General features: G+C 38.1%; 2 protein-coding genes across 2 annotated transcripts; one reads left to right on the top strand and one right to left on the bottom strand.

Moving 5' to 3' along the window:
* Positions 1–23,434: 23,434 nt before the first annotated feature.
* LOC139190983 (uncharacterized mitochondrial protein AtMg00810-like) lies at positions 23,435–24,752 on the top strand. Its single transcript, XM_070811479.1, has 2 exons — positions 23,435–24,356; positions 24,514–24,752. Exons 1-2 carry the CDS (start codon positions 23,435–23,437, stop codon positions 24,750–24,752), a joined length of 1,161 nt encoding a protein of 386 aa, XP_070667580.1.
* A 27,979-nt stretch (positions 24,753–52,731) lies between these two features.
* On the bottom strand, positions 52,732–55,107 carry LOC103453829 (chitinase-like protein 1). Its single transcript, XM_008393411.4, has 3 exons — positions 54,423–55,107; positions 53,858–54,017; positions 52,732–53,477 (listed from the first exon to the last, which is right to left on the bottom strand). Exons 1-3 carry the CDS (start codon positions 55,009–55,011, stop codon positions 53,060–53,062), a joined length of 1,167 nt encoding a protein of 388 aa, XP_008391633.1. The 5' UTR covers positions 55,012–55,107; the 3' UTR covers positions 52,732–53,059.
* Positions 55,108–72,089: the final 16,982 nt, after the last annotated feature.

The following is a 72,089-nucleotide window of genomic DNA, read 5'->3' as shown; positions in this document are numbered from 1 at the left end:
ACGCTTAAACGATAAGTCCAAGGAATATGTAATTGGGAGAATGCGATCTAAAGAAGTTAGATTCATGAGACCATTCTCTTTCGTATACATATCCTAAACGTTCTTGATCATAGGATTGCCAATTGGGCATTGACAGTCCGTTAAGATCAGTACATGCTATGTCTTCTTTTAGGGAGAGTGACTGGTCTCAAGTCATTGGTGTTACTGACACCAAGATAAGTACGTAGGTGCTCAATAGAGAATAAGTTCACTGAACGCGATCAACAAGGAGTTCTCATACTCATGTCACATGAGAACTCATGGTTGGGATAATGCAAAGTAGTCCTTTGACCTCAGGCATCATAGTTGTCTTGTGGTTAGGTCCTTGATCTTTGACTATGTCAAAGTCACTCCATCCGAGGGTGTCCATGACATAGCTGGGGTTAAGCCACTTAGCCCTAGACGCAAGTGAATGCACAACAAGGGATCTCTAACCTTCAAACTGTTTGAGGGAGAATACTGTATGATATGATTAAGAATTTCTAGTTAGAGTATGAATGAGATTTAGGAAGTCGTTCCAAATCACATTCAAGGTAATCATACAAGTAAATGAATCACATTGGATAGTAGACATGAATAAACTATCAATCCAAACAATGTGGTCAAGAGTATTGTATTAGAGAAAGACCATATTGCATTGTAATCCTAAACTGAATAGGTTCTCCACCTCTTCTGATTAGCTTGGGTAACCATGACATACTGCTAGGTGTCACTCATGGTTTGTGGAAGCCCTAAACGTGTATAATCAATAAAGGGAGAATTGAAAGTAAGTTTCAATTCACAATCGATTTGAAAGAGTTCTAATCGCCCACTGCCTCGCTAAAAGGAAACCTAACGGATCGCACACCGTGTAAGGTAATGCTTGAAGGATTTGATGGAGATGAGTAAGGAAAATTAAATGGTTTAATTGTTTATGGGAAGAATTAATTAATATGTTAATTAATCAAACGAATAAGTTATTTTTAAACCTTGAGTTAGTTTTGGGCCTTAAAGCCCAAATTGGGCTTCGAATTGTCAACCCCATTAGCTTAAGTTGTATGACAACTTAACAAACAAAATTCAAGAAGCCCAAAATAGCCCAAAGGCTTGGGAAAACCGGCCATAGAGAGAGGAAGGGCCTTTTGGTCCAAAATGCATACAAAAGTTGAAAGCATAGAAGGGGTATCTTAGCTCCATCCTCATTAGGGTTTTTTAAGGATGAAAAGTGAGAAAAACTCTCTCTCTTTTCTCTCTAGAATAGCCAACCACCATGGGAGAGTTTACTAGCATCTAACTCTTCCATGGCCACTCATCTTCTTCCTCAACCATCCTTGGTGTCGGAACTTAGAGGTATCCAACTTTGGGGACTTTTGGAGAAACCAATTCTTTCATCCATATCCAAGAAGGCATGGAGCAAAGAAGCAAAGTTCCTCCATCCACATCCATGGAGCCAAGGAGTAAGGTGACAAAGGAAAGAAGGCCCTCACATGGGTGATTAACCTTTGCTAAGCAAAGAGGTGCTTCAAAGGTATAAAGTTTCTCAACTCATTTTGTTTTGAGTTAAGTCTTGGTTCACCCTTCTACTAGGCTTTGAATTTCATGGGTAATGTTTTGTTTTAAGTGCATACAAGCATGATTCCGCCTTTAAATGTTAATTGCATGCCATAGATGTTGCTCAAATGAACATGTTTTTTCATAAAATTTCCTTCAGATTATGGGTACGTTGAATGTTCTTGGCCATTTTGCTAGAATATTAATTGACTCAGGTGCTACCCATACAGTTATTTCCCATACTTTGCTCAAAAGACTCAACCTCACCCTATTCCCCTCGGTAATGAGTTGGAGTTTTTGATGCCTAGGGGTGAAGTTTGTTATGTTAGTTAGGAGTATCAAGGATGCCCCGTGCTTATCGAGGATGTCGTAATGCCAACCAATCTTGTTCCTTTGGATATCGTTGACTTTGATGTTATCTTGGGCATGGATTAGTTAGATTACAACCACACCATGTTGAATTATCACCAGAAGATTGTTACCTTCCATTGATCGGACCGACCATGCTCAATTGCAAGAACTTGTTGAAAATGGTTTATTCACCTGAGCACTTCCCCTTGGGGAGCTCTAGTCTTGTTTGTATGGAAGAAAGACGAAACCTTGAGGCTATGTATTGATTACAGACAGCTGAATCGGGTGATGATTAAAAACCATTATCCGTTGCCTCATATCGGTGATTTTTTTATCAGCTTCGTGGTGCTTTTGTTTTCTCAAAAATCGATTTAAGGTCTAGTTATTACAAGCTGAGGATCAAAAGTGAGGATGTTTTGATAATAGCCTTCTGAACTCGATATGGTCATTATGAGTTTTTGTGATCCTGTTCGAGTTGACAAATACTCGAGCAACTTTTATGGACCTGATGAATTGGGTATTCCATCCGTACCTTGACAGTTTCGTAATTGCTTTCATCATTGAAATTCTATTGTATTCTAAGAGTGAGGCTGACCATGCTAGACATTTAATAAATGTCAACAAAGCTTTCTTGGTCTTGTGGGCTACAATCGACACTTTGTGAAAGATTTCTCAGCCATAGCCTTGCCTCTAGCAAGGTTGACTAGGTTTGAATAGAGTGATGATTGTGAACGAAGTTTCCAATAGTTGAAGTATTGTCTCACTCATGCGCCTGTCTTGGCGCTTCCTGATGACAGTGGGAATTTCGAGATCTACAGTGATGCCTCTCTAAATAGTCTGGGTTGCATACTGATGCAGCATGGAAAAGTGATTGCATATGCTTCATGAAAATTAAAGCCCCATGAGATGAATTATCCTACTTATGATCTCGAATTGGCAGCATAGGTGGATGAAGTTGATCAGTGATTATGATTGCACTATTGAATACCATCTTGGTCGTGCGAATACTGTAGTTAATGCTTTCAGCTAGAAATCTCATGGCCGACTTAATGCTCTTTATGCATGTCGTGTTCCTCTACTCACTGACCTAAGATCTACTAGAGTGGCTTTAAAAGTGGATCACCAGGGAGCTCTACTTGCCAATTTCCAAGTCATACCAGTTTTGTTAGATCATGTTCTCGAGGCCTAGATGAATGACTCTGAATCCCAGGAGTTAAAGCAAGCAGTGTTAAATGGCAAGAGGGGAGATCTAAGGATTTGAAGGCCTAATGGTATGCTCATGCAAGGCGATCAAATATGTGTACCTAAGGTGGAAAAACTGAAGAAAGAAATACTCGATGAGGCACAGATTTCAACTTATGCAATGCATCCCGGGAGTACTAAAATGTACCATACTATCCGACCTTTCTACTACTGGCTGGGTGTGTGAGTCATTGTTCAGTCTGTTAGCAGGTCAAAGCAGAAAGAAAGAAACCATTTAGGTTGCTAAAGCCACTTCCCATACCCCAGTCCAAATGGGAAGATATCATAATGGATTTCGTGTACAAGCTACCTCATACACGTAATGGCTATGACGATATTTGGGTGATAGTAGATCAATTTACCAAGTCAGCGCACTTCCAACCTATTTGTGAGAATTACTCGCTAAGTCGGTTAGTCAAACTTTCCATCTCTAAAATTGTCAAATATCATGATGTTCCAGTTAGTATCATCTCTGACTGGGATCCCAGATTTACTTCAAACTTTTGGGTAGCTTTTCAAGAAGTTTTTTGTTCAAAGTTGCTCTACAGCACTTGAAGGAAATATTTGTGAAACTAGTTCATTTGAGCAACATCTATGCATGCAATTAACAATTAAAAGGCGGAATCATGCTTGTATGAACTCAAAAACAAAACTTTACCCATGAAATTCAAAGCCTAGTAGTTGGGTGAACCAAGACTCAACTCAAGAACAAAGTGAGCTGAGAAATCTTATACCTTTATTGATTCCTCTTTGCATAAGCAAAGGTTAATCACCCAAGGAGATGGCCTTCATTCCTTACTTCTTAGCTCCATGGATTTCTTGGAGGAGGATGGTTGAAAGGATTTTCCAAGTTCCCAAAATAGAGAACCTCTAATTTTTCCACACTAAGGAGAGCATTGATGAAGAGATGAGTGACCTACGAAGATTTAGATGCTAGTAATCTCTCCCTAGGGTGGCCGGCCTCTTAAAGAGAAAAGGAGAGCATTGTGTTCTCATCTTTTCTCCAAAGGAAAACCCTAATGAAGAAAAGGCTTTAAAGTCACATTTATACCTACCTTCATTAGAGTGGCAAACTTGTAATAAGGGTTTATTGGGCTTTCAAGCCCTTTTTGTTTTCAAGTTGTCATACAATTTGAGTTAATGGGCTTGACATTCAAATCCCATTGGGCCTTGTAGCCCAAAACCAACCCGAGGTCTTTAACGAACATATTCATTTGATTAATTAAAATATTAATTAATCCTTGCCATAAATAATTAAACCATTTAATTATCCTTACCCATCTTCGATGTTTCTTCAATCTCTACCTTACTCAATGTACGATCCATTAGGTTCCTTTTAGCGAGGCAGTGGGCGATTAGAACTCTTCAAATCGATTGTGAATTGAAACTTATTTTCAATTCTCCCTTTAGTGATTATACACGTTTAGGGCTTCCACAAACCATGAGTGACACCTAGCAGTATGTCATGGTTACCCAAGCTAATCAGAAGAGGTGGATAACCTATTCAGTTTAGGATTACAATGCAATACGGCCTTTCTCTAATACAATACTTTTGACCACATTGTTTGGTTTGATAGTTTATTCATGTCTACTATCCAATGTGATTCTTTTACTTATATGATTACCTTGAATGTGATTTGAAATGACTTCCTAAATCTCATTCATACTCTGGCCAAAGATTCTTAATCATATCATGGAGTATTCTACGGTTTGAAAGTTAGAAATCCCTTGTTGCGCGTTCACTTGCCTCTGTGGCTAAGTGGCTCAACCCCAACTATGCCATGGTCACCCTCTGATGGAATGACTTTGACATAGTCAAAGATGAAGGACTTTACCACAAGACAACTATGATGCCTCTGAAGGGAAATCTTTGAGATTCTAGAATGGGATTTCATATAGACTATCATGCATATACAAATCATATTGAATATACGAAAGCAGCGGAAGCATTTATAACATATTATCAAAGCTATAGTCATGCAAATCCCCTTCAAGGTTCATAGGTTTATATATAATGCATCAAAACATTTTAAAGAATCAAGAACAAAGTGAAGGTTAGTCTTATACCTCTTGATCTAGACTTGAGACCAAGGATGGACCACCTCCAAGCCCTTTGCTCCTTGAAATCCTTTAGCCTAGCTTCCCTCCTTGCCTTCTCCACTTTGATAGAATGAGTGCTCCTAGGTTCTCTTCAAGTTTCCAAAGTAGGAAACCTCTAAAGATCCTCACCCACTAGTGTAGTGAGAAGGATGAAAGAATAACCAAAAGGGTGTAAGAGATGTTAGTAAAAACCCCCTTTGGTGGCCGGCCTTTGTGTAGTTTAGAGAGCTATTTTTCTTTTGCCTTTTTGTTGTTTTAACACACAAAAACCCTAATGAACAATATCTTATAAAGTTCCTTATATAGACAAAAGAAACCTAGTCAACAACTTGACTAAATATCTCACTCCTTTCACACCTAAAGTGACCGGCCTCTTTGTTGTTTGTTTGGGCTTTGGGCTTTTATTATTTCAAGTCATCCAATGCTTGAATAAAAGCCCAATGGGTTTAGGCCCAATGGGCCCAATTAAACCCGAACGTTTCTTAAGCCCAAAACGATCTTTACCGCTTTTATGATTTTTTTAGACTTTCTAAATCAATCACAACAATTAATCAATCCAATTAATTATTTCCATCATCCATTAGTTACTCACTACAATAGTGTTGTGGTGAACAATCTTTTAGGTTCTAATTAGCAAGGCAGTGAGGTGATTGGCATCAATCCAATTGCTTATATTTAATTCAATCACTTAGTGAATTAAAACTTCATTTTAATTCACCTTTCTTCTTTGACGACTACATTTAATCATCTAGAAGAACTCACAAGCTATGAGTGACATCTAACCATATGTCATAGCTACCCAAGCTAATGTAGAAGTTTATTCGAAGAACCTAGTCAGTTGGAATTACAATGTAATTCAATCCTTCTCTAATACAATACTCTCAATCACATCATTAGGGTATGGATATATCATGTCAAACCCCTAATGTGATTATTCCTTCTTATATGATCCAATTGAGTCGTATAGGAACGCTTTCCTTTATTACGCTCGATACTTCGGCCGAAGATTCCCGAATCATATCTTATAGTATTCTTCCTCTCTTATCGAGGATTAGAGATTCCTTGTTGCGCATACACTTGCCTTCATGACTAAGTGGCTTAACCCCAACTATGCCGTTGACATTCTGATAGAGTGACGTTGACATAATCAAAGATTAAGTACTTAACCACAAGACAACGACGATGCCTCAGGTCAAAGGATTACTTACATTATTCCAACCATTTGAGTTACTTGCTTGACATGTGAGTAGACCTCCATGCAAGTACTCTGATTCGATTGTGTTAAGTGAACTCATTCCCTTAATGAGCACCTACATACTTGTCTTAGTGTCACAACACGAATGGGATGAGACTTTCCATCCTTCCAATTGAAGCGGACACAGTATGTACCGGTCTAAGCATTGTCAGTATCCCTCCGACAATCCAACGACCAGGAACCTTTTGGACATAATGGTTATGTGAAGAAGGTCTCTGTAGTCTAACATCATTAGATTACTTCTTCAATCGATCCATTGTCCATGGATTCATTATTCAGGACATATATCGTTTATTGAGATAGTCCTAATTAGTATCTTTGCCATTTGATGTATAAGAATCATCCATACATCGATTCATTTGTCCTGAAAGATTTCTTCCAAAGATTGACTTTCAGGGCATATTTCCAACAGCCTCAGGTCAAATGACTACTTTGCATTATCCCAACCATGAGTTCTCATGTGACATGAGTATGAGAACTCTTCGTTGATCGTGTTCATTAGACTTATTCTCTATTAAGCATCTACATGCTTGTCTTGGTGTCAGTTACACCAATGACTCGTGACCAGTCACTCTCCCTAAGAGAATACATAGCATGTACTGATAAGGAACGTTTAGGATAAGTATACGAAAGAGAATGGTCTCATGAATCTAACTTCTTTAGATCACATTCTCCCATTTACATATTCCTTGGACTTATCGTTTAAGCATATAACATTTATATGAGATAGCTTAAACAATAATCTTTGCCCTTTTTATATACTTATTAAACTAAATTAGTTTAACATGTGAAATGTCTGTAAAGTATCATCATATGATTGGCTTTTAAGGTACATGTCCAACAATCTCCCACTTGCACTAGAGCTAATCAGCTTGGTCATCAGTGATGATACCTCTTCTGTAGTCATTTTAAAAATGGCTGATTAGTAGGCCTAGACAAGGGATATCTATATGTTATCCATAGAAGCAACCTTGAGAATAACGACATCACCATTATATATGATTCTCAATCATGTGATTCAGTCTCTCATTTGTGTTTGGATCTTGATGAGACCTTGATTCCCTGGCTTGAGCTATCGCCCCATTAGTGTTTTAGTGTCGGTACACTAGAGACACTTTCTGGTTGGAATCGAATAGAGAGTTCATAAATGAACTTTCCCATCCAAACAACATTGTTGTAAGCTTCTATTTGGCGATATATTTTGCATTCACGATGGAACACACTAATTGTCATTACTTTTAATGTTTCCATCCAAATATCTCTTTAGTCATAATAAAGAGATATCCAATTATCTCTTCATTCAAAATGAAGAGACATCCAATTATGGATACGATATTAGATTCATAATCTAAGTCATTTACACTTCCAATGCATTACTCTAATTCTTCCTCATTCTTGAGGAATCTATCCTTTAGTATTTCTCAAATACTTAAGGACTCACTTAACAGTTGCCATTGTTCCCATCCTGGGATTGCACTGATATCGTCATGTATCGTTCTAGGTACAACTCATATCAATGTTTTTCATACAATATGAAATACACAAATCACCTTTTTGTGTATTCATAAAGGATTCTATTTACGCATTATTTCTTTGGGAGTCAAAGGGCACGTTCCCTTTGAGAAGAGCAACTTCCTAGTCTCACTAGAATTGTCCTTCTGATTGAAGTTTATCATCATATGAGAAACTTCCTAGCATCTTTTGTCTATCATTAGGGATTGAGATAATCCAATTATATCTTGAAATCTATCATTATAGATTTCCATCGTATGTATATAGACTATGTCTCCCAAATTCATTCTACTATTATAGAACGTTTAAAGTCAAAACTTTAACAAAGAAGAATTCCTAAAATTAATATATCATATATATGTTCAAATTTAGGAATATGGTTAACTCCCACTAATATTTTGTAAACCTAGTAAACAAAAGATTCATTTACATCTTTATGAGAAATCAAACGATTTGATCTTTCTCTCATAAGATGCTTATAGCCACTAGCTTGCTAAGATTCATGATGGATGGATCTCTACAACTTACAAGTCTTGTGATTCCTAGTTTTAGACATATATTATCAAGACTATCTTGATAATGGTTTCGGAAACCCATATTATATCCTAACATTGAATCACCGTTTAGTTCTAGCTAGCAATCTTCGAATTAATAGAAACCAAGACTACATCAAAGATGGTTTCTTCTAAGTCAACCAATCTCGTTGATTGTAGTCATCTTAAGCTACCATTTAGCTATGTAGGTTTCATTATTTCGGGTCAAATGGTATTATACCATTTCCTTGAGTATATGTCGTATATACACTCAATGTAGTCATAAGGATTTTCATTCTTATTTCTTTCGAATTAAAAGGTGTAACTCTATGACATAGTCATAAAGTTCAAACCATTCAACTGAGACGGTCTATAAATCCTCCTGGACTACCTTGGAGCTTGTGGTTTAGGAACTAGGTTGTTCTATTTGTTGATCATAATCTTGTCTCTCAAAGAACCCATTCTTTGAGTTCTATCTCTCTTTCATTTGCTCTATCTTAAGCAAATCCTAGTATAGGATTACAATGAACTACCCAACAAATTACATTTGTTAGTTGGTTTATAGAAGGGATATTCAAAGGTTAATTTAAGGATATCCCACAAGATTGTTCTCAAACAAATATTTCTTATAAGCACACAACCCCAAATCTTAACACGATTAAGACTTGTTTTTCTTTCCAACTACATCCTATGGAGTCATGAAAATTTTGGAAGATCTTCTAATTGACAATCATATTGTCTTAGAAGTATATATCCTATATATGGGTAATTCATAACATCCAATGAACTAAATCTTATTCGAGTTCGTTCTTCTCCTAATGGAGAAATCCATTATCATATGATGATATTTTCCTTGATATATTTTAAGGAAACTCTTCTAAAGTGTTATTTTTCCTTGGATCAAATCTAAGGAGGTAAATACTTTAGACATCTTACTCATCAACTTACATTCTTGAATTCTTTGAAACCTTTTGCAAAGTATTTAGACTTGTGTTTATTCAAAATACACAATAGTCCAACCGAGAGCGATCTTCGGTGAATGTCATACAACATGAGTAGTATTATGTTGTGGACAAGTGGCACTAACATCTAAGTGAATTAACCTCAACAACTTTTTTATTCTTTCTTCTTTCCAAAAGAATAAAGATTCAAACATTTCGCCCCTATACAATTTTAACAAGAAGGCATTGGATCCGGATCTAACGATCCAAAGCATCCATCTATGACTAACTTGTAATTTATGTTTTAGAGGTGTCACAACTCAGTAGGGTTAGTCACTACCTTGTAACGTTTTGGGTTTTAAGCATCGTTGTATTCTAAATAGTTAACACTACCACATCATCTTTACTATAGAGACAATCAATTAGATTACAATAATCTAATCATTCAATAATAAAGAACAATGTTTTGCCAAACAAAACATTCATCTATTTCTCATACAGAATTTAGTTCCTTATTCAAACTGCAATGTAAAGACAATCCTTGTTTTTCCAATTTATTTGGTAGTTCATATGAGGAAGTAAGTACTATCTGCTTTCACAGAGATCTATATTCGATTCACGTTCCGAATGTGAAGTACTTTCTCTTCTCTCATTAATCTTCTACTTCTTATTAGCCACACTTGTACAACGATTGTAAAACATAGTTACTAATACGGAATCAAGCATTCAAGTAGAAGAACCAACTGTTTTGAACTATTCAAGAACAATTTACAACACCTTCGAAAGGTGTGTTCTTGACACTTGCAAGACATTTCTTGCAAATACCCCTTCCAATGTCCATCCTTTCATTAAGAAAGTTTGTACCCCTCGAGTTATTCGCCTTCTTCATTTGACTTCTCCATTGACTGCAATAGTCATGGTCCCTTAATCTCCCACTATCTCTCTTGAAACTTATTTCAATTGTGTTATACACATCAAACGATTTGGAGAGAGTGCGGTTATTGTTCACTATATATAGTTTACAATAAACTTAGTGAACCATTTGGATAGGGACTCGAAGGTGAAGTCCTTGCCTAATTTTCGTCTCTTGAAGTGGTTTAACACTTCAACACTCCAAGATTCAAAATCATCATAAGTCCATGTTGATGGACTCTTTTTGTCAATCAAGCATTATGTTCTAAACATAATTACAAACTTTCAAGAGTTGTTCAAGGCAACTCTCATTTCTTCATACAACAATTTGTAAGTGAAGAATCATGGCACATAAAGTGTCCATGCCTTTTGTGCTTACTTCTCAAGTTCCTTGTTCATTTAACAAAGAAACAAGCACTAGTGTTTGCGTTAACTAAGGGTTCTTCAAAGCAACTCTTATTTCTTCATACAACGATTTGTAATGGAAGAATTATGACACTAAAAGTGTTGTCCTCTTTATGATAGACTTATCTAACATGTTCTTCTAATGATACATTATCAATAGGAAGATTGTGAGGATAAGAGTACTTAGGCACATATACAATCCATTCAAGACAATCTATGGGATTGTGGCACCAAGTCCGAAAACTTAAGCCTTTGGCTTTTCTTTGTCAAGTTTTGGATAGCGTTTGCAAATATATCGGTAAATAAATACATAACGAATTTAAATTGATTGATTTTAAGCCATTTGATCCAAGTCTTTAAATCAAATAACACCACCCACTATTTTTGGCAAATTCTATATCCCTCATCAGAATTCGAGAGTTTTGGTGGAAACTCTTAGTAGGGTATGGGAGACTCACTATTATCAAGCCCACCTCACAATGATATGATTTTGGCTAGCAACAATAATAATGAGAGAGCACGCTTACTTATTTACATCTCATGTAAGTACCCATCTTATTTGGCCTCTAGAGAATGAAGCCTCACAATGATATGATGTTGGCTCCATTGCACTTAGTTAAGTCATTCCCACCATGCAAGTCCGGGTAGGGGTTCAAGAACAACCTCACAATGATATGATGTTGATCATTCTCATTGCCTACCTTCCCAACATCATGTATGCGTATAGGAATCCTCCTGAGTGTAAGCACGCACTTTGTACTCCCCCATGATAGGGTGAAGTCGGTGTACGAGTCACAAAAGATCGGGGCCTACTACGGTGGAAGGCCACGAAAAAGTTTTCAAAGCACTTTCACGCTTGTCAACTTAATAATTGTTTGGTTGGGGGTTTTTAGGTCTCATCACATATTAGCATACATTTTAATCTTATTAAAACAATTTGGTCCTATTACAACTATTGGTCCATATGATTGATTTAGTAGTATATGATACTCCCACTATGCTTGTAAAACTGTTTTTTAAAGCAAGAATATATGGTACTACTAACATAAGCTTTGCATTCATTGATGGACTACATAGTTGCCTTAGGGCCTTAGGATGACTATGAACCTTTGATTCGATCCAACACAAGCCTAGTGTTGGATCTCGGTCTAGGAATGGTGATTGATTTTAGTTACGCGTTTAATCAGATTAAGGCATGTTTTCTTATTGGGCATTGGACCCTACTACTCCAATTTCATGCATATCAAATAAAACAAGAAAATGAGTACTTCAAAGTAAAGAAGAGCTTATGCTCTTTTACAACATTTGATCAAAACAAATTACTTTAAAGTAAAGAAGAGCTTATGCTCTTTTACAACATTTGATGATATCAAATTACAACCAAAATCTAATCTACACATTCCCATGGTTCAAACAAATTTGAAACGGCCTTTCACAGAGCTCAATTATCGTAGGCTTTGGTTCATAATCACCATTTCTTTAATTAATTAATGCTTTAACTAATTAAACTTGAATGCAACATTGTCATTTGGTTTTTGTATCCATAGAATTGATTTAGGTAGAGCTAAATGAAATGAAAATCCAATTCTCATTTAAAGAGACAAAACAATTTTGTTCTGAACCTAATTTGGGCCAAAATGCAATAACCTCAACTTTTGGGCTATATTGTAAAACACAAACTTTTGGGGTCACTTTGTCAAAACTTTATGTAATTTCATAAAAGCCCCAAAAGTACTCCCATTGAAGGAGTGACCGGCCAAGGAGTAGTGTGAGTGATGGTGTGTGTTTTTGATGAAAGACAAAGCCAAGAAAGTTGAAAAAAAAAGGTAAGGTGTTGAAATAAAATAGGTATGGGTGTGAAAGCAAAGTACACACCAACTATGGCTAACATAATTTCAAACACTCAACCTTCCAATTACCTTTTCAAAAAAAAAAAAAAATGTCTTGTTGATTAAAAAGTCACACCAACCAACACAAAACAAAGACTTTATGTAATAAGCCAACACCTTTGAATCAAAACATCAAACTTTTTGTTGTTGGCAAGAACATAACAAGAACAATGAAGAACATCCATGAAAACCCATAAGAGCTCCTTGAACATTTTCACTCAATAAAACTCAATTTTTCACTACTCAAAAGGGGGTTAACATCCTAGGGTACTTAGGGGGTTCAAAAAGTCACTTTAGAAAACTTTTAACAAGGCAAACATGAACCCAAAAATCCACCCTTTGGATTTGGCCGAATTTCCCAAAACATGGCACCAAATTTTAGCTCCAAAATTCATGCTCATATGAACTACATCTAAAACATTTGAGATGGCAAATTTTCAAACAAAATTTACATTCAAAGAAGCAAGAATAAAGCTTGTAACAATTACAACATTCAAATCAAAGACTATGAACTACAAAACCCGAAAGGATTCACCAACTACTAGACCTAGGCTTTGATACCACTTAAAGGAAATATTTGTGAAAACTAGTTCATTTGAGCAACATCTATGCATGCAATTAACAATTAAAAGGTGGAATCATGCTTGTATGCACTCAAAAACAAAACTTTACCCATGAAATTCAAAGCCTAGTAGTTGGGTGAACCAAGACTCAACTCAAGAACAAATTGAGTTGAGAAATCTTATACCTTTGTTGATTCCTCTTTGCATAAGCAAAGGCTAATCACCCAAGGAGATGGCCTTCATTCCTTGCTTCTTAGCTCCATGGATTTCTTGTAGGAGGATGGTTGAAAGGATTCTCCAATTTCCCAAAATAGAGAACCTCTAATTTTTCCACACCAAGGAGAGCATTGATGAAGAGATGAGTGACCTAGGAAGATTTAGATGCTAGTAATCTCTCCCTAGGGTGGCCGGCCTCTTAGAGAGAAAAGGAGAGCATTATGTTCTCATCTTTTCTCCAAAAGAAAACCCTAATGAAGAAAAGGCTATAAAGTCACATTTATACCTACCTTCATTGGAGTGGCAAACTTGTAATAAGTCCAAAACCCACTCCATTATTATCATGGCCGGCCATTAAGGGTTTATTGGGCTTTCAAGCCCTTTCTGTTTCACGTTGTCATACAATTTGAGTTAATGGGCTTGACATTCAAATCCAATTGGGCCTTGCGGCCCAAAACTAACCCGAGGTCTTTAACGAACATATTCGTTTGATTAATTAACATATTAATTAACCCTAGCCATAAATAATTAAACCATTTAATTATCCTTACTCATCTCCGTTGTTTCTTTAATCTCTACCTTACTCGGTGTACAATCCATTAGGTTCCTTTTAGCGACGCAATGGGCGATTAGAACTCTTCAAATCGATTGTGAATTGAAACTTACTTTCAATTCTCCCTTTAGTGATTATACACGTTTAGGGCTTCCACAAACCATGAGTGACACTTAACAGTATGTCATGGTTACCCAAGCTAATCAGAAGAGGTGGAGAACCTATTCAATTTAGGATTACAATGCAATACGGTCTTTCTCTAATACAATACTCTTGACCACATTGTTTGGTTTGATAGTTTATTCATGTCAACTATCCAATGTGATTCTTTTACTTATATGATTACCTTGAATGTGATTTGGAATGACTTCCTAAATCTCATTCATACTCTGGCCAAAGATTCTTAATCATATCATAGAGTATTCCCCCTCAAACGGTTTGAAGGTTAAACATCCCTTGTTGCACATTCACTTGCCTCCATAGCTAAGTGGCTCAACCCCAACTATGCCGTGGGTACCCTCTGATGGAATGACTTTGACATAGTGAAGATCAAAGACCTAACCACAAGACAACTATGATGCCTCAGGTCAAAGGACTATTTTGCATTATCCCAACCATGAGGTCTCATGTGACATGAGTATGAGAACTCTTCGTCGATGGTGTTTAGTGGACTCATTCTCTATTGAGCACCTACATGCTTGTCTTGGTGTCAATCACACCAATGACTCAAGACTAGTCACTCTTCCTAAGAGAATACATAGCATGTACTGATCTTAACGAATTGTCAATCCTATGATCAGGAACGTTTAGGATATGTATATGAAAGAGAATGGTCTCATGAATCTAACTTCTTTAAATAACATTCTCCCAATTACATATTCCTTGGACTTATCATTTAAGCATATAACATGTATATGAGACACCTTAAACAATAATCTTTGCCCTTTTTATATACTTATTAAACTAAATTAGTTTAACATGTGAAATGTCCGTAAAGTATCATCATATGATTGGATTTTAGGGCATATGTCCAATAGCACCGCCTATCGTCCTCAAACCGATGGGCAGTCAAAGAGAACTATTCAGACATTGGAAGATATTCTGAGATCTCCAGTCCTGCAATTCAGAGATGCTTGGCACAAGTGCTTACCTTTGATAAAATTCGCCTACAACAACAGCTTTCATTCCAGCATTGGTATGTCACCATTTGAGGCGTTGTACGGGAAACCATGTCGTACACCATTGTGTTGGTCCGAGGTCAGAAAAAGAGTTTTGGTTGGTCCTGAAATCATAGATGAGACAACACAGAACATTTAGGTGATAAAGGCTAACCTGAAGGCAGCTCAAGATCGACAAAAGAGTATAGCAAATAGACATTCAACTGACAAAGTATACAAGGTTGGAGATTGGGTATTCTTAAAGTTGTTGCCGTGGAAAGGCGTTCTACGATTCGGGAAAAAAGGAAAGCTAAGCCCTCATTACATCGGGCTGTACCAGATCATTGAGCGAGTTAGTGAAGTTGCTTATCAACATGATCTACCTCTAAAGTTGTCAATGGTGCATAATGTGTTCCACGTGCCCATGCTATGGACATAGGTCTATGATCCGTCACATGTGATTCCTCCTCAGCCATTAGAGATTAACCCGGATTTGACTTATGATGAGGTTCCAATAACAATTCTAGATTGGAAAGACAAAGTTCTCAGGAATAAGACCGTTCGTATAGTGAAAGTCTTATTGAGAAACCACTTTGTTGAGGAAGCTACTTGGGAGACAGAGGAGCGTATGCGAGATCATTATCCACGCTTGTTCTTTGATTACGATATGTAGTAGTGTTGAAATTTCAGGGACAAAATTTTCTTAAGGGGGCAGGTTGTGACAACCCATCCCAAATTTTCCATGTAATTTTATCCCCGAGTATGTAAATTGACTTTTATGCCCTTGTTGACAAAGTGACGTGGACATGCTTATTCAACTTTTAAATTTTTTTTCTCGTTATCGTAATTAAATAGTACTCGTTATTACGAACGCTTGGGCACGAGTCAGGCTCGAATCAGACTTGTAACAAAAGTTACGTTACGTTAAAGTGTGTTAACAACGAGTAAATTTGTACATGTGTGTACTAATATTCCAGTGTTGGAAACACGGTTTTCGATAAGGTACATTAGATTACGTTAGATTTCGTCTGACTTCATTTGTACAAAATCCTATCCTTTTTCTTCTTTAAAATTGGAACTGTGACTTGTTGTTCACTCACCAATCAAATCCATCCCTCACATATCTCTACCAATCAGACTCACCAATCAAATCCATCCCTCACATCTCTCCACCAATCAGAAAACATCATCTCACTCTCTCTTATATTCTTCTTCTCTCTCTATCCTGAGACTCTTTCTTTTCTGCAACACCAAGGATCATCATCAAAACCTCACAGATCGAGCATAAAACCATTATCATCGCGATCCTCTCATCCTTATGAACCTAACCTTACGAACCAATTCTCAAATGGTTGAGTTTTGACTCGTCAACTCAGAAGCTCCGACTTAGACAAGTTTACTCCAATGTGATCCCACCCGAGTTACGAAGTTTTGGAGGTTGTGGAAGCATCCACACAACTTCCTGGAGTCCCTGGGCTAAGTTTAGTGTGCAGACCATGTCGAAACACACGGTTTCGAGGAGTCGAGTTTTAGGTTGAGACTTTTGAGGCATTTTCAGGCCTCTTCCCATCCATCTTTGTACTTCCAAAAGGTATAGACTTGTTCTACTCCTCAAGAGCTTCATTTCTATATAAATTTCATCAAAAATGGTTGAGATATGAGCAAGTTATGAAGATTTGAATTTTTCCCCAGAAATCGGTGAAGTTTTCCAGTTCCCGGCGAAACCAGACGGCGGCGACCGACAAAGGTCCATCGAAGAAGATGACGAATATTCCATCAAAGTTGAGGGAATATTCTAACGGAGTCAGGTAATGCCGTTAAACCCTGTTAATTGTTTAACAAAATATTCTATCAAGTCTGACGAAATATTCCGTCAAAGATGCATAGGTAACTTTATTATGTTGACTAGAATTATTAAATGGTTAGGCATGTTTATATTTATGCATGTAGTATGCTCATCATTGCTACACCTCGGTGTTAGTGCTCGCTCGGGGCCAATGCTAGTCTTTCAAGTGTATGTTCACTTCTGTACTGCACGCTCGCCATGGATCCAAGTAGGTGCCAGTCCTGTCGTACAATTTGGATTAGGCAACTCTGACTCGTAGGTGACCGTGATTATCACTAGTCTTCACGTGATTGTAGCACTAGAGCGTACTTATACATTACACCATAGTCCTGTACATGTCAGAAACTATCTGCATGAACTCGTTTGCTAGCGTAGATTGATAAGCAACCTGTTTTCATTATGCTATTGTTGTGACATTGTAGTTTGGCATATTCTAGCATTATTGTTATTTACTGTTGTTTTCATACTCATACTAGTATGATTTTCTGGAAACTATACATGTTTTACAGCGAGGGGTTAGTATATTCGGAAAATAAATGTGTTTTATAAACCTTTGTTTTTGTGCCCACTCACCCTTCTGTTTTTCACCCCTCCAGGTCTTAGATAGCTAAATTCTCTGTGGTGTACAAGGAGCTGATGATTCTGACATATCTAAATAAATGTAGGAGCTGATGATTCTGACATATCTAAATAAATGTAGGAACTAATCCCGGTTGTGTATTAAGCACTTTAATTAGTTCCGATTGCACACTCTTTTGTCATCTATGCTCTGAATATTTGTATTATATGGGTTCTACCCACTACTGCAAAGTCACTTTATTAGTTTAAATAAGTTCTAGTTTCGGTTTTAATTTATTCACATTTTTACATCACTTACACTTTTGGTTACGTCACCTTCAGGTGACGGCCAGCACGCCTTGACTTCGGTGTGTCAATACACGTCTCGAAATGACAGTCAACAAAAGTCAACAATCTCACCTTTAGGCATTTTCGTTAATTCACTATCTTAAAATTTATAAAATCGTAAAGTTAGGGACGGGATGTTACAATACCCAATTTATTTGTTTTTTATATAACTTTATATTTTATATTATTAAACTAAATTATTTTTGTAACATCCCACATCGCCTAGGGGAGTGGATCCTGTAAGCCTTATATGTATATTCCTATCTCTACCTAGCACGAGTATCGAGGCATCACGAACCATCGTCGCCTAGAATAATTATCAAATAACGTCTCATAATTCTTATCAATATTTGTGCTAGGGAATTGTAGGTCGGGGCTGGGATGTGTCAATTTTCTTTGCACGACGAATCAATATTTGGTCGCCTAAAGCCTATTTATTTTAATTTATTTATATTTAAAATTGTAAAATAAAATTATTTTCTTTTCAATGGGAAGCGGGAATTTAAAAAAAAATATTTAAGACTTTGCGCGACAAATCTTTCGTCATGCAAAATCCTAAAAATTTGGGCAGGCGCCAAAAATGGGACGTGGGAAATTTTATGTAAGACTTTGCGCGACCAATATTTCGTTGCGCAAACTTGTATCCTTTGTTTCACAAAGTGATACAATTTTTAAAACCAAAATAACTCATCCACAATTTTCTCAATGTCTTTCTTATTCTTTTACCTCTCATCTCCTTCCCTCTCCTCAAATCCAACCCTTTCTCTCACACTCACTCCTCTCACTTAATCTCTCTTCTCTCTCTCTTCTCTCTCACTCTCACTTACTCTCTCTTTTCTATCTCTCACTCTCACTCACTATCTCTCACTTGTATATTCTCATCTCTACCTAGCACAAGGCCTTTTGGGAGCTCACTTAACTTCGGGATGTGACACTCTCACTCTCTCTTCTCTATCTCTCACTTAAACTCACTCACTCTCTCACACTCACTCCTCTCTATCATTCTCACTCACTCTCAATCTTGCCAAAAGGTATTTTCTCCCCAATTTTTTTATTTTTTTTCATTAATATGTGTTTTTGGAGTTAATTAATTGGGTTTGGTGTGGGGTGGAGTTTGGGGTATGCCAAATTTAGGGGAGATTATGCTCATTTCTTGGTATTATTTTATGTTGTTTTTTGGTTATTTCACCATGTTTGTTTTGTTCGTAGGGAATCGTTGAGACTTTGACGGCGAAAGTTGAAGATTAGGATGCTATTGGACCATATCCCACGCCACTACCACCACATTAGACTTGTATTAGGATTTTATTATTGTATTTTGTTATTTGATGTGTACATTTTTAATGTAATATATAATATGGATAATTTGATCACTATTTTTCATATGTAATTTTATTTTGAATATGTCAATTTAAATTAAAGTAATTAAAAAAATAAAGATACAATTAAATTAAATTAAAAAGGTAAAAATTCAAAAAATCTTGCGCTACCAAATATTTCGTCACACAAACAATTACTATAATTAAATTAAAATAAGAGAAATAATAAAACAAAAATAAAATATCTTGCACAACAAAATATTTCGTCTAGCAAACAATTAATTTCGTTGCGCGAAATATTAAATTAATTTAATTAAAAATTAAAAATCAAAAATCAAAAACTTTGTGCGACAAATATTTATCTTCGTTGGGCAAACCCTATGGTAACGAGCTTTGCGTGACAAAAATTTTGTCTCGCAAGGTTTTGAGCGACAAAATCATACTTTGCGCAACAAATCTTATTTCGTTGCGCAAAGTGTTTTTTGTAGTAGTGTAAGATTTCGTCAATAAAGGAATCCCAAACCCCACTTTTTTAGCCTACCAGTTAGGTATCATAATCACATAAAATGAAGGACTTTATCAATCTTACTTGTATTACAAGACACCTAATATAAGATTGATATCTTTAAGAGATCAAATCACAATATCTACATTAGTCTCCAAAATTACATTCCTATTATATGTTGTAGACCATTTAAGGTTGATTTACATTGGAATAAATCCAACATGCATAAGATCAACCCAGTTAATTTGAGTGAGTCTTCACTTGGATTATATATAGCTTTACAAGTTGAGGTTGTTATAGTATAAACCTATCTCTAAGTACAAATGAATTCAAATTACAAATACATGAACTGAGCAATGCTTTACACGGTTGAGAAAGAGTCTAAGATGGAGTAGGACTTTGGTTCTTCATTCCCTATTATTGTCATTTCGAGCTAGTCATTTTTCATTAGCCGAGGAAGGAAGAGTTCGGATGCTATCCAAAGTGTGACTTTGACTTGGTGAGCGGGAATCCATTAATTCAAATTGCACGGATCTGGATTGCTGACTTGGAAAACATGTAAGATTATTAGGTTTATCAATAACATGAAAACTATTGGAATAAGTCAATATTTAGAAAAAAAAAAAAAAGGAATGTAAATATTTTGTAATTATTAGAGTCATGTTTTTGGAAGGATATTGTGTCCTTTATTTTGTTTCCTTTTATAACAAGGATTGTATGTACCTTTTATTCAGATTTGTGGAATACATAAAGGTTAAGCCGTAAAATTCTATTTGGCATCGAGAGCTAGTTTTCAATCCAAAACCCTAAACAAAAACTTTGTGCTGTTGCGACTGTAATCAAGTCCAGCACTATAAATGTGTTGCTACAAGCTTTACGGTGAGTAGTATAGTGTTCCGTGCTTTGTTGTTGTCCTTGTATTGTTTTTCCTAGGGATGAGCAACGGTTATGGCGGGCGGGTAACCGCATTTATTTACCCATAACCATTTATGCTCATACCCGCATAACCGTTTACCCATTAGTTATACCCATACCCATAACCGTTTATAAACGGTTAACCATACCCATAACTGCATACGCATTTAACCATAACTGTTTAATACTCATTTACCCATTTACCCTTTTTAACCCGTTTATCTTTTTTCTTTTTTTCTTTTTTTACCATTTCCACTTTTCACCCGTCTACATGTTTTTTTTTTAACAACTTGAAAATTTAAAAAAAAAAATTATTGTATTCTTTTTGACAATTAAACACCGTTATAGGTACATTCATCATACATTTCCGTATTTTAATTTTTTAAGTCCTTATACCTTTCCAATAATTGAAATAATAATTTACCGACGATATTTCATATAAAACCTTGATGGCTATGTCTCGGCATATAAGCATATATATGTTACAGACATAATCAATATGCACTTGTAATTAGCATAGTGTAAAAAATAAACCGATGCATGTTGGTGAGGGCCAAACAGTGTGTGGCTTGCCAAAAAGGTTTATGCTTTGTAGGCTTGTATTAAAAATTGGAGTAATAGAAATATAAGTTATTGAGCACATCATATAGGTTTTATGCTACACAAATCATGCACTATAGTCAATAGCATTGATCTAAGTTTTGTTCGATAGTGAACATGGTTTGTGTTAATTTTACATATATAAAATAAATGGGTAAACGGTTATCTGTTTATAACCGTGGTTAATACCCATAACCGCCCATTTAAATTTCACGGGTAAACGGTTAAACCCATAACCGTTTATTTATCTAAACGGTTACCCATAACCGTAACCGTTTAATTTAAATGGGTGGGTAACCGCGGTTACCCATAACCAATGGGTATTTGCCCATCCCTAGTTTTGCTGTGCTGTCTGCCAAAACAAAAGGAAAAAAAAAATAGGGATTGGTTGCTGCTGGAATTGCAATGTACAATCCATTTTTTTTCTCCTTTGTCTTTTAGTGTTGCTGCTTGTGTTTTTGCAGCAAGAAAAGTGGTGTACAATTGCTATGGTCTTGCAATTGACCCTGTCAATGTGTTTCAACAGATGGTTTAAACTCAGTATTCCACTGATATTAAAGTTCTACGTTCTGACAATGGTGGAGAGTACATAAATTCTGAGTTATCCCGGTTTCTACAAGACCGTGGAATTATTCATCAAACTACCTGTCTGCATACTCTGCAACAGAATGGGGTTGCTGAGAGAAAGAATCGTCATATCTTGGAAACTGCTCGTGCCTTGCTTATTGGTGTGTCTGTGCCTAAACGTTTTTGGCCTAAAGCCATTACCTATGTCGTGTATGTGATTAACCATATGCCATCTCGAGTTGTAGAATTCCGTACACCTCTGCAAGTATTGACGGAACATGTTCCTGTAGTATCCACTAATACCCTTACTCCTCGTGTGTTTGGATGTGTAGCATATGTTCATAGGAAATTGGATCCATGTGCCCTTCGGTGCGTTTTTGTTGGGTTTGCCTCCCAACATAAAGGGTTTAAGTGTTATCATCCTAAAACTCGACATATGTATGTGACTATGGATGTTACTTTTTCTGAATCAGAGTATTTTTATTCTTCGATCTCATCACCTTTAGAACACCAGGGGGAGAACACTAGTGGTGATCAAGTTGATCTTGGGTGGTTAGAGGTACCAGAGAATGTGATATGTAGTTTAGGGGGAGCATATGTTGACGACAAGGATGAAAATGGGACACCAATCTCTCGGCAAGAAACTGCCAAGGAAGCTATAACAGTCTAGCAACCTACTGTCGAACCAAGTAATTCAGGGGAAGAAATGCCGCCTGCAGAACCCACATCACCCTCTCTCTCTAGCTCGATAGTGCCACCCAATGTGTCTACTCTAAATATCCCTGAGGTAAGTACTATAGATGCTCATGTAACTAATCCAAATGATGATGTAAGTACGTATAAGTTGCCACCAAGGCAAAATTGTGGTGTTCTTCCTGACAGGTTTTCTCCTGAAGGAAAAGTAAAGTATCCAATAGCAAATTATGTGCCATGCAAGAACCTTGCACCGGAACGCTAAGCATGGGTAAATAATGTGGAAGCAATCCAAGCACCAACCCGAGTTGAAGAGGCCTTGAAGGATCCTAAATGGGCAGCTGCAATGGATGAAGAAATGATGGCACTACACAAGAATGATACATGGGAGGTAACGGAGCTACCTAAAGGCAAGAAACCGGTTGGGTGTAGATGGGTCGTTACGATCAAGTACAAGGTAGACAGATCGGTAGACATGTATAAAGCAAGGTTAGTAGCAAAGGGTTATACTCAAACTTATGGTGTTGATTATTAGGATAATTTTTCTCTAGTAGCGAAGATGAATACAGTACAAGTTCTGATTTCTTTAGCTGCAAAATTGAATTGGCCACTGAAACAGTTTGATGTGAAAAATGCTTTTCTTCATGGGCACTTGGAAGAAGAGGTATATATGGATTTTCCTCAGGGGTACAATGTCGGAGGGAAAACGTGAGTACGTAGGTTGCGAAAGTCACTTTACGAACTTAAGCAATCACCTTTTGCAGGTTTGGTAGATTCACTCAAGTTATGAGAAGTATTGGGTATTATTAAAGTCACTCGGATCATATATTATTTGTGAAGCGGAGAAGTGGTAAAGTGACGGCCTTAATTATTTATGTGGATGACATGATAATAACAGGTGATGATTCTGAAAAGATGATGAAGTTAGAACAAAACCTTGTAGCCGAGTTCGAGATGAACAATTTGGAAGATTTGAAATATTTTCTTGGCGTGGAAGTCGCTCGGTCATCTAAAGGTAATTTCTTGTCTCAACGTAAATATGTTATGGATTTATTAAAAGAAACAGGCATGCTGGGATGTAAGCCTGTGGACATTCCCATCGTAGAGAAACATTATTTGGGGATTTATCCAAATCAGGAACCGATTGATAAAGGTAGATATCAAAGACTAGTGGGGAGGCTAATTTATTTGTCTCACACTCGTCCAGATATTGCCTATGTTGTAAGTGTGGTAAGTCAATGCATGCACTCACCTAGTGTTGATCATATGGCGGCGGTAATGAGAATCTTGGCATATTTGAAGTCTGCCCTGGGTAAAGCAATTTTGTATGAATATCATGGACATATGAGGATTGAGGGATTTACTGATGTTAATTGGGCAGGTGATGTGACTGATAGAAGGTCTACATCTGGGTATTTTACATTTGTTGGAGGTAATTTGGTTACGTGGCGGAGCAAGAAGCAGAATGTGGTATCATGGTCTTCTGCCGAAGTCGTGTATAGGGGTATGGCACATGGCGTGTGTGAGATTCTTTGGCTACGAAAATTGCTTTGGAGTCGCAGTTTTAAACATAAGGAGGCAATGAAGTTGTATTGTGATAATAAGTCCTCTAGAGAAATTGCTGGGAATCCAGTACAGCACGATAGGACTAAGCATGTTGAGGTTAATAGACATTTTATCAAAGAAAAGCTGAAAAAGAAGATTGTGTCAATACCGTTTATGAACTCAAAGGAACAACTTGTAGATATTCTTACCCATGTCGTGTGTAGTAGGAGGTTCAATGACTCGCTTGTCAAGTTAGGAATGAGTAATATCTATGCTCCAACTTGAGGGGGAGTATTGGAATAAGTCAATATTTAGGGAAAAAAAAAGGAATGTAAATATTTTGTAATTATTAGAGTCATGTTTTTGGAAAGATATTGTGTCCTTCATTTTGTTTCCTTTAGAGTTCCTTTCTTTTGCAGCTGCAATGGGAGACAGATTTATAACTTGTGACATAACATATGTAAACAATGCTGGTCTATCAAAACACCAAGCAGTTGCCCTCCGAGCTGGTGCAGACAAGTCAGTCATTTTCCAATGCTCCGTCGTTGTCTACCAAGACACTCTCTACACTCACTCCAAAAGCCAGTTCAACAGAGACACCCAAAACTACATAACACAGTTGATTTCATTTATGGAAACTCAACAACAGAAGCTTTAAGGTTCATTGGATTCCTCACTAGCAAACAAGAAAATCGGAGAGCATATATTACTATTAGAGGAGTGAGTAACAACCTCACTCTCTCACATTATTACAAATCAATCACAACCATCCATTCTTAAGTCATCATGTAAGATGCCTACAGTTGTCATGAGCTATGACTCATTTCAATCTAATCTAGATGCCATATAGAATATGATCCAAAGGCTCACATTAAATCTTACAACTTGCATATAATAAAACCAACACAGCAAATACATTTATACACCAGTACTCCCTTCTAAATGTTTTACTGATTTCACTCGAAGTGCATCTCTCAAATACTCCAATCAATCTTTAAGAAGAGCCTTGGTAAAAATGTATGTCAATTGCTCCTCTGTTCTGCAGTAGTTCAATTCAATTGTGCCATCTTGAATAGAATCCCTTATAAAGTGATACCTCATGTTGATATTCCTTGTTTTTTGGTGGAACACTGGGTTCTTGGACATAGCTATGGCAGAGGTGTTGTCACACAGCAAAGGTGTAGCCTCCACTTGTTCCTCTCCAAAATCAGATAACACAAACCTCAGCCACATTGCTTGTGTTGTAGCTTCTGCAGCACTTACATATTCAGCTTTTGCAGTGGATAAAGCCACACTACATTGCTTAACTGAAGCCCAAGAAAATATCCCCGACCAAAGCTGAATTCATAGTCTGAAGTACTCTTCATATCATTTACGCTTCCTGCCCCGTCACTTTCACAATAACCTATCAACACAGCAGCTTTACCCTTCACATACTTAATTCAAAAGTCCAGTGTCCCTAGTACATATCTCAAGACCCTTTTAGCTGTCCCCATGTGCTTCCTGGTAGGCTTATGCATAAATCTTGCCAAGAAACATAATGCATACATCAAATCTAGTCTAGTAGTTGCTAAGTATAACAAACTACCAACCATTTTTCTATATAAGCCTTCATCAGCATCCTCACTTCCATCAACCTTATATAGCCTCTCATTGATTGCAAGTGGAGTCTTCACAGCTTTACAATCTTTTAACCCAAACTTCTCAAGTAAAGACTTGGCATATTTCTTCTAATGAATAAATATACCCTTATCAGTTTGAATTATGCCTAAACCAGGGAAATGATGTAACAAAATCTGATATCTCATATTGTTTCATCATATCCATCTTAAATTCTTGAATCATTTCATCATAACTCCCTATGTAGATAATGTCATCTACATACAGAGACACAATAAGCACACCTGCATCACTGAATTTAGTATACAAAGTAGCTTCACTTTGACTTTTCTTAAACCCAAACTTGTTGAAGTATGTATCTATCTCATCATACCAAGCTCTGGGAGCTTGTTTCAGACCATATAAATGCCTTTTTCAGTCTGTAAATTTTGTCTTCTTGCCCTTGGACTTCAAATCCCTATGTTTGATCAACATATACTTCCTCATGTAGTGTACCATTTAGAAATGCAGATTTGACATCTAATTGGAACAATTTCCATTCCTTTTGAGCTGCCAATGCAATTAAAGTTCTAATGGTATCAAGCCTTGCCACTGGTGCAAAGGTCTCAGTGAAATCAACCCCTAGCTTCTGCGAATAGCCCTTGGCCATTAACCTTGCCTTGTTCTTCTTCACTGAGCCATCCAAATTAAGCTTTGTCTTATAGACCCATTTGACACCAATTACTGGTTTATCAAATGGCCTATTAACTAACTCCCATGTGCCATTCTTTTCTATCATTTTGATCTCTGTGGACATAGCTCTTCTCCAAGCTTCATCCCCTGATGCCTCTTCAAAACACTCAGGTTCTATTACACAGAAATTGCACCTCTCATACACTTCATTCAAGCTCTTGAACCTGACAGGTGTGTGATCGTACTTTTGTGGTCCAGTGTGACTCACTTGTTCCCCTTGGCCTGGAGGAGAAACAATAACTTGTTCTTGTTGCTCCTGCAATGGTTCTGTGCATTTCAATTCTTTATCATTCTCTGCAAATTCAACATCACTCCCTTTATCTTCATATACTTCATTTGAGACTGAAATGGGCAAATTCTTCTCAACACAAGATTTCCAATCCCAACAAGAGTTCTCATCAATGATTACATCGCTAGAGATAACGATCTTATTAGTTTTATGATTGAATAACTAGTAACCCTTCTCACATGTTCCATAACCAAGAACAATGCATTTGACACTTGTTGCATCCAGTTTCTGTCTCATCTGTGATGGAACTTATGCATAGCATAAAAATCCAAACACTCTTAAGTGTTTCACTCTAGGCTTCCTTCCACTATAAGCTTCAAATAAGGTCTTCTTATTCAGGGCTTTGGTAGGACATCTATTGAGAATATAGACTGCAGTGTTAACTACTTCTACCCAAAACTCAAATGAAATACCCTTCTCCAATAACATGCACTTAGCCATTTCTACAATGGTCCTATTTCTTCTTTCTGCAACACCATTGTATTGAGGGGAGTAGGCTACTGTGAGCTATCTTTCCAAACCAAGATCTTCTCAAAACTGAGAAAATTCAAGGGAAGTGTACTCTCTTCCCTTGTCACTTCTCAATTTTTTTAGTTTGTACCCACTTTGTAGTTCAACAGTTGCTTTGAATTTCTTGAACACACCAAATGCCTCAGATTTACTTCTCAGAAAATAGACCCATCCCATGCTGGTGCAATCATCTGTGAATATGATGAAATACTTGTTTCTAACTTTAGTAGGTGTTTGCATTGGTCCACATATGTCAGTGTGAATCAATTCCAATGGTAAAGCAACTCTGCACATTGTTTCTTTAGGAAAAGTATCTCTAGAATGCTTGCCAAGTGCACATCCCTCACATATTATGGTGTTCACTTTCAGCTCTGATAGTCTAGTTACCATTTCATGTTCTTGTAGCTACATTAGAGCATTCTTGTTTAAATGCCCTAGTCTTCTATGCCATATCTCAGCAGCTTGCCCAACACTAGCTTTCATGGTAATTTGGATTCCTGGTTGCAACTTCAACGGAAAGCTTTGATTTCCTTTCATAGGGATCTTGACAACAAGGTTAAAGCATGTGAAATCATCATAGATTCTAACTTCAATTCCCCTAAATACAAGGTAGTATCCATGCTTCATCATCTATCCCACACTCAACAAATTCTCTTTCAAACCAGGTACTAACATTATCTCCCTTATGTACCTTTTGCCTTGCTTAGTTCAACCAGTAAATCACCCTTTCCAACTACATCAACCAATTGCCCTATGTCCATCTCAACTTTGGCAGTGATACTCCTATCTTTCACCAGTAGGTCTTCTCTCCTTGTCATATTAGATTTGTTATCGAGTAACCCATAAATTTTCAGAGCTTTCTTTGATCGTAGCAAAGCCCGATTCTCCTCCGAGTTCCGTCGTTATCAACCACGTCATAGTTTCACGCCCAAATCGAGATCAAACCTGTCTCTGAGGCCATGATAATGTTTTAATTTCTGGATTGAATTTCTTCAATGGGATAGTAAAAACAGAAATGTACATAGAGAAAGAGATTAGAAAGCCATGGAAGCTTCAAGGTTTATTGGATTCATCTTTACTAAGTAAGAAGCTTGGAGAGCATATATTACTGTTAGAGGAGTGAGTAACAACCTCACTCTCTCACATCATTACAAATTAATCACAACCATGATTACACTTGTCATGAGCTATGACTCATTTCAATCTAATCTAGATGCCATATGGAATATGATCCAAAGGCTCACATTAAATCTTACAACTTGCATATAATAAAACCAACATAGGAAATACATTTATACATCAATAGTATCTTGGGAGGCATTGGAAACAGTATTCAAGAACAATTATCTCGTAGTCTTACTTGGATGACTCTATTAATAGGGTTGGTTGGTCACCTTAGAGTTGTGGGTTCGCTTTAAAGACATTGTATTATGGTAAGTACTTGAATTATGGCCATAGGGCTTTAACTTCCGGTCAGGTTCGGTGGTGGGATACCATGCATCAATTACACCAGCGGCTGCACAAGCTTTCATTGTAAGTGATTGCATCTCTGGGAACCTTTTGGTTGCCTTCTAGTGGGGTGTCTTTTGATTTGGGAATCACTAGATGATCCTAATAGCGGTTCGCACTCTTAGTATAGCTTTTGATACAATGATACTTCAGCTGCAATGTGAACATACAAAGTTTATAAAAATACTCAATTTAGAATGCCAAAAGATAAACTGTAAGCACCAAAATCACTACCTTTAAAGGGATTGTGCATTTATATAAGGTTGTATTTGTAATTGGTTAGATATGATGTCGAGCCTAAGGACAATCCAACAAAAGGTTGGTTGCTTATGTGATTGCAAAGGTGGTGTAATTATGCCCCATCATGTAGAAGGAATTTATAAGATACTACAATCCTATCAACAAAGAAAGAACTAATTTACATGAAATTGTACTAAACTAAGAACCCCAAGATTACATGAATATACACAAATAGGCAACACTCCCCTTAAGTTGGTGCATATAAGTCGCACATGCCTAACTTGTGTAAGAAACCTGAATACTTATGACTTGAAACAGCCTTTGTGAGGATATTTGCCAACTGACATTCTGTTCTTATTGTTGGTGCCTCAATTATTTTCCCTTCATATTTTTCTTTGATGAAGAATCGACCAACTTCAACATGCTTTGTTCTATCATGTTGTACCAGATTATGTGTAATGTCATGAGCAGCTTTATTATTAAAAAATAATTTCATAGCATGATCATGCTTTATGCCCAAGTCACTTAACAGAAGCTTAAGTCACAAAATTTCACAAATCCCCACGACCATACCTATGTGTTCAACTTCCGCACTGGAATGCGCAACCACATTCTACTTTTTACTCCTCCATGTAACGTAGTTACCCCCAACGAATGTTAAAATAACCAAATGTTGAGCGCCTATAGTCAACTGAATCTACCCAATCTAAATCAGTGTAACCTTCAACTCTAAGATAGCTATTATTTTTAAGCAAATTCCTTTGCCCGGACTTCCCTTCAATTATCGCAAAATCCACATTATTGCATTTGTATGTTGTTTTCCAGGGTTATGCATGTATTGACTTATTACACTCAAGGCATGAGCAAGATCTAGTCTTGTGTGTGCCAAGTACATTAACGAAACATAGACCGTATTGATCTTGGCCACATGGAAAAATGTATCTGTATAGTTAATTTCGTTACCAGTCTTGCCTTGAAGTGATGTGAAACCCCATCTCAATTATGTGTAATTTTATAATAAAGGAAATATGAAATTACCATTATGCCTTCATCCCCTACCCAATCCGGATCCCCTTATTGGATTTCTTCCAAAATTCTCCTTCTCACTCTGCGTGCCATGTGGTAGTTCCCTATCTCTCTCTTTCTCTCTCTCTTCTTCTCTCTTCTCTCCCTAGACACTCTCTCTCTTAGCTTACTCACTCTCTCTCGAAGCTCTCTCTCTCTCGGACCTTTCTCCCTCTCCCTTCCCGGTGACACATACACCCGCCCGCACACCTAAAGAACCACGACACCACCACCACCATCAAGTGGACCTTCTATCTCTCTCTCTCTCTCCCTCATCTCTATGAAGCACCGAGACACCCAGAGGCCACCCAAACCTCTCCGACGAACCCCATGGCCTTCGAGCCACCAGGCCTTAGCCTTTTAACCCAAACCCAGAGCCTTCGGCCCACTGAGCTTTAACCCAAACCCATTTCCCTTGGGCCAGGTTACAAGCCCAAAACCTTTAGCCCAGACCTTTGGGCCGTGTAAAACTTGGGCCTTTGGCCCATTGAACCCAAGTCCAAACTAAATAGGCCTATGCCCAGGAACCAAGCCAAGGCCCAAACCGAGCCAAAACCCTAACCCAGGCCGCGCGTGGGCTACGCGTGGCCCTACGACACCAGTGACTTTTCCGGCCATCTTGACCACCGGAGTCGCCACCTTGCAACGGTGCATGCAGGTACCTGAGGTCCCCCTTATGTTTTTTGACATCCTAAATCCGTTTATGATGTCCATTTTCAAAAATTCAATCTTTATGATAAAGTTTTTTTAATTGGACCCTTTATGTGCTTAGGTACGATTATTAGCAGCAAATTCGTCCTTCCTATTTCGCACAGCTCTTCAACGACGGAGTATCTGTGAGTGGATCCCTTCTAAAATGCATGTTTTAATAGTAGAAAAGCATACATGAAAAGCATGATTTAATGGTTGCGTTTTATGAAACGTTTTATGAGTAAATTAAATTTACACTTTATGATTATCATGCTTTACTGAGAATATTTTGGAATACCATACTTTATCAAATTTATGTTCTTTGTAGTATATATAATTATGAACATGTTTTTACACTCTTTGTAGTATTTATGAAGGATAACTATATACTATGAAGATGTTTTGAGATATTTGTTCTTATGTTGGAAAGATTATATTCACTGTTTTTGTGCTTATCTAGTGGTCACTATTCTGCCTGCAAGCGATGATACTTATATTGGCTTCGGTCGGGTGATGTAGTGGCCTACAGGTTGGAAGATATTCATATATTTGGCCTACGGGTCAGGTGATGTAGTGACCTACGGGTCGGAAGATATTTATTTGGCCGACAAGTCAGGTCATGTAGTGGTCTACGGGTCGAAAGATATTCATATATTTGGCCTATAGGTCGGGTGATGTAGTGGCTTCGATCAATTGTGATACCACGATTTAGCACATTATATACGATATATGTTTTATGAAAGGTTTTATGGCATGCTAGGGTTTTCAGAAAAACCTATTACATATTATACTATTGAGTTTCCATAAAACTTTGGGGCTTAGTACGTTATTGAATAACTATTTCAATATTATATATATATATATATCAACTTGGTCCACTCATGTTTTTTTGCGCCCCCTCAAGACATAGGAACGAGGCATACAATCCGAGCTACGGGGCATTCCCCTACCAGTGATACCGTGTCATCCTCTCTGCTTTGACTTCACTTATAATAGCACATTCCGCTTGTATTCTAAATTAACTATATGCTCTGAACATGTCATGCATTATCACTATCATTTTATTGGCGACTAAATACTATTATATTATTTTGGTAAAGTTTGAATTTGAATATTATATTATGTAGTTCGAGTGAAATTTATATGCATGTTTTCTCATGTTCTCGGCATATGCATTCATTAAATGGCTTGCGTCACCATTGGGTGTCAGCCAACACGTGGCCATCCCGCTATCCTCCAGACATCGGGATCGAGGCGTGTCAGATTGGTATCAGAGCATACTTAGGACTTCATTCTTCCATTTGGTAATCATAAGCTTTCTTGTATCCATAATCTTTCGTCTTTCTAAATCTTATTTGCCTCTTATCAGAATTATGGATCCTACTGGTGGAAATGTACCTCGATGATCTCATTCTGGTCTAATGGGAGGAATTCAACAGTTAACCTTTGTGCTATAAAATCTTTTCCTAATAGTAACAGACCGAGTCGTACATATATGGAGATTGCTCGTAGCCACGGCATTACAGAACTTAATGTAGTTAGAGCCTATGAGGAGGCTAAGGATTGGTTGGAAAAGATAAAGGACACCTTAGAGAGCATGAGATTTCCAGTGTCGGAATAGGCGAATACCGCTGGTTACTTCCTTCAAGGGAACACTAGATATTAGTGGAAGTCAGTGACGGGCTCTCGCCCATGTAATTCTTTGATGACTTGGGCTGCACTTTTTGAGCCCCGGTTATCAGCTGAGGAAGAGGCAGGAATTCCTTGAGTTTCTCCAGGCCAATCTGAGTATTACAGAGTTTGATAGCACTTTTCGACGCCTGTCGAGACACCATGAAGGAACCTATGGGAACCAGCGTGAGATGATGATTCAGCTGCAGATTACAATGAATGAGGACTATCACGAGCTTTTGACACCATAGAGGCATATCTCCTACAAGGAGATGATTGAGGCGGCCTTAAGGATGGAACAGTCGAGATAGAACATACTTAACCAGGATCAGCCTTGGAGCCAGAACCAGCCTCGAACTCAGAACCAAAATCAGCGGGGTCATGGATTCTGATCTTGGAGTATGAGAGAGCCTTTTACTTATTCTAATTCCTTCGACCCTAGACGCTCTCAGCCATTCAAACAATAGGGTTAGGATTCAGGATCATCCAGTGAAGGCTTAGGAATTGAGTCAGCAAGGTGATCTTTCATCCATTTTAATCCATGTGTGGCTAATCCGATCAAGTGTTATAGGTGTGGTGGCTTTGGACACATAGCCCGTGATTGAGCTACTCCCTGTTCATCTGATGGTTTTGCTTCCAGTTTGAGTTACGGTGGGAGTAATAACCCAAGTACTTCGAGTTACAGTGGGGGTAATTATTCGACTGCTCAGAGTTATGGCGGGAATAATAATCAGAGTACTCAGATCCCTGCTCAAAGGCAACACCATTTTTCTGGAACAGCTTCAGGTAGTTGTACTCAGGAGAACCAAGCAGGCTGCAACAGCCAGGGTCCTAAGACACAAGGCGGCCATAATAGTAGTTCAGGATGTTAGGTCCATGGGCGTATCTATGCCATGACTCAACAGGAGGTGAAGCAGGACCCCAAAGTTAATACTGGTATGTTACTTGTTTGTGGAAACTGGGCTTGTGTTTTGATTGATTCGGGTGCCACTTATTCATTTATATCCTTACCATTTGCACAGGTTGCAAACCCGCAACCTACATCGCTCGAATTTGATATGCTCATTCAATTGCCACCTAGAGATCTATTATGTGCATAGTGGGAGTATAAGGATTGCCCATTTATTGTCAAAGGGGAAATCTTAGAGGCCAATTTGATTCCCTTCAAACTTGTAGAGTTTGATGTCATTCTGAGAATGGATTGGCTATCTAGGCACAATGCTTATGTCAGATGTAAGGAGAAATTCATGACCTTTTATCAACCTGGCGGACGAGCGATCACGTTTCAGGGTGAGCGACGAGTCCTTCATAACGGAATCATTTCCACCATCCAGACGATGAAGTTATTACAGAAGGGTTGTGTGGGATTCTTAGCCCACGTAGTCACGCGGGATGAACCTTCTCTGTGTGCTAGAGATGTGCCAATGGTGAATGAATTCACCAATGTATTTCTCGAGGATTTTCCAAGGTGACCACTTGCCAGGAAAATCAGATTCACTATTGATTTACTTCCAGGTACCAACCTCATTTCCTTGGCACTATACCGAATGGCACCAGCTAAGTTAAGAGAATTGAGGATTCAACTTCAGGAGCTAGTGGATAAAGGCTATATCCAGCCCAGCATGTCTCCTTAGGGCGCTCATATACGGTCTGTCAGAAAGAAAGATGGGTCGATGTGATGACCCATCCTAATTTTAATTATAATTTTTGCCCCAAGTATGTGAGGTGATGATTATGCCCTTGTTGGCTTAGTGACATGGATGTACTTATACATTTCTAAATCGTACTTGATGTCACGAGCGCGTCGACCTGAGTTAGGGTCGAATCAAATTTCTAACAAAAATGTTACGACGATTTAAGATCGAGATTTGGTATAATTTAATTTTGGGCTGCCTATCACATATCCACTAGTTATCTTCCTTCCTACAATCTTGAGCCCAATTAGAATTTTTGGGTTTATTTTATTTCCTTTAGACCAATTAATTAGACACTAAATCCCATAGCCCAATCAAGACTTGTGGCCCCTTTTATTTTGGCCAACCCGTGACCACACACGCACACACACACATGCAACCCTTCACCCTCTCCCTCATCTTCTCGAAATTTCCCTTGTTCGTACACCGTACGACCATCACTCCCAAACTTACTAAAATTTCCACAGATTGACCCTACTGACACTGCCATCATACTCCTCTCAAGGTTATGAGTTCATCCATACCATTAAGTCGAGGAACAGATGTCGGAAACTCGAGAAGCCATAACCTCCGGCAAGGTAAAGTTTGCTCCACCATGATCCTGACATGATTTTGAGGTTTTAAGGCTTAGTAAGGTACCCACATGACTTCCCTAGCATTTTAGATTAGTTTTGGAGAAGTTTGGGCGTCGGAATAAGCACGATCGTGGGATTGCAGAGTTGGCCGGTTTTTTCAAGAGTTATTCTGACCATTTTCCATTGGTTTATGGAGTTCTTATAGGTATGGTTGAGTTCTACTCTTCAAGACCTTCAAATCCATATAAAATTCATGAATTTTGGTTGAGAAAAAAAGTAGTTATAAGCTTTAGAAATTTTTCTAGAAACCAACGAGTACAGACGGTGGCCGACGGTGGATTCCAACAAGTCATCGGAGAAGAAGAGGAATATTCCGTCAGCTTTGACATATTATACTAACGGCGTCAGGTAACTCCATTAGTTTTTAAACAGAATATTCTGCCATTTAACAAAAGATTCCCTAACGCCATTAAGGATTCTATCAGTGTGCTAGGCACGTGCCTGAGCATGGCCAGTGCGTGTAGCGTCCAAAAATTATTCTAAAAATGTAGGGGTGTTCGTGTTGTTGAGTAGATCACATTGGTATATTCAAACACCCCATTTGAGTAGCATATGAGAAGTTATTCCTAAGGTTTGTGTATGTGCTTTAAAATTTATGTAAAATTAGTTATTTGGCATATAGGTGAGACGTATCCTGAGGACAATAGTTGATAAGCGAGGCTAGGGGGCTACGATCCTGCTACTTATCAGTGAGTGGGCATTTTCTTTCTATATATATATATATGATATGGTTTCCATAATGTTTTCTCAAATGATTTATCCTTTGAATGCCATGTCGTAATGAGTTGCACTTTAAGCATTGCACTGTTATACTTGTGAATTATATTGCGTAAGGCTATAGAGACTCAGGTGAGCTTCAGGTGAGTATGATGTGATTGAAAGGGTTGTGTTGCATTGGTATGCATATATTTATTTAGAGCTCATCAGGGCTGCACCCGATATTAGTGCTCCCACACAAGGATTAAGGCTAGCCTTCACGTGATCGTTCACTTCTCGCACTGCACGCTTACCTTGGATCCAAGTCTAGTGCCAGCCTGTCATACAGACCACAATAGGTGGTTCTGATTTGTAGGTGACTCGCGATTTATCGCACAACCTTCACGTGATCGTAGCACTTGAGCGTACATATTTATACCCAGCCTATCATACAGGTCACATCAGGTGACTCCGACTCGTGTTCTAACCTAGGTTGATGAGCTACAGTTCCAGTCGTACAGGTCACATTGGATGACTCTGACTGGCATGTTATTTTGCATTGATTCTACACCTGGCTTACATGATTTAAATGTTATGACATGGCATATTTTGGGTTTAACTGCCCTTTTGCGTTGTTATATATATATGTAGTACTATTTTCCAGAAACTATACGGGTTTTACAGTGAGGGGTTACTATGTTCAGAAAAGATAAATGTGTTTTCAAACACTTTTTTTTTCCCACTCACCTTTCTGTTTTGCGCCCTTTTAGGTTCTAGGTAGCTAATAATCTTTGGTGGCTCTCGAGGACTTCACGGCGATTCTAACATATCCATAAATAAGTAGGGATCTTCTCCATATTTGTATAATTAGTGCTTGTTTAGTTTGACTGTACTTGTGATACCTATGCTCTGAAACGTTTGTAGCTTGACTGAGTTACTTCCACACATTTAGTATTATACTTAGTATAGCCAAGTCTTAGTTGGTTTTTTTCTATTTGTGTTTTCTTATTATCATATACACTTCTGTTACGCCCTTAGCTACGTCACCCTCACGTGATGGCCAGCATGTCTCTACTTTGGTCGGGGTGTGTCAGTCGATGAGACTTTGCATCGACTACAAGCAACTGAATTAGGTGACAGTGAAGAACCGTTTTCCCCTTGCTTGGATTGATGATCTGTTTGACCAATTAAGGGGTGCTCAAGTGTTCTCTAAGATCGATTTCGTTAAGGTTACCACCAGCTGCTGATCCAGAACGAAGATGTACCGAATACTGTTTTTCGCACTAAGTATGGACACTATGAGTTCCATGTCATGCCTTTTGGGTTAACGAATGCACCTGCAGAGTCTTTAAACCATATCTTGATCGATTTATGATTGTGTTCATTGATGACATTCTGATCTACTCCAAGAGTAATGCCAAGCACATGAAGCATTTGAAATTGGTGTCGGAGAGATTGAGGAAACATCGGTTGTATGCGAAGTTCAGTAAGTGTCAATTTTGGCTAGACTAGATCAGTTTCCTCGAGCATGTAGTTTCCGTTGAGGGAATTAGTGTGGACCCTTAGAAGATTTCTACAGTATCTATATGGGAATAGTAGAGGAATGTTGCTGAAGTGAGGAGCTTTCTGGGACTGGCTAGCTATTATCGATGTTTTGTGCAGGATTTCTCAGCAATCGCCCTGCTTCTTACTAAATTGACCCAAAAGGGGGTCAAATTCAAGTGGGATAAGAGTTATGAACAAAGTTTTCAAGAGCTTAAACAACGTCTTTCTCATGCCTCCGTCCTTGCTCTTCTGGACGATGGCTGTGAGTTTGAAATTTACAGTGAAGCATCCTTGTCGAGATTGGGTTATGTTCTGATGCAGCATGGGAAAGTTATCGGCTTTGCTTCCAAACAGCTCAAGAATCACGAGATAAACTACCCTACCCTTGATTTAGAACTCAGAGCAGTGGTTTTTGGTTTAAAAATCTGGCGACATTACTTGTACGGTGAAAAGTGCCGCATCTTCACCGATCACAAAAGTTTGAAATATGTCTTCACCCAAAATGAGCTGAATTTGAGGCAGAGAAGGTGGATGGAACTCTTTTTTACTACAACTGCACTATTGAGTATCATCCTAGTCACACAAACGTCGTAGCAGACACACTTAGCTAGAAATCCTATGGATAGCTTGCCTCTCTTTTAGCTATCCATGTCCCGTTATTGTTTTCTCTTCAAGAAACCAGCGTTGCAGTGACACCAAATTCACAGGGAGCATTGTTGGCACACTTCCAGGTTAGGCCAATTTTGGTGGATTTGGTTCGGGAAGCTTAGGAGCTCGACCAACAGTGTGCAAACTTAAAGGAACAGGTACGGAATGGTTCTAGGTGAGATTTGAAAATCCGGAGAGATGAAGCCTTGGTGATGGGAAATAGGTTATTTGTGCCTAAGGACAATGAAGTGGTGAAGAAGGAGATTATTGATGAGGCTCACATCTTGGCGTATGCCATGCATCTGAGGAGTACCGAATTGTATCATACCATCCGTCCGTTCTACTACTGGTATGGGATGAAACGAGATGTGGCAGAGTATGTGAAGAGGTGTATTATTTGCCAACAGGTGAAGGCGAACAAACAGAGACCTGAATGGCTGATGCAGAATCTCCTTATACCAATGTGGTAGTTGATGTGGTATAAACTAACACACAAATTAAACCTTATAAAAACAGTTGTAGTATGAGCAAGTAGGGATCGTTCTAGGCCATGGATTAGGAGGGATGCTAATCAACACAAATTAAACTTAAAAACTGAAAACTAAGCTAAACTAACACAAATAAGAACTAAAGGGGGTTTTTGGACGAATTTTGAACTAAAACAAGTAAATTGCATAAACAAAGTAGGTTTGGACGAAAATTGGGTGAAAGGCTAGCTAGAGGATTCTTCTCCACACATGAAACATATGCATACAAATCGATTTCCAGTTATTATTCCTATAAACCATGAACGACAATGCCCCAAATTAATTATGAACTGCACTAATTAACTCTCAGATTTTCCTAATTTCATTGAATTGGACTCAGCGACGCAATCAAATTATTCTTATCAAGTTCCCTATATGAACAACATGATAGAGATACATATCAAAGATCATTAAGTTCTGTGAAAATCATAAGCATTGACAAGGCATTCGTAACTATGAACTGCATGATACTCTTGCCAGGAATTTACTTAACACAATCATGACTAGTGACTTTTACTACTTGCAAATATAAGTTCATAACAATTAGGTGAAATTCCCTTATATTCTAGTATCAAATCCCTGCATGCAAACTAAGTGTGCACCCTTAATCAACACACAAGAACAAGTTCTCAATAAAACAGATAAGTAAATCGCATTCATGTTTTACAAAACAATACTAGAGGAAATCAATTCATATAAAATGTATGATCATGGCTTCGAATTCACCTCTAGCTAAAATGAGACTTAGCCACTCATGTTCATAACATTTGAAAAGCAATATAAAATAAACATTGAAACTAAGAAAGGATAGAAAGAACTCTCGAAATCTCCAACAATGGCAGATTCCGCTCCTCCTCTCCTAATTGTAGGTCACGGCATACTTGATTTCTCCTTTGAATGCTCCAAAAACCTGTGGCACTCTTTTTACTTTTTTCTCTTAATTTCTCTCTGAAGCTCTCCCTGAATTCGGCGACAAGGGTGTGTATTTATAGGGCAGATACACGACATTGTTTATGGAGAAAAAGGATTAGTTGTTAGCATTGTTTTAGGAATCCTAGAAATCAAATAAGAGGTGGTTTAATATGAAAAGAAGTCCCCCTTGCAGCTGGAAATAAGGTAGGATAAGATAAGATAAGGTTAGTTTGGATAATGTTGGATAAGATAAGGTTGGTTAAGATAATGTTCCTTCCTTTTAGCTGATTCCTTATCTTCCAAGTCTTAATTTAATTTCTCCAAATTTGTAGCACATTCCTAACCTCTTTTAAACTTCAAAACCGTCCATCCAACTAGCTCCATGCGTATGCTATCAATTCCAAGTCCAAAACTGCTCCAAAATGCTCCAAATTGCCATTTCTTGTCACCTTTGCCAATTGGACATACAAACACACAAAAATAGCTTAAATCACTATACTAAATAGAAACTAAGTCACTAATAGCAAAGAAATAGGCTAACAAAGTCGCATAAATATGCTCCTATCAAAACTGGGAAGACATCACCATAGATTTCGTGTATGGTTTGTCGAGCACACAGTCGAGGTATGATGGCAATTATGGATCAACTCACCAAGACTACTCATTTCTTACCTATTCAAAAGACCTACACACTGGAGAAGTTGGCACGGTTGTTTATTGACAACATTGTTAAACTTCATGGGGTACCAATCACCATTGTTTCGGTCAGAGATCCAAGATTCACTTCCAGGTTTTGGAGAGCTTTCAATGATGCCATGGATACTCAACTGTTGTACAACACTGCCTATCTTCCACAAACCGATGGTCAATTTGAGAGGACGATTCAGACTTTGGAGGACATGTTGAGAGTGTCTGTTCTTTAGTGGAAAGGTAATTTGGATAGCTATTTGCCTCTGATTGAGTTTGCCTACAACAATAACTACCACCTAGTATCGGCATGGTACCGTTTGAGGCACTGTATGGCAAGGCATGTCAGATGCCATTGTGTTGGACTAAGGTTGGTGAACAAGTGTTAGTGGGGCCAAAAATTGTTGACACCACTAATACTAACATCCAGTTGATAAAGAGGAATATGAAGGCAGCACAAGATCGACAGAAGAGCATCATGGACCGACATTCCAAGGACATTGAGTATGAGATCGATGACTTTGTCTTCCATATATTGTCAACCTAGAAGGGTGTGGTTTAATTTGGTAAGTGAGGGAAGCTAAGCCCTCGTTATGTAGGCCCCTATAAATTCATTGAGAAAATTGGTGTTGTTGCTTATAGATTAGAGCTACCACCAGAGTTGTCGCAGATTCATAACGTATTTCATGTTTCCATGCTGCGAAAGTATGTGCCAGATCCCTCTCATCTTATTCAGCCAGAACCGCTATAAGTGAATCAAGATACGAGTTATGTTGAGGAACCAGTGGCGATCATCGACCGTCAGGATAAAACTCCGAGGAACAAAGTCATCCCATTAGTGAAAATGTTGTGGAGGAACCATGTAGTCGAGGAAGGGACGTGGGAAATAGAGAAACTGATGAGGAGTCAGTATTCGTATTTATTTGTTTGAGATTGTAATTTCAGGGATGAAATTATTTTAAGGGGGTAGATTGTGAAACCCCATCCCAATTATGTGTAATTTTATATTAAAGGAATTATGAAACTACCATTATGCCCTTATCCCCTACCCAATCCGAATCCCCTTTTTGAATTTCCTCCAAAATTCTCCTCCTCTCTCTATGTGCCACGTGGCAGTTCCCTATCTCTCTCTCTTCTTCTCTTTTCTCCCCCAAGACACTCTATCTCTCTCAACTTACTCACACTCTCTTTCAGCTCTCTTTCTCTCGAACCCTTCTCCCTTTCCCTTCCCAGTGACACACACACCCACCCTCATACCCAAAGAACCATGACACCATCACCACCATCAAGTGGACCTTCTATATCTCTCTCCCTCATCTCTGCAAAGCACCGAGACACCCAAAGGCCACCCAAACCTCTCTAGTGAACCCCGTGGCCTTTAAGCCAAAAGTTCAACCAACTTCAACCACCTCATGGCGTGAGATAGGTACGAAACTCTTCCTCTCAACTCTATCTTCATTTTAGTAGGTAGATCGTAGGGTAAGATGGTGAATTGGCATCAACCAAAGCTCAGGAGGCTCCGACCTCCTTCCTCAACGAAAAACGAGTCAACTGACCCAAACCTGGAAGCCTGGGGTCCCCTAGCCCAGAGTTTTGGGCCGGGCTTTTACGCCTAAACCCATTTATTAAACTCAGCCCAAAAACCTTTGGGTCGAGCTACCAGGCCCGAGCCCTTTAACCCAAACCCATTTCCCCTGGACCGGGTTATAAGCCCAAAACCTCTAGGCCCAAACCAATGGAACCCAGACTCTTGGGTCAGGTAGAACTTAGGCCATCGACCCATTGAACCCAAGCCCAAAACCAAATAGGCCCAAGCTCAAGAACTAAGCCCAGGCCCAAACCCAGCCAAAACCCTAACCCAGGTTACGCCTGGGCGTGCGCATAGGTGCGCATGAAGGGCCACCGATGCCGGCACGTGGAGCACATGCACCGCCGTTGTGTGACTTTTCCAACCAAATTTTCGGCGATGCGTGAGGGTACCTGACATCCCTTTTATGTTTTTCGACGTCCTGAATCCGTTTATGATGTCCATTTTCCAAAATTCAGTCGTTATGATAGAGTTTTATTGATTGGACCCTTTATGTGCTTAGGTGCGATTATTAGCAACAAATATTTCCTTCCTATTTTGCACAGCTCTTCGACAACGGAGCATCTGTGAGAGGACCCCTTCTAAAATGCATGTTTTAATAGTAGAAATGCATACATGAAAAAACATGATTTCATGGTTATGTTTATTGAAACGTTTTATGAGTAAATTAGATTTACACTTTATGATTATCATGCTTTACTGAGAATATTTTGGAATACCATACTTTATCAAATTTATGTTCTTTGTAGTATATATGATGGATGACTATATACTATATATGAACATGTTTTTACACTCTTTGTAGTATATATGATGGATGACTATATACTATGAAGATGTTTTGAGATATTTGTTCTTATGTTGGAAAGATTATAGTCAATATTTTTGCGCTTATCTAGTGGTCATTGTTCTGCCTACAGGTGGTGATACTTATATTGGCTTCAGTCAGGTGATGTAGTGGCCTACGAGTCAAAAGATATTCATATATTTGGCCTACGGGTCGAGTGATGTAGTGTCTTCGGTCGATTATGATACCACTATTTAGCACATTATATACGATATATGTTTTATAAAATGTTTTATGGCATGTCAGGGTTTTCGGAAAAAACCTATTACATATTGTACTATTAAGTTTCCATAAAACTTTGGGGGTTAGTACGTTATTGAATAACTATTTCAGTATTATATATATAGACAGAGAGCTTAAGGGGAGGGATCCCCATTTTTTGAAAAAAATGGGGATTAGGTGTGGGGCTCACTTCACATCTAATTTCAACGATCCGAACCGTCTATTTTGTTAGTCTCGATTCATAGATCATCCTTGCAAAATATTAGCTAAATTGGAAATGTTTAAGACATCTAATTGGATTCAAGGAAATGAACGAATACTTTGTTATATAAGAAAATATGAAATTTGATATTGATAATTAAATAGGCAAATGGTTTCGGATTGAATTGAATTTTTGTAAGGATGATCTATGAATCGAGACTAACAAAATAGACGGTTCGGATCGTTGAAATTTGATGTGAAGTGGGCCCCACACCTAATCCCCATTTTTTTCAAAAAATGGGGATCCCTCCCCTTAAGCTCTCTGTATATATATGTATATATATATATATATATATATCAACTTGGTACACTCATGTTTGTTTTGCATCCCCTCAAGACATAGGAACGAGGCATACAATTCGAGCTACGAGGCATCCCCTTACCGATGATACCGCGTCATGCTCTCTGCTTTGACTTCACTTGTAATAGCACAGTCCGCTTGTATTCTGAATTAGATATATGCTCTGAATATGTCATGCATTATCACTATCATTTTATTGACGGCTGAATACTATTATATTATTTTGGTAAAGTTTGCATTTGAATATTATATCATGTAGTTCGAGCGAAATTTATATGCATGTTTTCTCATGTTCTTGGCATATGCATTTATTAAATGGTTTGTGTCACCCTCAAGTGTCGGCCAACATGTGACCATCCCGCTGTCCTCCAGACATTGGGATCAAGGCGTGTCAAGCGATTCATCGTCCTATCAGGTTAGTACTTTACAGCATAGACCTATTTTCATCTTGCAAGTTTCTTGCCAGATGGCAAGCCTGCGATCTCCCAGGTAGCATTCTTCTTCAAAGACTTCAACTCTTTATTCATTGCTGCTTGCCACGTGGTTGAGCTAAAGCCTCATGCACACTATTAGGAATAGATACACTAGATAATTGATACACGAATTAATATTTAATTCTGACAGGTGATCAGCAGAAACATAATTACTTAAGGTATAACACATTAGACTCATGGTTGGGTTCATTCACCGGATACCTAGTCTTGCATTTGGGGTAAACTTCATAAGTAGTTTAGGAATACCTTGGTTGGCACGGTTAAGGAGACGACATGGTGATGGTGCATTCAGGATCGAAGATGATTGATTATGGTTATTGGGGCTCAAGGGTGGGGAGACTGACTCTGAGATAGCTGGTGGAACTGAGCTGTCCGGCAATAAGTTGTTCGTCGATGTCGGCTCATCCCTTTTAAGTTTTTCAACACTGTTTTCATGTGAATGATCACCAATTGTCTCCAAGACATTACCACTTGATTCCAAGGCATTCACAACATTATTGTCATGTGAATCATCAACACTGGTTTACAAAACATCACCACTTAAATCCAAAATCTGTATTAGAATAGTATAATCAAGAGTTTGAACTTCTGTCTATTTCTCCCCCTGAAGTGAAGACTCATGATTGGAAAAAGTACATAATGATGAAATGCAACATCCATAGTGACAAACAACTTTTTTCTCGGAGGGTGATAACATCAATATCCATTTTTATTTGAGGCCTATACCATAAGGCCCAAGGTTCAAGCTTACTCCTCTGCTTTTTTGGAGATGAACGAATGCCACACATGCAAACATGTGAGGTGGAAAATTAGGGGCTGCATGAGCATGTTGAGAATAGATCTTGAAGTGGTCTCTGAAAATCAACTGATTGAGATAGAACACGATAAAGAGATACACAACTGAGGTGCGAGTTCTTAGAGCATGTTTCCTTTTCAAACCTATGATCAGATAATTTAAATTTGGGAATTCGCTCAACTAGACTAGTTGATCCAATTCCCTTTCCTCGTACTTATAATTCTTCAATTCCTTCTCACATTCTGTAATTAAGAGATATATTTGATAAACATTTCGTCTTAAGCTTTTAGTTTTTTATTTCTAATTTTCAATTTTTTAAAACTGATATGTTGTTTAGTAACTACTTTTAGTTTTCAGTTTTCAAAATAATGAAATCAGAAAGCCAAAAAGTTAAAATTCAAGGCAAAATTTTGAAAACTCAAGGAAGTAGTGTTCAATTTTCAAAAAGTAGTTACCGAACAAGATTTCAATTTTCAATTTTCAAAAGAGTGAAAACAAAAAACTGAAAATTGAAAACAAAATGATCATCAAACAGTCCATAAGTAAACATAAACTATCGAGGGAAATATGAATGTTAGGATTGTGGTTCTAATATGAGATTGCATCTTTCCCAAGGTAAACCATCTGAAAGTTACGGGAATGGATGCGATGCCAGATTCAAAGATATCAACAGTTGGCAATGAACTTATCTTGAATATGACATGAGACTTGATACTTCGGCAAAATAAAAATAAAACAACAATTTGCCATATATTAACAGAAATGCCACATGACATTATTTTAGTGATTAAGTTTGTTAATATAGTTAGAAGAGTATTATTGTAATTGGGATATATAGCTATATAAAGGATTGTATAGCTATCATTTCCTTAATTTCAGTTGTATACATTTTCTCTAGGCCAAATTTTTTTCGTAGTCCCTGTGGTGACACACCACTTTTAATGTAACCCTTGTGGTGAAAAAGCTATTAATTAAACCCTCGTGGTGAGCTCTGTTAGCAATTAAGGTCCAAATCCAAAGTTCCGTTAGTCTTCCGTTAAATAAAATTGGTCAAAATTAAGTTTATTTATTTTGGAAAATAAAAGGACAAAAATATGATTGAATTAAAATAAAATTACAAATAAAGAAACTTGTGAAGATAAAAAAAACTCAACAGTTCTCGTATCTCATCTCAGGCTCCCAACCATCACCATAGCCACTAGTGGACCTCCATCGTCGTTAACCATAACCTCAAATCCTATTAACCTAGTCAAATTGCAGATCAAGCCAAACCCATTGTGAAAACCACATCCCACCCTCCAAGTTTGCAGACTAACCAAAACCCAAGTGAAAAAGAGAGATAATATAATTAACCATTCACAAAAGAAAAAATTTCATCATTTTTCATACCATAATATATTTTGCACACTGATGACAAAATTATGTCCAGCCTAAAAAAAAAAAAAAAGCAAAGACAAAAGTATGTCTTCCACAATATATTGTGGTTCATCTTAACAAAATGCCATTGAAAATGTCTTCTACAAAATAAACAAATAATCTTGTCTCCCACAAAATAAAATCAATTTCCTCCGCTGCGTCATTTCTTTTGCAAGGTACGGTGCTTTTTCACTTGTTGGTTTTGCATATTGTGCATTGGGGACATTCCAGAAGGTCTCCAAGGATTCTTAGCATTGGATGATATTGCAGAGGTCATTCCTGGAGGTCTCCAAGATGCATTGGCAAAGTTGGAATTGGATGATATCACTGAAGGCAATACAACTAATGGAGCTGAACTTCCAACAGTTTCAACGGTTGTCTGCCTCTTACACTGTTATTTTTGTACAATTAAATACTAGAATAATAAAATAGCATCTAAGTGTCTAGATAATATGCGAAGAACTACAAAATAAACGACTTACTTTAGTCCTTGTATGCACTAGAGCCGAATTTCCAACTGACTGATATGAAATATCACCCATTAGACCTTCAGTGGTTGCAGTTGCCATCTTGAATTGGCTTGTTGCTCGTGTAGTTTCCACATGTGTATGCCTTATAGCCTAGATATTTTTATAAGAAAAATTACAATAATGTCATCCAAGTGGAGTTGCAACATTTGCATAGAAGTACAAAATTAAGTAGCTCACCGGTTGTTTGGCCATTGTAGGTGCTTGAGCTGCAGTAGGAGTTTCATGTCCATAAGCATGATAATTGCCAGTTGCGTTACCACTATCAACAACAACTTCAATGGGATTTGCACTAGCTTTCTTACCTTTTCTGACTTCAGTATGAGGTCTTGGATACATATACCTCTTGTCCACATATACACCAGGTGGAACATCCGTAGGCTCGTTCTTACAGAAATTCCAGTGATGGCCTCATTGCCAACACTTGCTGCACCTTATTGTCTTTCCTTTTCGACTTGCTAATTGTTTGTTGTTTAGATCAATGACTTTTTTTCCATTTCTGGGTCTTTTCTCCTAACCTTTTTAGGCCTCCCCAGTTGTTTTTTCACTAATGGTGGTAGTAATGGTGTGTTGGTAGACTTAGGCCACATATTATTTCCTTTAACTGGAAAAATCATAAAGTCATAGGCTCTCAAGTAAGTTTCTTTAGTATACACCTCATCCACATATTGCTCTGGGTCTGCTCTATGGTGAAACAATGCTGCACAAGCATGGATGCATGGGATTCCAGTCAGATCCCAACTCCTACAACTACAAGTCCTATTACCAACATCAACAACATACTGATCATTCAAGTAAGTCCCAACTTGGAATACAAGATTCCCTGCATGTGCAGCCAAGTAATTTCTACCAGAAAATCTTGCCTTGTTGAGCTTAGTTTGAATTTTAGGACAAATTCTTCTTGGCCATGTACTCATTTCTGTCTTTTTAGCCTGCAACCTTCTCATTAAATTGCACTTTATCATCTCCATCATGGTTAAAATTGGTTTATCCCTAGCAGTAAGTATCCAGCTATTAAATGTTTCACATAGGTTATTAAGAAGCATATCACATTTCACCCTAGTGCTAAACCTTGACCTAGCCCACCTAATAGGATCTCTTGCTGCCAACCAATTATATGCTTTGTCATTGACACTCTTCAACTTCTCCATCTCTATTTCAAATTCAACACGATTAGGTGCCCTTGCAGCACTCCATAACAAATCTTTTAGTGTCTTACCTTTGTGAATTGCTTTGAAGTTTCCATATAGGTGCCTCACACACCATCTATGATCTGCCCTTGGGACCACTTGCTTAAAAGCTACATCCAAACCCTACAAGTGCAATGAGCATTCTGTCAAACTAGATGCAATAAATAAAACACATAGAGCATCGGTTTTTTCAGTTAAATATGTAATTATATTTTATTACACGTCTACTCTTCTCAGTTGTGTAGTATTTTTCAATATAGCATATCAATTGGCAAACAACTTTATTCATAGAACAGTCTTGGTGAACTAGTTTTAGTGTCACCTTTTGTTGATCTGAAATAAATGTCCATCCATGTTCTTCGACTGGTCCAAGATCATCAATAAGTAACTGTAAAAACCATGACCATGTTTCTTTGTTTTCAATTTCAACTGCAGCATAGGCTATTGGAAACATATTATCATTAGCATCAATACCAACTGCTGCAAGTAGTTGACCTGTGACAATAACTAGAGAAACTAAGTATGGAGTCTCTGACCAACTTAAGTCATAATATAAAATGATGGAGTATAATAATTTACCTTCGTATGGTCCTTTGAGATGACAACCGTCTACCCCGATCACTGGTCTGCACCCTGCTTTGAATCCTTTCTTGCAAGCATCAAGACAAACATATAACCTCTTAAAGAATGGAGGATCTACACTCACTTTCATAGTACTTCCCACATTTGTTTGCCTTACTTCTTCACAATATTCCCAAATTTTAGCATATTGCTCATCATATGACCCTCTTAACACTTGTAGGGCTTCTGTCCTTGCTCTAAAACACTGACTAATCCCAACATCCAACTCCATGTCCCTTTTTATTACATCCTGTAAAGTTTTTGCAGTCATGCCCGGATGATCTTTAAATCGATTCAAATACTTCTCAGCAATGAACTTGTATGTCACATACTTATTTTTCCACACTCTACTGCATATATGTTTATCATTAAGAACTTTGATTTGCCAAGTGGTATCATTTTGCATTACACTTGCATGCAATCTCCAAGGACACCCTACTGCACAAACTGCAGTAACCCTACCCCTATCATTCTTCTTCATATCAATATCATAACCCCCATAAATCGAATACCTCTTGATGGCGGTTTTCAGGTGTTTAGCTTGTGCAAACCTCATCCTAATTTTGAAACTAGGTTTATCCATATCAGTTTCTGCATTAAACTCAGGATCTCTCTCAGTAGAATCTTCATCATCATCTGAATTATGAGGACTATGCAATTCCTCAGAGTTGTGCTCTTTCTCCTCAGGTAGCTCATTATCAATAATATTTTTAGGTGTAACAGTCCTCTCTACAACAGGTCTCGTGTTTGTCCTGACAGATGAGATGTCCACATACTTAGCAAACAACAAATCATCATCTTCCATAGCAGCATCATTTTCAGAATCATACAACTCATAGTCAGAATCATCACTATATGTTCCATGATTACACCGATAACCAATCTCCCCATCCTCTTGTAAAAAGGTTTCATATAGCCCTTCACTATTGACTTCATATTGCTCCCCACTTTCTTCTAAAACATTTCCATATACCCTTTTACCCTTATCTACATTAGGGTTAGGAATTTCAGTTGACCATAGGCTATTAAGAACTTCATCTTGTACCTGAGCATTGCTTTGAATGTGAGAGAACACTTTTTCTGGGACTTGACTGGACGCATCACCCATTATCTCATGAAAAAAATCATTAAAGTTTGGTTCTGGAACTAAAATTGGCTTGTCCGCATCATGCTCCACATAGATTGTCATTTCCCTTGAACTAGGGATAATGTTAATCATAGCTGATATGTCATTGTCACCATCTAGTGGATGCAAAGCACATTGAGAGTCCTCTCCTGGCTTGGTGAAATGAAATCTCTTCACATGTTTGTATCCAACTTCTTCCATCATATACTTGAGTTCATGAGTTGACAACAAGTCTGGATCTACATTATCAAAATATATCATCTGCCCTCCGCATATGAACTTGAGTGTAAACAAATCAGCCCCTGCAATTTGATAGCACATGTATCTCAACCTATGTAATACAAAAAAATCACTTATGCATTGCAGTACTGGCCAACTAGGGCCTACATCAAACCACACTACCAATTAAAGACAAAATTGAAAGACATATATGCATTTGAACAAGTACAAAGTGATACAAGAATGAAAATTCAAGTAAGACTAAGACTCTAACTCATGATCAAAGACGCGTTGGCATTGAAAAATAAACAATGGTTTATTAGAAGTATTAGGATTTTGAAACGAAATTAAATCATACCTAAGAAATTAGGTGCGACTTCACCTTCACCCCTTCTCCTAGCCATTGAAGTGGTTTTCCGAGTTTAGTTTCACTTGGGTTTTGGTTGGTCTGCAAATTTGAGGGGTGTGATGTGTTTTTCACAATGGATTTGGCTTGATCTGCAATACTAGGTTAATAGGATTTGAGGTGATGGTTAACGACGGTGGACGTCCACCAATGGCTATGGTGGTGGCTGGGAGCGAGATGATATACGGGGACTGTTGAGTTTTTTTATCTTCACAAGTTTCTTTATTTGTAATTTTTTTTTAATTCAATCATGTTTTTGTCCTTTTATTTTCTAAAATAAATAAACTTAGTTTTGATAGTTTTTATTTAACAGAAGACTAACGGAATTTTGGATTTGGACCTTAATTGCTAACAGAGCTCATCACAGGGGTTTAATTAATAGCTTTTTCACCACAAGGGTTACATTAAAAGTGGTGTGTCACCACAGGGACTACAAAAAAAATTTGGCCTTTTCTCTAATCAATCAATACAATATCGCTTGTTTTCTCTCTACCAATTCTTTATCTTCCTCTATACCAATCTTCATCTTTTGCAATGTAGTTAACATGGTATCAGAGCCTAGGCTCACGCCATGGATCTTGGTGGTCGATTCCTCTTCTATTTTTCTTCATTACTTTCTTTTGTTTCTGCGTATTTGATCATTTATGCTTCCGGATTCATAGTTCTTATTTTTTTGGTCTTTGGATTTTTCTTCCGAGGGTTTTGTGTTTAGTTTTGGGATTTTTCTGCTATGAAAAGATCCAAGCATTTCCATGGAGAAAAGGAATCAAGAATCTCAATTTTTCATCTGTGTTTCACCTCAAATTTTGACTGGGGCTTCGAGCTCGAGCAAATTAGGCTGCTGGAGAAAGATTTCCCTGGAAGCAACACAAAGCCGCTTGATCTCCGACTCCGAGAGCTGAACCTACTTCCCCAGCTTGGCTGTCGAACCTCCGTGAGCCGCTTGATTTTGTCGTCGAGCATGGCAGCGTCCATCGGTCCCTGTCCCTACGATGCCATTCGATTGGGTTCTCAGATCCTCCCTAGAATGACTCGGATATCTCCTCGAAAGAAACCCTAGAAATCCCAGAGAACAATCTTTCGGGTTTTCTTGAATCTGATTCTTAGTGTGGGCTGAATCCTCAGAGACCGATCTTTTGATGTCAGATTGGGTTTCAATGGAAGATAGCAGTTTCGGAATCAAAGGATTTATGGGGTTCCAAGTGCAAGATTTCTAGGTTTCATTAAGAGATTATGGAAAAGAGTTTCAGTTTTTTTTTCAGGGTTTTGAGTTTGGGTTGCTTCTTGGTTCTTGAAAATGGCAATGGACAGGGTTGCAATCTCGCTCAGACAAGGGTGTAGTCCATGTGTTTCTTGAAATGCCCAACTCAGAATTTTCATGTGAAGGATCTGCAGATTTTGGTATGGTTGTCTGCTTCTTCCTTCCATACTATTTCACTGAATTTGCACTGGATTTGGGTATGGTTCTTGAAGTTATTGGAGTCTAGTTGCTGTTCTTGGATTGGTGATGTTTTCTGACCCTAGGTGGGATGACGCCGGGTATGGAACCCAGGCCTATTTTGATTTGCCTTTGGATGTGTATGTTCAGCGAGAACTTGAGTCCCTGGCTCTGTTTTCTTGCAATTTTAATGCATCTTTGTTTGTGAATTTTGGTCTACTGAAGCACATTTCATTGGGTTGGATTAAGTTGCCGATTTTAGTTCAAGAAACTTTGTTAGCACAATGTAGGTTTCTTGAGAGCCTGAGTCTGAAGAAATGTCGGGGCATGAACTACCTCGATATTCGTGGGAAGAACTTCGAGTTAAAGCTAAAAACTTTGGTGGCGTGGTTAGAATCAGAGAGTTGTCAATTGGTTTGTCTCCATTTCCGATCTTGATGATGTTTTCCCCTAACTTGTTTGGTGCTTGAGTTGGAAATTCGAACGTCTGAAAAGTGGGTTGTTTGTCTGAAATTGCACAGTTTGAATATTTGGGGAAGTTCACGCTAAAAATCAGGTAAATTCGTCTTTGCTAATGATTCTGTAGTGTTTGGGAGTTTTGGTTAAGAATTTTGATGTGTTGATATCAGAAAGTGTCATTCTTTCTATGTATATCTTGGAGTGTCATTCTCTAGGATTTGAGTTTCTTAGTTAAAGATTGCGATTTGTAAATGCAAAGGCAGAAAGTGTCATTCTTTATGCGAGTATGGAGTGTCATTCTCTTTGGTTAATTTTGGTGTTAGTATTTGGGAAGATTTAGTAAGCTATCAGGAGTGTCATTCTCCTTGATTGATTTGGTTTCTTGGAGTGTCAGTCTCCTTAGTTGATTTGGTGCCAGTCTCTGTACAGTTTAGTTAGTTCAAAATATATATATATATATATATATATATATATTTTTTTTTTTTTTGCTCAAACTCCTCTGTAGATGACAAAGACTTCAACAGATTAGGATTAGAAACTGTATTGTGCAGAGCATTTTTCAGCAGCAAAGCGAGCCTCATGGGTTGATCAATTGAGCTCTCAAGGATAAAAGCATGCTTCACATGGTCCTCCTACCAAATCCCAGGCTTCACCACAACCTTTGTCATGCATTCAAAACGTCATGCAGTTCCAGATCAGTTTCAGAGCTCTAACTGGTTCAAACTTCACTTGGCTACACCAAATTCAGTTTGAGGGGGGAGTATTAACAGAAATGACACATGGCATTATTCTAGTGGTTAAGTTTGTTAATATAGTTAGAAGAGTATTATTGTAATTGGGATATATGACTATATAAAGGATTGTATAGCTATCATTTCCTTAAGTTCAGTTGTATACATTTTCTCTAATCAATCAATACAATCTCTCTTGTTTTCTCTCTACCAATTCTTTCTCTTCCTCTGTACCAATCTTCATCTTTTGCAATGTAGTTAACACCATATACTGATGAAACTTTATCACTCAACTTTACAAGTCCATAACTGATGCAAATACGAGTGAACAAAACGGTTTGTAAATTACATATAACAAATTACACAAGCCACATATTTCGATAGTGGAGACGAATGGATTTCAGAACCAAAAAAGCAAAATAACCAAGTATGGCAACGAATCAACCAACAGTTATATTCTCACAGATATGCATCTCCACACATCTAGTTTCAAATAATCATATTAACATCTAGCTTCGACACCTTTTTATTAATACTTCACCTTGTAGAGAAGATGGGCTTCAATTTCCCTTTTCCCTTTAAATTTCTAAGCTGATGAGAGAAGAAGATGGCTTGGCTTTGACAGTGCAGGCAACCAAAACACCATATAGATCTCAAGAAGATGCAGTAACAGCAGGCTTGATTGGGTTGAATGCAACCTGCTCGGCACAAGTTAGCACTTTATGAGGTCCTGCCTCTTCTCGACCGACACCCATAAGGTCAAGGTAGTACTGGTAATGTGAAACGATGTTGTTCATGGCATCAATGTCACCCTGGCCACAAACTGATTCCCCATAAAGAAGATTCATTGTAGCACCAAATCCAGGAAACCGCTTAGCCAAAGTATCATTCTTGGTGGGCTTCCAGTCTCCAACAAATGCTTCGTGGGCTGAGGGTTGTGACTTCTTGATAGGGGTCATCCACCTCCATACTGCAGCCTGGAATGCAAGAGTAGCATTCTGCTCAATGAATTCTGGATGGTTCAACAGATCCACCTTCAAAGCTTCTCCAGCTGCACCGTAATTGTAGTTCCTAGATAGTAGAAAACCAATATAAAATTGGTAATATTGTCTTTTCAAAGAACTCAAACTACAACCTAAAAACTTCAGATGTCACTAGATTTGAGGAAAAACACAAATGTGACAAATATGTCTGACCTACTGTCTGGCCTACAAAACAACTCTATCTAGTTTCCGCCACAGGTAAATTTTCACTAGTTATCTTCTAGTTTGTGAACTTGCTAATGGCATAATGGCATTACATGAGTACACTAACAAATTAATCTCATCTAATGACAGCTCGCTCTACTTCACAACTCAACTGACATCCTTTTTGGTTAATTTATTTGCTAAAAGAAAGCACGGGAAAGGAAATCCACATTAACCAATGAAATAAATAAAAGGAATACGAACCAGTAGATTGGCAAAGCACCACGACCATAGTATTCAGCTCCAGGACTGCAGGGATATGTGTACTTGTAATAGTCATCGCAGTACGACTGCATGGGACTCATTTCCCTGTTGTAGCAAAGCCCCCACGCCGACGGTCCTCCTGTGGCCACACCGTAACCACCTGGAACAATCATCCCCATTAACGTCAACAAACTTAAGAACACTAGTGTACATACATGAATTTCAGAAACCTACACTTTTATTAAGCATGTTCTTTGTATTCACAACAATATCAAGTTTTAACAAAATCTACAAAGGATTACTCATTAAATAAACACTTTTAACACGTGGAAAATGCATGTGATAAACGAAATCCAATCTGATGTTTATTTTTTCGTCGAAAACAACATTGTTCATAAACCCAATTAACTCAAACTAAACAACTCCCCAAACAAATGAAATCAAATCCAATTCATTCGGCTCAATGTTCAACAATTTTAAGCATCCAACTAACAACATTACTAATTAGCAAAGCAAGAGCTACCCACCATTGCAATTCTATGCACAAACAAGTATGGTGACTTACAAGAGGTTTTGCTGCCGACATGTCCAAGAAAGGCGGCGACCTCCTTCATCTGCATAAGCTTCCCCCCGGTGGTCCCAAATCCAAGAGGCTCGAAAAGCGCCGCGGCGGTGATAAACGCCTGGTAATCCCAAAACCCAACGGCGTGCGCCACCGGCGTGTTCCTCTTGGAGAAGAGATTCTCAAACTGGTAAGTCTGGAAGAAATCGGAGATGGTGAGATTGCAGCAATACTTTGACCACCCTTTACACTCCCACCCTTTGTCGCACAGCTTCTTCCCCTTCACCGTCTTCACTTTGGCGACGGTGGACGAGTGATCGCCGTCGCTGCTGGCACCCAGGATTACACTCAGCGCCACCACCGCCAGCAATGCAGCAGCGTAAATCTGCATGCTTGGGTGTAGGAGAAGAAATGGGTTTGCTTCAGATCTTGGCAATTGGGAGTTAAGAGCGAGCTTTTCGTTTTGATGAGGTAAGCGTTCGACGGGGTGTCGCGTTCGGGACTGGGGTAGATGGGAGTGTTGGGGGTTAAATGGAGTGCAAGTTGGGGAGGGAGTGGACGGCAAATGACAAGGGTGATTGGATCGGGACATCTGGAAGGTGTTTGAGGTTTAGTGAAGGAACAGACTGGAATTATGTTGGAGGGGGATGACCCACGAAGCTCTACCGACAGCTGCTGAAGTAAGCCTAGCCATTCTTAACACGACTCGATAATTTAACATGATACGATACGAAATTAATATCTGTTTCGATCGATACGATAACGAATCGGATCATTATCAGGTAACCCGATAAGTATCTGTTAAGATAACGGGTTGGTTCTAGTACTGGTATACACGTAGGTAACACGATAAACAAAATTTTAATTTTATAACCCTAAAAAAATACTATAATAATTATATATATTAATTTAACAAAAATTATAATAATTATATATATATATATATATATAAATTAAATATTAAAAATTGGTGACCATTGGATTAGCTTAAATATAAATATCATTTAATTTCTTAAGTGTTATACGTACAAAATAAATAAATTTAAATCTACTTAATAAATATATATACCATTGAACTTGATGGGATACGAATTCTACGAAACTAATTTCAATGATCTAACTGTCAAATTTGTTTGTATATGCTTCGATATCGCATCAGCAAAAATTTGCAAAAAACAAACATTCAGAGATCAAGTAACAAAACAAAACATTTCGACGGTTATCAATGAAAAATCATGATTTAATGGTTATTTTAACTCCAATTTTGATGATTTTTTTACAGCTACACTCCTTGACCCTATATGAATACAATGAATAAACTCGATCTTCAATTTAAAATATTTACACTAGTGGATACCATAAAATCTTATGTTATACTTAATAAAAGTATGAGTAAACTCTTAAGTGTTAGTGAATCTATTGTTTTGATGGGATACGCATTCTTTGAAACTAGCTTTAACTACCCAACCGTCAAACATGTTTGTATATACTTCGAGATCGCATATGCCAAAAATTGCAAAAAACAAACATTCAGGGATCAAGTAACGGGACAAAACTTTTCAACGATTATAAAATGAAAAATCACGATTTAACGGTCATTTTAACTTCGATTTTGATGATTTTTTTACAACTACACTCCTTGTGTCACAGCCCGTCCCAAAATAAATTAGTGATGACGTGAGTTGACTATTTTATCCTTGGACGTGAGTGTTGTGGTGTGTGTTATGCTTGTTAGTGGTGGTCCAAACTTATGTTTTTCCTTAATTTTTGGACCAAATTAGAACTTAGTTTTTGTGGTTTTGGTTGGTGACCCACGTGGACCACTCACACACACACGCAAACTCTTCCTCTCTCTCTCTCTCGTGCAATCTCTCTCTCCTTCCTTATAGATTTTTTAGAAAATCCGTACAAAACGTACGAACAAACTCCAAGCTTTCCATTTCAGGCACGGATCGACATTAAAAAGGTAATGTTTTTGTTCCCTACAAGCTCCTCAGTCCATTCGTACTATTTTTAGAACTTGAAACCTTCAAAAAACCTAGTTTCTCTCGAACTCCGATTTAGGTACTATTCATGCAATCGTAAAATCACGTGTTTTTTGGGGATTTCAAGCTTATAGGTAGCTTAGGGAGGTCCTCACGAGGCTCGAAGTGGTTCGTTGGAAGAATTTGGACGTCGGATTATTGAGAACCATGAGTTTTAAGAATTGCCGGAATATCGAGTCTTTTTCTGTCAATTTTCCGGTGATTTCAGGGCTCGACTCAGGTATAGTTTTGTTCGTCTTGGTGAGATCTTCAAAATGGTTCAAGTTTCATGAAGTTTGGTGTTAAAACGAGAGATATAAGGTTTTGAAATTAAACCCAGAAACCGGCAAAATCAACAACGTCCGGAGACTCGTCGAAGAAGATGAAGGCATATTTCGTCAATTTTGATGGAATATGATAACGGTGTTAGATGACGCCGTTAATAATCAATGGTATATGCTTGTTTTTGGATGGAATATTCCTTAACACTGTTAGGGTTACCGTCAGTGTGCCTGGCACATGCCCGCGCATGGAAGGCGCGTCTGGCCGTGCCTTGGCCGGAGCGTGGGTGGTCGGAAATTTTTCTAAAAATATGGGGATGTTCGTGAGGTTGTGTAGATCACGTTGGTATATTCAAACATCCCATTTGAGCAATGTATGCGAAGTTATTAGCTAGTATTGGTTAGGTGCTTTAAATTAACCTTTTTATAGTTGTTTCGCATATAGGGGAGGCTTATCCCGAGGACAAGCGCAGTCAAGGGCGACTCGAGGGCTACGACGCTTTAACATACCAGTGAGTGGGCTTTTGTTTTTCAATATATACTTATATACTTGATATTTTCCCAGAAAATGCGTTTAAATGAAAGTATGCCTTGAAATGCAATGCATATAAATTTATATTCTGTATATGAACTGGTATATGATGCATATTATATAATTGTGGTCATGTGGACGCTCAGGTAAGCCCAAGTGAGTTATGAATTGTGATCGTGATTAAAGTTGTGATTGAGAAATATTGAGCTCATAAACCTGCACCTGGGGTGATTGTGATTTAGCCAGAAATATGGCACAGGCCTGTTTATAATGTCACCTCCCACCCCATATGCTCTCATTGGATCCAATTTAGGTGCACAGTCTTGTCGTACAGACCATCATAGGTGGTTCTGACTTGTAGGTGACTAGCGATTTATCGCCCAGCTATCATGAGAGCGTAGTATTGAGCATAATTATATTAGACCCAGTCTTGTCTTACAGACCCTTTTAGTGGTTCCCGACTTATGTGCAGTGTAGTGCCGTATAGGTCATTGTAGTGACTCCGGCTAGATTGAATAATGAGCTATGAATTCAGCCGTACAGACTTATGCAGGGGTTTCGACTAATATGTTGTCGTCCATGAATTTATTCTCACATGAGTTACTTATTCTATTTTATGTTTTGGCATGGCATACTTATGAATATGATTATGTGAAGCATGATTTGAATTGAGATATTTACATATATATATATATATATATATATATATATATATATATATATATATAGAGCTTAAGGGGAGGGATCCCCATTTTTTGAAAAAAATGAGGATTAGGTGTGGGGCCCACTTCACATCTAATTTCAACGATCCGAACCGTCTATTTTGTTAGTCTCGATTCATAGATCATCCTTGCAAAATATTAGCTAAATTGGAAATGTTTAAGATATCTAATTGGGTTCAAGGAAATGAACGAATACTTTGTTATATAAGAAAATATGAAATTTGATATTGATAATTAAATAGGCAAATGGTTTCGGATTGAATTGAATTTTTGCAAGGATGATCTATGAATCGAGACTAACAAAATAGACGGTTTGGATCGTTGAAATTTGATGTGAAGTGGGCCCCACACCTAATCCCCATTTTTTTCAAAAAATGGGGATCCCTCCCCTTAAGCTCTCTGTATATATATATATATATATATATATATATATATATATATATATATATATATATGCATATGTTTATATTCTATTCTGGGAAAATTATACATGTTTTACAGCGGGGGGTTAGAGCATTTTAAATGATGAAATGGTTTTGAAAAACATTTGTTTTTGCCCACTCACATTTTCTGTTTTACGCCCCTCCAGGTTTTAGGTAGTCTTGCTGTTGGTGGCGTACGAGGATTTCGGCGGTACTGACATAATAAAATAATTGTAGGACATTTTCTGGTACTATATAACTAGTACTTGTCCTACTGGACTGCACCTAGACTTTCTATGCTCTGATTAGGAGTATTTACACTTGTATCTCACTCCTAGCACTTTCTGTTTATTAGTGCACAATAGTAGTTTTCGGTTTTTATTTATTTGTATAATTCTTATCTTTATTGATTCTACACTGTGCACATGGCTATGTCACCTTCACGTGACGACCAGCATGCCTCGATCTTGGTCGGGGTGTGTCAGTTTGGTATCAGAGCCTAGGTTAGCTGTCCTGTATATCTAGTGAATGATCTAATCCTTGTGATGTCTTCTATCAGAACTTCGTAGAGAGCCACGTCACTCAGCTGAGCCTAGTTTCCCTGATATTGCTCAATTAGGGGAAGCTATAGTTAATGCCATTCAGTCTTCGTTCCGTCCACCTTAAAGGACACCCCTTGAGACTGTGCATAACCTGAAGCTGACTCATTTCATGGGAAATGAAGGACATGAGGGAACGGAGAAGTGGCTTAATCATGTTGAGAAGACTTTCCTTGTGATGCAGAGTCGGGGGAATCTTCCTCCTGATATGTCGGTCGAGACAACTACCTGGTTTTTAGGTTCGGAGCTTGTATCCTAGTGGAGACATGAGTCATATCAGATGCCACCAGAATTTGTTGCCGATTGGGAAGTGTTTAAACAGTTGTTTCGGAAACGGTTTATTCCCCCTGAGTATATTGACGTCAGAAACAAAAATTTACGCATCTGAAACAAGGAAAGATGTCAGCGAATGAGTATTACAGGTAGTTCACTGATTTGTCTCGATATGATCCGGAGGTTGTTGCTAATTCGGTCGAGATGCTCCGTCACTTCAGGTTGGGTACTAAGAAGAAATGGCGTTCTATAGCGCCATCGACTCCCTATGCCACTTACCAAAAGTTTTATAAGGTTTTACTGCGGATTGAGGACTCAGAGAACATGCCCAGTGAAAGTGAAGATGAAGAAGAAAAGAATGGGAACAGAGGCAAGATAATAAAGGTAAAGGTCAAGCATCTCAGGGACCTCGTAAGACCCAGAGCTTTAGAAGCGGTGGCAGTTCCAGCTCTTCTAGTGGAGGTTTGAGCTCTAATATGCAAATCAGAGGGGGTAGATTTTCTAGAGGTCAGAGATTTTAGAGGCAAAGGGACTTTGGTGGTTCAGGTGGATCGAGTGCTCCTTGATGCCGCAAGTGTAATAATAGGCTTTTTGCGGAGTGTAGGAGAGATAGCAGTGCATGTTATACTTGTGGACAGATGGGGCATAAGGTTGCTCATTGCCCTCAGAATCAGTAGAGGCCGCAACATCATCCCTTACCACCGTCTGCACCGATCCAGCAAGCTTCAGGATCTAATGGTTATGCCAAGACGGGACGAAGAGGTGCTTATCATTATCAGGGTGACGCTGCTCCTTATGCTACAGGGCAGTATCAGTACTCACAAGATCCTCATTATCAGGGTGGTTACCCTCAGTAACAGGGAGGTTCTGTGCCATATCAACCACATTCAGCCGGTGGATCCCAGTGGTACTAAGGGGGACAGCCCCAGCAAGTAGAGATTGCTACTAGCAGTGCAGGATCTTCGAGGCAGTCTGGTCTACCAAGACAAGGACGAGGTGTTCATGCTAACAAAGTGAAGGAAAATTTTGTGAAAACATGTTCATTTGAATAACATCTATAGCATGCAATTAACAATTAAAAGGCGGAATCATGCTTGTATGCACTCAAAAACAAAACATTACCCATGAAATTCAAAGCCTAGTAGATTGGTGAACCTTGACTCAACTTAAAACATCATTTGTTAGTTGAGAAATTATACCTTTGTAGATTCCTCTTTGCATAAGCAAAGGCTAATCACCCAAAGAGAGGGCCTTCATTCCTTGCATCTTAGATCTATGGATTTGGATGGATGAAATGGTTCTCCAAGTTCCCAAAATTGAGAACCTCTAAGTCTCTTCACCAAGGTCAGATTGAAGAAGAAATGAGTGACCTTGGAGTAGTAGGATTGCTAGCTAAACCCTCCAAGGAGGCCGGCCACTTTAGAGAGAAAGGAGAGCTTATGTTCTCATTCTTTCCCCAAAAGAAAACCCTAAATGAATTTTGGCTATAAAGTCATATTTATACCTTAATTAATTGGAGTGGCAAACTTGTAAATAAGTCCAAAACTCACTCCATCTCTAAATGGCCGGCCTTAGGGTATTATTGGGCTAATTGGGCCTTTGTGAATCATTATTCATTAAGTTGTCATACAACTTAAGTCAATGGGCTTGACGTTCGAAGCCCATTGGGCCTTAAGGTCCAAAACTATCCCAAGGTCTTTAACGAACTTATTCGTTTGATTAATTAACATATTAATTAATCCTTGCCATAAATAATTAAACCATTTAATTATTCTTACTCATCTCCATTGTTTCTTCAATCTCCACCTTACACGGTGTACGATCCATTAGGTTCCTTTTAGCGAGGCAGTGGGCGATTAAAACCATTTCAAATCGATTGTGAATTGAAACTTACTTTCAATTCTCCCTTTAGTGATTATATACGTTTAGGACTTCCACAAACCATGAGTGACACCTAGCAGCATATCATGGTTACCCAAGCTAATCAAAAGAGGTGGAGAACCTATTTAGTTTAGGATTACAAATGCAATACGGTCTTTCTCTAATACAATACTCTTGACCACATTGTTTGGTTTGATAGTTTATTCATGTCTACTATCCAATGTGATTCGTGTGCTTATATGATTACCTTGAATGTGATTTGGAACGACTTCCTAAATCTCATTCATACTCTGGCCAGAGATTCTTAATCATATCATAGAGTATTCTCCCCCAAACGGTTTGAAGGTTAGAGATCCCTTGTTGCGCATTCACTTGCCTCCATGGCTAAGTGGCTTAACCTCGACGATGCCGTGGACACCCGCGGATGGGGTGACTTTGACATAATCAAAGATCAAGGACCTAACCACAAGACAACTATGATGCCTCAGGTCAAAGGACTACTTTGCATTATCCCAACCATGAGTTCTCATGTGACATGAGTATGAGAACTCTTCGTTGATCGTGTTCAGTGAACTCATTCTCTATTGAGCACCTACGTACTTGTCTTGATGTCACACACACCAATGACTCGAGACTAGTCACTCTCCCTGAGAGAAGACACAGCACGTACTGATCTTAACGGACTGTCAATGCCCAATTGGCAATCCTATGATCAGGAACGTTTAGGATGTGTCTACGAAAGAATGGTCTCATGAATCTAACTTCTTTAGATCGCATTCTCCCAATCACATATTCCTTGGACTTATCGTTTAAGCGTATAACATTTATATGAGACGGCTCAAACAATAATCTTTGCCCTTGATATTAAACTAGATTAGTTTAACATGTGAAATGTCTAAAAAGTATCATCACATGATTGGTTTTAGGGCACATTTCCAACACAAAGGTCGTGGTGGACGACAGTAGAATCAAGGACGTATCCATAACATGACACTGCAAGATGCTCAGAACAATCTTGATTTAATCATGGGTACGTTAAATATTCTTGGTCATTTTGCTAGAGTATTAATTGATTGTGGTGCTACATATTCTGTTTTTTCTCATACATTTGCTTAAGTGACGCAACCTCATCCTACACCTCTAGGATACGATTTAGAGTTTTCTATGCCTAGAGGGGATAGATGTTTTGTGGATTAGGTATATCCAGGATGTCTAGTGATGGTGGAGGATGTGGTTATGACAGCTAATCTTATGTCGTTGGACATTGTGGATTTTGATGTGATTTTGGGCACTAATTGGTTGCACTATAATCGTGCCAAGATAGATTGTTATGGAAAGACAGTTACTTTCCATCATCCTGGATTACCTGAAGTTACATTTGTAGGAGAGCCTAATGGGGTGAGGCATGGTGTTATTTCTGCCATGAAAGCCAAAAGATTGTTGTAGAAAGGTTGTCAGGGATATTTGGCTCATGTGATGTTGAATGATAATGCTCCTAGTAGTGTGGAGGATGTACGTGTGGTTAGGCATTTTTCAGATGTGTTTCCTGATGATTTGCCTGGATTGCCGCTAGATAGAGATGTGGAGTTCGTTATTGATCTGCTTCCAGGTACGAATCTTATATCTTTGTCTCCTTATAGAATGACTCCTGCTGAATTAAGGGAATTGAAAGTTCAGTTGCAAGAATTAGTGGATAAAGGTTTTATTCAGCCTAGTAGTTCACCATGGGGAGCTCCAGTTTTATTTGTGAGGAAGAAAGACGGAACCTTAAGGCTATGCATTGATTATAGGCAATTGAATAGGGTAACAATTAAGAACAGTTATCCGTTACCTCGCATAGATGATTTGTTTGATCAACTCCGAGGTGCCTATGTATTCTCTAAGATTGACCTGAGGTCTGGTTACTACCAGTTGAAGATTAGAAGTGAAGATGTCCCTAAGACCGCATTCAAGACTCGATATGGTCATTATGAGTTTCTTGTGATCCCATTCAGGTTAACTAATGCGCCAGATTGAATAATGAGCTATAAATTCAGCCGTACAAACTTATGCAGGGGTTCCGGCTAATATGTTATTTTCCATGAATTTATTCTCACCTGAGTTACTTATTCTATTTTATGTTTTGGCATGGCATACTTAAGAATATGATTATGTGAAGCATGATTTGAATTGAGATATTTACATATATATATATATATATATGCATATGTTTATATTCTATTCTGGGAAAATTATACATGTTTTACAGTGAGGGGTTAGAGCATTTTAAATGATGAAATGGTTTTGAAAAACATTTATTTTTGCCCACTCACATTTTCTGTTTTGCACCCTTCCAGGTTTTATGTAGTCTTGCTGTTGGTGGCGTACGAGGATTTCGGTGGTTCTGACATAATAAAATAATTCTCGGACATTTTATGGTACTGTATAACTAGCACTTGTCCTACTGGACTGCACCTAGACTTTCTATGCTCTGATTAGGAGTATTTACACTTGTATCTCACTCCTAGCACTTCCTGTTTATTAGTGCACATTAGTGGTTTTCAATTTTTATTTATTCGTATAATTCTTATCTTTATTGCTTCCACACTGTGCACATGGCTACGTCACCCTCACGTGACGGCCAATATGTCTCGATCTCGGTCGGGGTGTGTCACCTTGACCCTATATGAATACAATGAATGAATTCAATCTTCAATTTAAAATATTTACACTAGTGGCTACCACAACATTTTATGTTATACATAATGAAAGTATAAATAAACTCTAAGTGTTAGTGAATCTATCGTTTTGATGGGATACGCATTCTACGAAACTAATTTCAATGATCTAACAGTCAAACTTGTTTGTATTTGCTTCAAGATCGCATACGCCAAAAATCGAAAAAAACAAACATTCAGAGATCATCAACGAAAAATCACGATTTAACGATTATTTTAGCTCTGATTTTGATGATTTTTTACAGCTACACTCCTTGACCTTATACCAATACAATGAATGAACTCGATCTTCAATTTAAAATATTTACACTAGTTGATACCACAAAATCTTATGTTACACTTAATGAAAGTATGAATAAACTCTCAAGTGTTAGTGAATCTATTGTTTTTATGGGATACGCATTCTATGAAACTAGTTTCAACGATCCAACCTTCAAACATGTTTTTATATACTTCGAGATCGCATACGCCAAAAATTGCAAAAAACAAACATTCAGAGATCAAGTAACGAGACAAAACTTTTCGACGGTTATCAACGAAAAATCCACAATTTAACAGTTATTTTAACTCCGATTTTGATGATTTTTTACAGCTTCACTCCTTGACCCTATATGAATACAATGAATGAACTTGATCTTCAATTTAAAATATTTACACTAGTTGATACCACAAAATCTTATGTTATACTTAATGAAAGTATGAATAAACTCTTAAGTGTTAGTGAATCTATCGTTTTGATGGGATACGCATTCTACGAAACTAATTTCAACGATCCAACCGTCAAACTTGTTTGTATGTTCTTCGAGATCGCATACACTAAAAATCGCAAAAAAACAAATATTCAGAGATTAAGTAACAAGACAAAACTTTTCGACGGTTATCAACAAAAAATCATGATTTAACGGTTATATTAACTCTGATTTTGATGATTTTTTTACAGCTACACTCGTTGACCCTATATGAATGCAATGAATGAACTCGATCTTCAATTTAAAATATTTACACTAGTGGATACCACAAAATCTTATGTTATACTTAATGAAAGTATGAATAAACTCTTAAATGTTAGTGAATCTATTGTTTTGATGAGATATGCATTCTACGAAATTAGTTTCAATGATCCAACCGTCAAACATGTTTGTATATACTTCGAGATCACATACGCCAAAAATTGCAAACATTCAGAGATCAAGTAACAAAACAAAACTTTTTGACGGTTATCAACGAAAAATCACGATTTAACGGTTATTTTAACTCCGATTTTGATGATTTTTTACAGCTACACTCGTTAACCCTATATGAATATAGTGAATGAATTCAATATTCATTTTAAAATATTTACACTAGTGGATACCACAAAATCTTATGTTATACTTAATGAAAGTATGAATAAACTCTAAGTGTGGTAAATCTATCGTTTTTATGGGATACGCATTCTACGACACTAATTTCAACCATCCAACCGTCAAATTTGTTTGTATATGCTTCAAGATTGCATTCGCCAAAAGTCCCAAAAAACAAACATTCAGAGATCAAGTAACGGGACAAAACTTTTCAACGGTTATCAACGAAAAATCACGATTTAACGGTTATTTTAACTCTGATTTTGATGATTTTTTACAGCTATACTCCTTGACTCTATATGAATACAATGAATGAATTTGATCTTCAATTTAAAATATTTACACTAGTGGATACCACAAAATCTTATGTCTTGATGATCGATGAAAATTGAGGATTTTGTAAAAGGAATAACATACAAGCTTTGAGTTCCATTGACAAGGTTTAAAATTTTGAGAAAGGCTTCACAACCTTGAAAACAAAAGCTCCTTCATTTTGCATATCCTTGCACATTTAATATTTTGTGATAGACTAGTAGTGTATGGATGTTTGTTTATTAGGCTCTTATTTTCAAGTATAGATGTAGTACTTAAACGACAAATGTGTTTTAATGTTTTGAAATAATATTTATGTGGCAATGTGTGGTATGTGCAAATTTAAGAATTTTTTTTTCTTAATGGATCATTACGTGTGTAACACAACACGACCCGTTAAGATAACAGATGTTACACGAAAACAACACGTATACGACAAATATGACCCGTTTACCAAGCCTAGGCTGAAGTGCTGTGTCAAGTCTTAGTACTACCCTTGGCAGAATGACAAAAGGAAACAAAATGGGAATGGAATAAGTATCCAAAACTACGATTTTGCTACAATATTTACATGCATTTAAATTAATATAATTGTTATTTGACGGTTATATATAATTCGTGTAAGTAATGTATCTGACCGTCGAGGTTGTAATAATTGTATTAAATACATATAACTATTGTATAAAATACAAAAAATAAGAAACAATAAAATACAGAAGATGACTATAAATAATTTGAGTCTAAAATCCGAAGTGTTTTTTTATCAAAATAAGTTTGGAATACTTCGGAAAAATTCAAAACGAAAATTTGGAATTCTTGGAATTTCTAAATGAATTCTCGTTTTTTTTTGTTTTTGTTTTTTGTTTTGGAAAATATTCAGATTCGGAAAGTTTTTACTATCGAAATCGAAAACACCATTCCAACTTGCACTCCTATATGCAATAGATTAATGTCACTTATGAACAAAAGCAGATGTATCAACGCTAATTTACAACATGCTAGAAAGTGTCATTTCTCCCCCCCCCCCTAACGACGAAAAAAATGTCTTATTAAATTGACAACATGCAAAATTGCACTACATATGAGTACAATTAAAAAGAAATAGAGTTGAATCTTAAATTTAACCAGTGAACTATCTTTGCATATTCTATTACTTGTTGGTTGAAAAATTAACCTCATCCAAAACGATCACGATGATGCATGTGATTAAGATGCTTCTCTCAAGAAGAAATTAGCGATGAATAAAATACACAAAGCTTTTTGTAAGCTATGAGAAATTGTATGGTCAAAATCAATCTCAAGTGACACGAAATAGCCAACAAAAATTGAGGCCCTTAAAATAATTACTGAATAAAAATTCTAAATTCTAAAGATATCACATAAAGGATCCATCATTTGTCGAGTTTTAATCAATGTAAAAGTATTGGCACCTAAATAAAGTCTTTGCATTAGGTTGAAGAAGAACAAGATTTGTGTTAGACCATCTTCAATGCTAAAGGTCTTAAACCCAAACTTGATGACCCTAACAACATGTTTTTTACCCTCCAAAAACCTTTACTATTAATGTTAGATCTCATATCGCCCATGGGAGTGGATCCTCTATGCCTTATATGTACATGCCGACCTCTTCCTAACACGAGGCCTTTTGGGAACTCACTAGCTTCGGATTCCATCGGAACTCCGAAGTTAAACGAGTTCGGGTGAGAGCATTCCCAGGATGGGTGACCTACATGGAAGTTCTCGTATGAGTTCCCAGAAACAAAACCGTGAGGGCGTGGTTGGGGCCCAAAGCGGACAATATCATGTTACGGCTGAGCCGAGTCTTGGATGTGACAGAATGGTATCAGAGCCACTCTGCTGTTCAGTGTGAGTATGCCAACGAGGACGTCGGGCCCTTAAGGGGGGTGGATTGTAACATCCCACATCAACCAACAGAGATGAGGTAATGTGCCTTATATGTACATGCCCACCTCCATATAGCACGAGGCCTTTTGAGAGCTCATTGGCTTCAAATTCCTTAGGAACTTCGAAGTTAAGCGAGATCGTGTGAGAACAATCCTAGGATGGGTGACCCACTGGGGAGTTCTTGTGTGAGTCCCCAGAAAGAAAACTGTAAGGGCATGGTTGGGGCCCAAAATGGACAATAGTGTGGTACGACGGAGTCGAGCCCGAGATCTGGTGAACCCTAGGTCGGGATGTGACAATTTGGTATCAGAGCCAATCCCTGGCCGGAAGTGTGTCGACGAGGACGTCGGGCCTCTAAGGGGGGTGGATTGTTAGATCCCACATCGCCCAGGGGAATGGATCCTCTATGCCTTATATGTACATGTCCACCTCTTCCTAACATGAGGCCTTTTGGGAGCTCACTGGCTTCGAATTCCATCGGAACTCCGAAGTTAAATGAGTTCAGGCTAGGGCATCCCAGGATGGGTGACCTACTGGGAAGTTCTCGTGTAAGTTCTTAGAAACAAAACCATGAGGGCGTGGTTGGGGCCCAAAGCGAACAATATCATGCTACGGCAGAGCTGGGTTTGGGATGTGACAGAATGGTATCAGAGCCACTCTACTGTTCGGTGTGAGTGTGCCGATGAGGACATCAGGCCCTTAAGCGGGGTGGATTATAACATCCCACATCAACCAACGGAGAGAAGGTGATGTACCATCTATGTATATACCTATCTCCATATAGCACAGGCCTTTTGAGAGCTCACTGACTTCGGATTCCGTAGGAACTCCGAAGTTAAGCGAGATCGTGCGAGAGTAATCCCAGGATGGGTGACCAATTGGGAAGTTCTCGTGTGAGTTCCCAGAAACAAAGCCATGAGGGCGTGGTCAGGGCCTAAAGCGGACAATATCGTGATACGGTGAAGTCAAGCCCGGGTTGGGATATGACATTCAAACCATGTAGTCTAAAAATTTAGCACTTTTGTATTCATTGTTGAAAAAGTGCTTAACCTCATTCATTTTCCTATCAACTTTTTTGAAGTAAATTTTGTTGATGTTACTTAAATTTATTTTTACGAGCCTTTTAACCTCATAAATCACATTGCAATAGTTTATTTTATCAAAACAATTACAAACATAGCAGATGTCGTTTTACCACAGTGGCAAAAAACAATCATGTATATACACTATAGTGCGGCTTTGATCTTCACTGATTCACGTCCCTTCTAACAACTAACTATTTAACCCACTAACACTACTGTTTGTTAAAAAAAAAAGGGTCATTTTGGTTCCGGTCCTTCATCAACATAATTGTTGGACTGAAACCTTATTTGTTTAAATATTGTGATCAAGGTCCTTAGCATCATCTAAGAGATTTAACTTATGCACTTTTGCATTTTGTCACATCCCGGCCGGGGCCCCCACCACATCCTAGGCTCGATTCCGCCGTAACACCATATTGTTCGCTTTGGGCCCCGACCACGCCCTCATGATTTTGTTTCTAGGAACTCACACGAGAACTTGCCAGTGGGTCACCCATCATGGAATTGCTCTCGCGCGAAAACTTAGGAGTTCCGATGGAACTCGAAGCCAATGAGCTCCCAAAAGGCCTCGTGTTAGGTAAAGATGAAAATATACATATAAGTCTTACATGATCCACTCCCATGGGTGACGTGGGATGTTACAAGGCACACCCCTTGTGGGCCCGACATCCTTGTCGGCACACTTTCGACCAGGGATTTGTTGGAAATGTGCCCTAAAACCAATCATATGATGATACTTTACGAACATTTCACATGTTAAAATAATACAGTTTAATTTTAAAGGGCAAAGATTATTGTTTGAAGCCGTCTCATGTAAATGTTATACGCTTAAACGATAAGTCCAAGGAATATGTAATTGGGAGAATGCGATCTAAAGAAGTTAGATTCATGAGACCATTCTCTTTTGTATACATATCCTAAACGTTCCTGATCATAGGATTGCCAATTGGGCATTGACAGTTCGTTAAGATCAATACGTGCTATGTCTTCTCTTAGGGAGAGTGATTGGTCTCGAGTCATTGGTGTTACTGACACCACAACAAGTATGTAGGTGCTCGATAAAGAATGAGTTCACTGAACACGATCAACAAGGAGTTCTCATACTTATGTCACATGAGAACTCATGGTTGGGATAATGCAAAGTAGTCCTTTGACGTGAGGCATCATAGTTGTCTTGTGGTTAGGTCCTTGATCTTTGACTATGTCAAAGTCACTACATCCGAGGGTGTCCACGACATAGTAGGGGTTAAGCCACTTAGCCATGGAGGCAAGTGAATGCGCAACAAAGGATCTCTAACCTTCAAACTGTTTAAGGGGGAATACTCTATGATATGATTAAGAATCTCTGGCCAGAGTATGAATGAGATTTAGGAAGTCGTTCCAAATCACATTCAAGGTAATCATGTAAGTAAATGAATCACATTGGATAGTAGACATGAATAAACTATCAAACCAAACAATGTGGTCAAGAGTATTGTATTAGAGAAATACCGTATTGCATTGTAATCCTAAACTGAATAGGTTCTCCACCTCTTATGATTAGCTTGGGTAACCATGACATACTGCTAGGTGTCACTCATGGTTTGTGGGAGCCCTAAACGTGTATAATCACTAAAGGGAGAATTGAAAGTAAGTTTCAATTCACAATCGATTTGAAAGAGTTCTAATCACCCACTGCCTCACTAAAAAGAACATAATGGATCGCACACCGTGTAAGGTAGAGATTGAAGAAACAACAGAGATGAGTAAGGATAATTAAATGATTTAATTATTTATGGCTATGATTAATTAATATGTTAATTAATCAAACGAATAAGTTCGTTATAGACCTCGGGTTAGTTTTGGGCCGTAAGGCCCAAAGGGATTTGAATGTCAAGCCCATTAACTCAAGTTGTATGACAACTTGAAACCAAAAAGGGCTTGAAAGCTCAGTGAACCCTTAATGGCCGACCATATAGAGAGGGGTAGTGAACTTGGCTTAATTGCAAGTTTGCCACTCCATTGTGAGGTGGTATAAAGGCAACTTTATAGCCATTTCATCCTTAGGGTTTCTTTTGGAGAAAATATGAGAACACAAGCTCCCTTTTCTCTCTAAGAGGCCGGCCACCCTAGAGGATTTTAGCTAGCAATTTTACTTCCTCTAGGCCACTCATCTCTTCTTCAAGTCCTACCTTGGTGTGGAGACTTAGAGGTTCTCAACTTTGGGAACTTGGAGAATCCTTTCAACCATCCTCATCCAAGAAATCCATGGACCTAAGAAGCAAGGAATGAAGGCCATCTCCTTGGGTGATTAGCCTTTGCTTATGCAAAGAGGAATCAACAAAGGTATAACATTTCTCAACTCACTTGGTTCTTGAGTTGAGTCTTGGTTCACCCTTCTACTAGGCTTTGAATGTCATGGGTAATTTTTTGTTTTTGAGTGCATACAAGCATGATTCCGCTTTTAATTGTTAATTGCATGCCATAGATGTTGCTCAAATGAACATGTTTTTCACAAAATTTCCTTCAAGATTGGCTCTAATACCAAATTGTCACATCCTGGCCTGGGCCGCCACCATATCCCGGGCTGGACTCCGCCGTAGCATGATATTGTCCACTTTGCGCACCGACCATGCCCTCATGGTTTTGTTTTGGGAACTCACACGAGAATTTCCCAGTAGGTCACCCATCATGGGATTGCTTTCACGCGAGCTCGCTTAACTTGGAGTTCCGATGGAACCCGAAGCCAGTGAGCTCCCAAAAGGCCTCGTGCTAGGTAGAGATGAGAATATACAAATAAAGCTTACAAGATCCACTCCCCTGAGCGATGTGGGATGCTACAAATTTAATGTCACATAAATTATGAAATTTAAACAAATTGAAATAATATTTTTAAAATATAATAAATACTTAAAAATCAATTTTAGAATAATATTTGACACACCCTGACCAGAATCGAGGCATGCTGGCCGTCACATGAAGGTGACGTAGCCATGTGCACAGTGCGGAAGCAATGAAGATATAAGGAAACGTGTATCAACAAAAACTAAATCAACTAGAGTACTAAATAAGATAATGTGCAAGTGTGAGATTAAGCGTGAAATACACCATCAGAGCATAAATAGCCTCAGTGCAGTCCGTCTGGACAAGTACTAGATATAAAACACCCAAAGATGATCCTACATTTGCGATGCTCTATCAGAACCACCATCGAAATCCCCGTGAGCCACCAAAGCACTTCTACCTAAAACCTGGAGGGGCGCAAAACAAAAAGTGTGAGTGGGCAAAAACAAAGCTTTTCAAAATCATTTCATTTTTCAGAAATCATGCTCAGGATGAAAATCGATAGAAATATACCATGCCAAAGTATCTCAAAGAAATGCTATAAGTAATCCAATTCAACTATATCGATGCCAGATATCATATCAGTCGGATCCACCTAACGTCACCTGCGCGGCTGAGTATATAGCTCATAACCAATCTCAATCATATCAAATCCTGCACCCAAGTCAGAACCACCTAAAGTGGTCTGTACCACAAGACTAGATATAAAATAAATATGCTCTAGTGCTACGATCACGTGAAGACTGTGCGAATG

The sequence above is a fragment of the Malus domestica genome, chromosome 13 (assembly GCF_042453785.1).
Source record: "Malus domestica chromosome 13, GDT2T_hap1".
NCBI classification, from domain to species: Eukaryota; Viridiplantae; Streptophyta; class Magnoliopsida; order Rosales; family Rosaceae; genus Malus; species Malus domestica.
This window is presented reverse-complemented; position numbering and strand designations above follow the sequence as displayed.

Coding starts and splice junctions, on each gene's coding strand:
- LOC103453829 (XM_008393411.4), bottom strand. CDS start 55,011: ATGTCCCGATCCAATCACCCTTGTCATTTGCCGTCCACTCCCTCCCCA. Junction 54,018..54,422: donor TGTCGGCAGCAAAACCTCTT/GTAAGTCACCAT, acceptor TGATTGTTCCAG/GTGGTTACGGTGTGGCCACA. Junction 53,478..53,857: donor GGTGCTTTGCCAATCTACTG/GTTCGTATTCCT, acceptor TCTACTATCTAG/GAACTACAATTACGGTGCAG.
- LOC139190983 (XM_070811479.1), top strand. CDS start 23,435: ATGATAATAACAGGTGATGATTCTGAAAAGATGATGAAGTTAGAACAA. Junction 24,357..24,513: donor GCTTGTCAAGTTAGGAATGA/GTAATATCTATG, acceptor TTTCTTTTGCAG/CTGCAATGGGAGACAGATTT.